Source organism: Centruroides sculpturatus, unplaced genomic scaffold (assembly GCF_000671375.1).
Source record: "Centruroides sculpturatus isolate CEXI.00-Female unplaced genomic scaffold, Cexi_2.0 scaffold20, whole genome shotgun sequence".
Taxonomy (NCBI): Eukaryota; Metazoa; Arthropoda; class Arachnida; order Scorpiones; family Buthidae; genus Centruroides; species Centruroides sculpturatus.
Genome location: NW_019384333.1, coordinates 478,128 through 545,743, shown reverse-complemented (window position 1 = coordinate 545,743; position 67,616 = coordinate 478,128). Strand labels below are relative to the sequence as shown.

At 29.0% G+C, this 67,616-nt stretch overlaps 2 protein-coding genes and 1 long non-coding RNA gene across 3 annotated transcripts; 1 reads left to right on the top strand and 2 right to left on the bottom strand.

Moving 5' to 3' along the window:
- Window positions 1-7,509: 7,509 nt before the first annotated feature.
- LOC111630726 (NAD-dependent protein deacetylase sirtuin-7-like) lies at window positions 7,510-26,586 on the bottom strand. Its single transcript, XM_023374877.1, has 10 exons — window positions 26,564-26,586; window positions 26,359-26,500; window positions 14,115-14,252; window positions 12,862-12,966; window positions 12,722-12,792; window positions 10,571-10,742; window positions 10,224-10,460; window positions 10,001-10,121; window positions 9,009-9,075; window positions 7,510-8,922 (listed from the first exon to the last, which is right to left on the bottom strand). Exons 2-10 carry the CDS (start codon window positions 26,446-26,448, stop codon window positions 8,466-8,468), a joined length of 1,458 nt encoding a protein of 485 aa, XP_023230645.1. The 5' UTR covers window positions 26,449-26,500; window positions 26,564-26,586; the 3' UTR covers window positions 7,510-8,465.
- A 154-nt stretch (window positions 26,587-26,740) lies between these two features.
- Window positions 26,741-45,816, top strand: LOC111630711 (methyltransferase-like protein 23). Its single transcript, XM_023374858.1, has 6 exons — window positions 26,741-27,041; window positions 27,129-27,233; window positions 34,190-34,436; window positions 36,064-36,148; window positions 36,222-36,391; window positions 45,563-45,816. Exons 1-5 carry the CDS (start codon window positions 26,961-26,963, stop codon window positions 36,388-36,390), a joined length of 687 nt encoding a protein of 228 aa, XP_023230626.1. The 5' UTR covers window positions 26,741-26,960; the 3' UTR covers window position 36,391; window positions 45,563-45,816.
- On the bottom strand, window positions 39,827-40,088 carry LOC111630721. Its single transcript, XR_002757576.1, has 2 exons — window positions 40,037-40,088; window positions 39,827-39,973 (listed from the first exon to the last, which is right to left on the bottom strand). It is a non-coding gene; the product is annotated as an uncharacterized LOC111630721 (long non-coding RNA).
- Window positions 45,817-67,616: the final 21,800 nt, after the last annotated feature.

The window sequence follows — 67,616 nt, the reverse complement described above, 5'->3', positions numbered from 1 at the left end:
CATTTTTTCCACTTGCTCTCATTGTTGAGATTATTTTTATCATTTTATTTAAATGTTCTTCTTGTAATTCCAAGTCTACACCATATCCATTTTTGCTTGGAACAGAACCTTTTGGTGCATAGCTATTAAAAATGTCGAACCACATATTTATATCTCTAATAAAATTACCCAATCTCTCTGCCATTTTTTTGTCTGTACCGGGAAGGTAGTGTAAAAGAGCTGTAGCCACGGTATTTGATAAAATCTGAGCTGCCAATTTAACATTTTGGCGCTGGCTTTTTTGACAGTTTAAATGTTTTTCATTAATTTTCCAACACGAATTCACTTCAGTATCGGTGATAGAAATTAAGGTTTGCAATGGAGTTTTATTTATTACAGAACCGTCTTCTTGACCTAACATAAAAATATAGCTTTAAATATTTAATGACTTATATTTAAATCATCTTACCTTATAAAAAACTTAGTCAAATAAAACAATTACAGAAATATTAAAATAAATCTCTTCGTTAATCACAAAATTGGACGAATATTAAAAGCGAAAACTAAACACGTGCACACCCTGCTCTAGTAAACAAAGAGGTCAGGACTCGTGCTGACGTCACTAACTTGCCATTCCTGGCTAACATTGTAGAATAGGGATCTGGCTATCCTTGGTAGTATATTGTCCTTGATCGCTGGTGTATAGTATAGGTATATGTGTAGGCCTGTATCATTTTACTTGGCCCTACCCGTATCCGAAGTTAAATTAGTTCGGCCGATTATATTAGCCCAAACAGAAAGCATCCTAGGAGAAAAATAATCAAAACTACCTTCTAAACAGAGAAAATTGGTCATTTGTTTACATTGCTAGAAACTATTCACCACTCCTACGAATCTTAATGCTAAACTATAGAAATGCGAGTTATTAGTTTTGTACCTAACCACCAAAGCGATGATTGTAGTCATAACAAATTTAATGGCCACTTACAGTATATTATTTCCTTTATTTTAGGTAAGTAAAAAATGTTATTCAATAATAATTTCTCTATATTCCAAACGATTTAATTAAAAATAATCTATTTTGTAGTGTGAGGCGGGGACCTCACCCCTCTCCAATAGGAAACTGGTTGTCGAGCTGAAGCTAATAAATCGGTGATTTATTTCGTAAACAAGAACGAATGTAAGACGATTTAATTGTCGCATTCCCGGACCAAATTCACACGTCTTCGATCTAGATCAGGGAAAGTGGAGAGTTAGCAACCGGGGAGAGTTCGACTGTCATCTTACAGCGANTCTACTCTATTATATTATATTTCAGAATACAACCATAATAATAAACATCAAAATTTAAGAGAGAAGAAAAAGATAGTTATATCATGAGAGGAAAATTATAAATCTATTTACAGAGAAAAAAAAATTATAAGAAAGGAAACATAAGGAAAAACATGAATAATAAAACAATTTTTAAAGATACTTCCTCAATAATTACAAAAAATATAATTACTTTTTAACTATATTTACAAATAAATAAATTTTATTACTGTCTGTAATAACATAATAGACTAACATTTATTTTTTTTACAATCTATTTAACATTTAAAATATAACACAGTCAAATTCCTGAACAATGGCCACTGACAGGAGGAACATAATAATAAAAAATGGCTGTTATTATTATTTTATTTTTCCTTTTATAAACATGCATATAAAGTGGCTGCTATTTAGAGGTGAAATGTAGAGGTTATTGAAGGTTTTGCTGTATATATCATCTAACAAACACCATTAATACTTTTCCAGCAAACAATTTACAAAAAATAAATGAACATTTCCAGCTTATTTAAGAAGCTTGTTTCAGGTTTTGCTGCTGAATTTAAGATATTTAGAATTTCATAAATATAAATTTGGCAGCTAAACCTGAAGCAAGCTTCTTAAATAAGCTGGAAATGGTCATTTATTTTTTGTAAATTGTTTGCTGGAAAAGTATTAATGGTGTTTGCTTTGTGATTCATCTCCATTCCTGCTTTGACAATTAATTATAGTATATATAATCTTCAGTTTTAATTCATTCATCAGCAAGTTTACATTTTAATGTAATTTTTTTTTTCACATTGAAAATATCTAGTAGAATAAAATTTCAATTAATCAGAAAATACATTCAAGTCTACATTTAAGTCTAATTTTAAGTTGATTTTACTGAAATTAAAATTCTGATTAATTTAAAAGGAAAAAGACCTAACTTTTTCCTTTTAGAATTACTGCAACTAAATTACATTTTACTATAATATTCATCATGTAAAAACTTTATCTTATTAAATATTAATTTAATTAAGATTATTAAAATTGTATGCATAATTTAATTAAATTTTTTTAAACTAAAGCCAATTAGGCATAATTCATACAACCAAAACAAAAATACATTTTTATTGAACAATCAAATATTTTACAACAGTAACTTTTATGATTTCTACATAGTATATAATCACATGTGAAAGTTTTGATAGATTTGCAATAATAATTTAATTATAACATTAAAAATTTTGAATATTTATTTTATTTATTTAGAAAAATTTTCCTTTGTATAATCTAGATATTGTATCTCTTATTTAATTTCTAATTTGTTAAAAGAAAACATACCTATCTCTTAAGACTTGAATTTAATTTTTCAATAGATTTAATATACCTCTGTATAGAGTATAAACTTTTAATAAAAATGACATCATCAAAATGAAGTTTCTTTAATGGGAAAACTTCATAATTTACACTATAAAACAAAGAATATAACTACACTTTATGTAAATTATTATATAAATGCAGTTTATTTTTTAATATTAAACACTGTAGCTCTGTTAATAAGGATGAACTAGCCTGTAATTACTCAGCTGAATTGATCAATGCACCTTGGGTTCTTTAAACTTAACCCACTGTTAAAGGTGTATTGATTAATTCAGCTCAGAGCTCTATCTTTAGATCTAGTTTTAAATAGCTCAGCTAATCAAATTGTTCATTTCAGATCACTGTTACCGTATTCTATTTAAATGTTTATTCTCCATTACTATTAATTTCTGTATTTTCGTTTATTATTGCATATGGAATTTCTTTTTCATGTAATGTTGTAAGAAACGGATTGTTTTTCTTTCAAATAATGTAAATAAAGTTCAAATTTTACTCAGGTATCTGTATCATATTTTTCAATTTTACGATTATTACACAGCATTTAAACATTCATTCCACCATATATTATTTGTTGCATTATATTAACTAAAATATATGAGATAATTTGAAACACATATAACAACTGTAACAAATTTAAAAAAACACAGCCTAGATGTTATGTAATATTGCTTGATTGTATCAGCCATCAGCAAAGCATATCCAGAATTTAAAGCAAAAGTAGTTACTATTCATCATCATTATATTAACTAAAAAAAAAATAATACTAACATCTGCTTTAATTACTGAAGACTTAAACAAAAACTTCTACAGCTTGCAGACTTGCATTATGTCACGAATGTTACAAAACAACTATGTTATTACAAGAACAAAAATTAAAATATTTTAAAATGTTAACTTTATAATGCCAGCCACAAAAGTATGGAATTTAAGTTTAATAACTGCATAACTATTTCTCCCTGGAGTTTTCCTTTTATTTCATTAGTTTTTGTTTCTATAGTAGAATAGTCNTTTGTAAATTGTTTGCTGGAAAAGTATTAATGGTGTTTGCTTTGTGATTCATCTCCATTCCTGCTTTGACAATTAATTATAGTATATATAATCTTCAGTTTTAATTCATTCATCAGCAAGTTTACATTTTAATGTAATTTTTTTTTTCACATTGAAAATATCTAGTAGAATAAAATTTCAATTAATCAGAAAATACATTCAAGTCTACATTTAAGTCTAATTTTAAGTTGATTTTACTGAAATTAAAATTCTGATTAATTTAAAAGGAAAAAGACCTAACTTTTTCCTTTTAGAATTACTGCAACTAAATTACATTTTACTATAATATTCATCATGTAAAAACTTTATCTTATTAAATATTAATTTAATTAAGATTATTAAAATTGTATGCATAATTTAATTAAATTTTTTTAAACTAAAGCCAATTAGGCATCATTCATACAACCAAAACAAAAATACATTTTTATTGAACAATCAAATATTTTACAACAGTAACTTTTATGATTTCTACATAGTATATAATCACATGTGAAAGTTTTGATAGATTTGCAATAATAATTTAATTATAACATAAAAATTTTTGAATATTTATTTTATTTATTTAGAAAAATTTTCCTTTGTATAATCTAGATATTGTATCTCTTATTTAATTTCTAATTTGTTAAAAGAAAACATACCTATCTCTTAAGACTTGAATTTAATTTTTCAATAGATTTAATATACCTCTGTATAGAGTATAAACTTTTAATAAAAATTACATCATCAAAATGAAGTTTCTTTAATGGGAAAACTTCATAATTTACACTATAAAACAAAGAATATAACTACACTTTATGTAAATTATTATATAAATGCAGTTTATTTTTTAATATTAAACACTGTAGCTCTGTTAATAAGGATGAACTAGCCTGTAATTACTCAGCTGAATTGATCAATGCACCTTGGGTTCTTTAAACTTAACCCACTGTTAAAGGTGTATTGATTAATTCAGCTCAGAGCTCTATCTTTAGACCTAGTTTTAAATAGCTCAGCTAATCAAATTGTTCATTTCAGATCACTGTTACTGTATTCTATTTAAATGTTTATTCTCCATTACTATTAATTTCTGTATTTTCGTTTATTATTGCATATGGAATTTCTTTTTCATGTAATGTTGTAAGAAACGGGTTGTTTTTCTTTCAAATAATGTAAATAAAGTTCAAATTTTACTCAGGTATCTGTATCATATTTTTCAATTTTACGATTATTACACAGCATTTAAAAATTCATTCCACCATATATTATTTGTTGCATTATATTAACTAAAATATATGAGATAATTTGAAACACATATAACAACTGTAACAAATTTAAAAAAACACAGCCTAGATGTTATGTAATATTGCTTGATTGTATCAGCCATCAGCAAAGCATATCCAGAATTTAAAGCAAAAGTAGTTACTATTCATCATCATGATATTAACTGTAAAAAAAATAATATCTAACATCTGCTTTAATTACAAGCTTCAAAAACTTCTACAGCTTGCAGACTTGCATTATGTCACGAATGTTACAAAACAACTATGTTATTACAAGAACAAAAATTAAAATATTTTAAAATGTTAACTTTATAATGCCAGCCACAAAAGTATGGAATTTAAGTTTAATAACTGCATAACTATTTCTCCCTGGAGTTTTCCTTTTATTTCATTAGTTTTTGTTTCTATAGTAGAATAGTCTTAACATGCTTCTATAGTAGTAATATTCTATGATCCCCTAAGCATTCCTGATAATGAATACAGGTTCAAAACATCTAAAAAAGGGAACAAAAGAAAAAAAATTCTCTTTTTAAATTCCATTCAAGTAAATATTTGTTTCCTTTTAAATTTAGAGTATTTTTTTGAAGATATTAGTCACATTAAAATTCTTAGGATGAGATAAAAAAAATTATATACCAATTGCATAACAAGTACGTACAAGGTGGTTATAATTAAAACTGCCCTACTCAGACCTGTATAGAGTTTGTTCTTGTTGATGTATTTTGATGAAACTTGGTATATACATTATATGGACCATGGAGAATAGGAAAATGCAAAAAAAAATAATTAGTTCAAATTTCTATCACTAGGTGAGAAAATGGCTCATGAACAAGAAACATAAAATGGAAACATGCAAAAGGTTTTTATTCATGACATTTGTTCAATGTGCAATATATTTGCGCCAATCACATGTTCAAAGCGCCTTACAGCTTGTTCAACAGTAGCCAGATAGGTTTCTTGAGAAATTGCAGCAATATGGCATGTTATGTTTGCTTTCAATTCAGGCAAAGTCCGTATGGTTGTGGGATATCTGAAAGATCATGTCTATAGAGGAGGCATATGAACTCTGCCAAGTTTCATCAAAATACATCAACAAGAACAGACTCTATACAGATCTGAGTAGGGCAACTTTAATTATAACCACCCTGTATCTATGAATGTATTAGGAATATAAAGATAATCTATTAAACAAAATGCATCACAAATATATTAAGTTTAAACTTTTCTTTTCCACGAGAGGAAAGGTTCATAAGTTGGTGGTAATGCCTGCCTTAATGTAGGGATAGGCATGTTGCCTTTAACTAAGAAAAATGCAAATAGACTGGATGTTGAAATGAAAATGCTCAAAAAGGCATATGGAAAAGGGGAAACAAGATCAAAAGTAGCACAGTGAGAGAGATTTTGAGAGTTGAGAAAAATCTCTAATAAAATTAGAGTCAAGATTGTGGTGGTTCGAGCATGTGGAAAAGTCCTTTGGATTAAATCAGAAAATGTGTGATGAAGATTGATCTTCCTGGGAGATAGATCAAGTAGATGATGGTTTGATAGTGTATTTGAGGATATGGTGGCTCTGAATTGTTCATAACTTGGCAAAGGACAGAGTGAGGTGAATGAAAGTGATGTGCAACAGTGACTCCCACAGGAATGTGGTCCCATTAGTTGAAGGAGAAATAGGGATATTTCAGTTTTCATATTCAGAGAGTTACAGTATTTACAGATTATTTTAAAGTTGCAGCATAAATTAAAATGAAGATAAATGTATATCAGATGTGTGCTATATACAAAAGTAAAGTGCTCATTGATATACAGTAGAACCCCCATAAAACGGNATTCTATCAAGGGAAAGTTCACTTTTATCCCGGAATAAGCAAAAAGACCGGAAAATGAGAAACCCTAAATAAAGTTCCTAGCTGTATATTAGTGCTTAGATTCTAAATTAGGCTAGTTTTTATATCCGTTTACACACACCTTGTGCTAGAGGAAAAATATTTGTAAGCAATGATCATCCACAAATTTCATCTCAGTATTAAAATAAACTCTACCAGGCAATCCACCCAGATTTATGGGTGGATTGATTGGTTGTGTTTATGTTCTGATACCATATCATTAGCAGTAGAAACTATCAAAAAATTATCTGGAATTAAATGACAACACATTAAACATGAAAGCAGAATGATAGTTCATAGAACAAAATCATTAAAATCAATTTGAATATAGTATGGTTTTTTAAACACTATTCTATGGGCACTAAGACAGTCTTTTTAGCAAGTCCATCATGAGTTTTGCCAGGCCCACAATGTGACAGCAAGGGACAGGATCTGGCATATTTGGACAGCCTACCCTCCAAAAAATTCCTGGGGTTTTTCATCCCATCCAGATTCAATCTCCATAGCAATAGACATTTTAACTTCTCAGCTATCTGGCCATCAATATAGTGTAGTGGGTTTAAAAAATTTAGCTTAATTAATAATGCAAAAGCAACTCAATCCAGAATGAGTAATTTTTCTCTGAAATTTAGCAAAGAATAGCTTTTTTTTTTTTAAATAAAGTTCTCCATCCAATTCAAATAAAAATTGTGTGTAAAATTCAGAAAATACTAAATTAAACTGGCTGGTTTTAAGACATTAAATTTTTATTCAAAATTTTCACATTTATGGTCCATGTGCAACAACATATAAATTCAACATGACCCGTTTAAAGAAGTGATACGAGGAAAAAAAAGTATTGACTAATTGAGCAAATTACTAACAACATATATCACTTCGTAAAAATCGTCCAATATTTCGATTTTCTAACAAAAATCACTATTTTTATGTTACAAAAAAGTTGCAACTGACTCGTGCCTGTACGTTAATTTTCAAAAAAACACTTTTAATATTCTACGGACAACTTTTTAAATATTTAAAGATTTTACAAAAGTTTATATAAGACTATGCCAGAAGGCCAAAAAGTTTTTTCTTTATATACAAAAGAAACCCCATTTTCACCTTGCATCAGTAGTTTGTGCTGGTTTACCTTACATGCTTGGCAAAGTTTGGAATGATTTACGGAAATAAAAAATACAAAAACTAGTGTAAAAAAAGAGATGGAAATGATTTTCTAAATTCCTATTAAATTACATTAATTTTTATCTATCACATATACTTACTAAATTTCTTTTTCTTGAATTGACAAAGTTTAAACATTCTAGTTTCACTTGTTACATCATTATTTCATAAGTTTAAAAATATTAAAAAAATTATAAGGGAGGAAAGAAAATTATAAAAAAGTAATTGGAATGTTTGAAAATATCTGTTTAAAATAAATAAAAAACAACGTGATTTTTTTCCTCCTGTTATCATCAATGAGTTTCAACAAAATGTATATGTCATATATACATTTACTTAACCACATACACCCAAGCATAATAAAAATATATTAGGGTGGTGTAACAACCACAAAAATCGATGAGCTTTTTATGTTTGTACTCTTGTTGTAATTTAAATAAGCTATAAATACATCACTTTATCATAATCTCTTCTTTTTTGATCTCCGCCACTTTCTCTGACCCTTACCGTACCATCCGCTTGTTCCAACCTTGGTCGTCGAGAGATCTTCTTTCTCTTCTGCTTTCAGTTCTGAATCTTGATAATCCACGCATTTATCCGTTTTTAAATTATCACATAACTCCTTGTAATAATTGGATTTCAGTAACTTTGGATCGTTGTCGAGGTTACTTGGCGCGAGAGTTTGATCTGAGTCTAATAAATTTTTCTTTGTTATGTAGTACATACTGTCTCTTGCATAGCAATGGTCTAAGCATAATATTTCAATTGTTTGTTTTGACTCTATGTCCATCTTGTTGAATAGATCTGAACGAAGAATTTTTTTATTTGGATCTGTTCGTACGAGTGGTTTTCTTGAAGTAATATTTTCTTCTCCCGGTAATAAATCCGTGGCAATGCTAAATATGGGATCACAGTATCTAAAATATAAAAAAAAAATAATAATAAAAAAACTTAGAGTTGAACATCAAATTTATAAATATCTAGACGTATCAAGATCACATACTTGTCATACTGTGGAACGGTTAATCCTAAATAACCCATAATCATTTTCATTACATCATCACATTTTCCTATAATGTAAAATGGAAAATGAATATTTTAATTAAAAAATATAAAAGTTTTATTTTGTTAAAATTCAGAACTAAATCCAAAATTTAACTAAGCAAATACATCAGTAATGTTTAACATAAATGCTTATTTACTTACACAATTAATCTCAGTTTTACAGGTCTAAATGTAATAAATTCTGTCTGAGGATCATTACAGTGAAGTAAGCTTATATACAGTACTTATTTATTTAGATATTCATCTAGTATAATCTACTTCATCAGATTTCTTATGTATTGATAAAAAAAGAAAGTAAGGGGAAAAAAAAATGCATTTTGTGATTTCCATAAACAAAATCACAAATCTACAAATACTGTACTAAAATTTGTTGAAGATTTATAGTATCACTCATGTATTGATGGCACTTGTCAGAGCTTGAAAATTGTAAAATCTGTGTTCAACGCAGCCCAAAGTTGAACATGCAGTGACCAGTGACACAATTTTAACCATTTCCTAATCTAATTTTTTACAATTAAATGTAAAAAATTTTCAATAGTATGTTGTAGTTGAAAAACTTAAGTGAACCCATTTTCTAGTCATGAACAAGTATTTCTGTCTAAGTGGAAAATTTTCTTAAATGGGAACATTTTACATACAGGAAAACTTAGAACTTGTTTATCAGACTTTTTAGTCAGCTAAAATAGAAAGTCCCAATTTTTCCCCATATGATTATATTTTTATTCATTGTTTAGATCAGCAGTACCCAAAGTATGGCCCTGGGTCAAATTGCAGATCAGAACATATTTGAGGCATCACTTATAAATTGTATCTGTATAATTTATTGAAAAATTACAATAATGATTTACACATGCAAATCAAATTATAGCAACAGTATATAATAAAAAAAAATAAAAATCTTAACAATTCAAATAAGTAATATGATGTTACCATTAATTTTCAAAACTGCTTGATCGTCTTTTGGAGTCCATTGTAAATTCACAATGAATAATTTTGGTCGAAGACTAGGTGGTCTGTCTTTAGCCCAAAGGCAGGGATAACGTCTTAATACCTAAAAATACAACATATAAATAAGATCTAGAATTCTTTGTTATATAAATCTATGAATAAAAATCAATTCTCTGATAAATGTATCACAGTTTTCATACATTACCTTTAAACTAGTTCCTAGACAGAGTATAGCATCACATTTGTTTACGGCTTTGACGGCTCCTTCCCAATTTAGTGGCCAACGTAGTCTACCCCGCTCGCCAAAGTGGACAATGGTATCCTGAAGTGGCTCCATGCATCTGTGACACCTCCGTGATGTTTTATGCCGATGTAAACCCGTATGCTCAGTAACATCAAATAACCGAACATATTGGCGCAAAGGTTTACACTTTGTACATACCTATGTAACAGTTGAGTTAAACAATAAAAGATGAAGAAGGGAAAACATTATGACAATGAATTATTATTAATAGTTAATTACAATTAAAAATGAATATGAGTATAATTTACCTCTATATACATATTTCCATGGACTTCAGAAAGAACATTGCATGGTAGACCACTCCGAAGATGTAATCCATCGCAATTTTGAGACACAACGTGCTTCAATAAGCCTTCCTGATAAAGTGTGGTAATTGCCATGTGCGTATATGTAGGATCTGCACTACTCAGATCTTGGACCCTTTTTATTAAGAATATTAAAATTTAGCAAGAATACAAAACAAAAATAACTAAATAATGATTTTAAGTATTTTATAATGAAAGTAATATGATTAACCCGTGATCACATGGTTTTTTAACATGTATACATTCATAAAGTGGCAATTTTCCACACGCAATTACATTGCACATAATTGCTGTTTCTTGAATCAGATGATTCTGAAAAGTCCTGTGATGTGTCTTCTCTGCACTTGCCAAATTTCAGCATCACATGCTGTTTAGTTTATGAGATATTGTTTTGTTATTAGAAAAATGTCCTCCCTATGGCAGCCCTCGAAACTTTGTGAACAGCTGAACTCGTTTCTCATTAACCCATGCTAGTGGCTAATGGCTAATGAGAAATGAATTTAGCTGGAAATAAATGATAAAAAAGCTGACATGTTTCTCAGAAGGATCATAAAATGATTTTTCTGTATTTTTTTTTGGGCACAAATAAGACAAGAAAACATTTATCTTGTTGAAGGTCATAAACCACCCCTGGCTTTATGGAGAGAAGCATTCAAGGTCACAGTGATATCCATGATGTGATAATTGCCTCTTGCAGCAATCATGAGAGTGCTTATGATGCCATTTTTGATGACATCAAACCACCAAAAATGATATAAGAGCAGACAATTGCTATGCATGCAATCATGTGGGGAAAAAAGTTTACACAATTGCATGCACAAGATGGCAAATTTAAGCAGTGGTTTTTTGAGGGCCTATGATAGGCAGAAAAAAATTTTTTGACCAAAACTTTTACACAGTTAAATGAATGGCATGAGGATATCATAGAACCACAAGTCAGTCAGTCAGTCAGTCAGATGAAAAATGTCCACAAAAAACTAGTATGTGCAGAAAATCGTCACTCTTGCATGTGATCTCGGGTTCAAATTCACATAACTGGTTTTGGTTTACTTTTTTGCTTTGGTCATTCCTTTCCAGTTGGTATTTATGACAATTCTGCTGTCCTATTCATATAAAAAGCAAGGCATTTTTATATAAAATCAGACTCTTAAAAAGTGTATAGAACAATTAGAAGTATTTTTATTGCTAAGGAAAACTGTATACAATAGGGAAAATAGATATTATTTTGATCATGAGTGAATTTGCGAAGACCAGCTATAACCTAGAAACTATATAGCAGGGATGGGCAAGCAAGAGTTCAGTGGGAGCCGAAATGTAGGTTTTGCAAAATGTATGAGAGCTACAGTTCTGTACATTTTTACTCTGTACCATGATTTCTAATATACATATAATATAAAACAAATATTGAATTTTTTAATAAACATATTTTCACAAAACTGTGGAAATAAAATTGTAAAAAAAATAATAAAAAGCAAAAATTAACACTTTCAGCAAGAGCTGCATGTAACTCAAAAAGAGCCGCATTTACCCATGTCTGCTATATAGATACGTGTAAAACTTGATTTCAAAAAAATGTTTAATTCAAAATATATTTCTTCAGTAATTTCCAAAAAATTTTTTAAATAACTATACACTATATTGGAATTTTTAAATTGGATTTGAACTAATGCTTATTGTCATCTAGATCTAACTCATAATGGGTTACAAAGATGGATAGAGGATTTAATTAATGGTAGGACAATGTTTTATTGCACAGCAATACACCCATAGAATTTTTGTAAATCTGGAAATTTACAAAAAAAGTTAAGTTACTTATTATAATAGATTTTATTACTTATTTGGGTATTTGGAAGGTTTAGCATTCTAATTATATGATTAAACAAGTTATTAATTTATAATATAACACTGCTTATTCCTGCTCCTGTATAAATTATTAATGACTGGGCTTGAGTTTATATTCAATAAGAGAGAGGAATTATCATTTTTTTCTTAGGAATTAATCATTATAAAACAGTTTCTAAATGTAGAGAGAAAAATTTTTAATTAAAAAGTAAAAAGTATGCTTTTAAATATTGAAACATTTAAAATTTCTACCTTATTGACTTTCCTTGCTGGAGTAATGTCCATACACCAGCTGGACCACGGTAATCAGGAATTTCGGCAGCCTGATTTATAAAATATAAATTTGTTATATGATAATAAAAGTTAAAATAATGTAACTTTAACTAACTTACAGTGCTTATTCCTGCTCCTGTATAAATTATTAATGACTGGGCTTCTTTGATTGCTTGAGCTAACTGCCAACATTTTTTAGATAATGTGTCAGGCTTATCTTCTATCTAAGTTACGAAGTAAAGTAGATATTTTAGATAATTTTAACATTATACGATATGCCCATTTTTAAACAGAACAATCAAATGTCTTGAAAAGTAAGCAATACCAAAAGCATGTTTTAACAAATGTTGTAGGGACCAGAAAGTGGAATGCTACTTTGTCAGTTGAGGTCAGAGATCAAATTTTTAGAGATATAGCAAAAAATCAAATAGTAAACTCAGAAGCAGGAGTTTCCATGTTAAAGTACACACATTAAAAAAAAATCAGGCTAAAATATAAGCCATGCTGATACATTTTACACTTTTTGCATCATTGTCTGATAATGTATTGCCAGAATTAACAATGTCTAAATTTTTCTTTCAGCACAAGAATCAATTTAGGAACAGTAAGCACTTTTTCTTAACTGCATAAAATTTATGAATTGTTCTTGTAACTTAACATCAACACAAAAATTATCTAAGAGAGGTTCTCTTTCTCTGAAACTTTTCTAGGAAAATCAAATTTTAGCTTACATATTCACTTTTGATTCCCCCATATGAATTCTTTTAATAATAGATTCCTAAACATCCACATTTTCACTTGCACATCTGAGAAGTCTAAACAAGGAGACTTCTAATGCTTTTTTTTTTTTTTTTGCAGAATATCAGACATTATGAAGATTTTTTCTCCCACAAGACCCATTGAAAACATTTAACAGAAACACTTGTTGAAAGAACTGATGGATCTGCAATATAAATAAAAATAAGGAAAACTACAAAGTCAAACTATTTAATAAAAGAAAAGTCTAGCTACCGAAGCAAAAATGCAAAGTGTTGATATAGTGAATGGAGAGAGCATTGATTTGTTTACATGTTACAATAACCACTAATGACAAAACCATTCTCCCCTTTGATGTGGAACTGACTTTTATTGGCACTCTGCCAACTGTAGTTCTCTTGTTCACAGATGGACAGTTAGGGTTTCCACTTGAAAAACAAAAACATTTTCTGCTATATTCCCAAATATTGCACTCTTCATGACCTTGACTAACAGTCACACTTCTTCTTTGGCCCATAAAACTTTTGCTAAAAACATTTCCCCTGCAATTGCTTAGTTTGAGACATTTGTTCCATTTAAAATGGGACTACTTTTATACATTTTTCAAGTTTCTTACTTCTTTTAATCTTTCAACCATACATAATCTTTTTTTCATTCTTGACTGAATTTCGTCAACAATTTGAGAGCATTGCTGAAGTTCATTTATTTCTTCAGGTGATCTTTCCCATAATTTTTTTTTGAGAATTTTTCTAATCTGTAAATATCATAAAATCAATTGTATAAACTAAGTAATATATATTTTCTTGTAATTGCTGTAATTATGACATATGAGCCCAAACATAAAATACAGTTATAATAAAAGTTGTTAATTCCGCTCTATTATATTATATTTCAGAATACAACCATAATAATAAACATCAAAATTTAAGAGAGAAGAAAAAGATAGTTATATCATGAGAGGAAAATTATAAATCTATTTACAGAGAAAAAAAATTATAAAGAAAGGAAACCATAAGGAAAAACATGAATAATAAAACAATTTTTAAAGATACTTCCTCAATAATTACAAAAAATATAATTACTTTTTAACTATATTTACAGATAAATAAATTTTATTACTGTCTGTAATAACATAATAGACTAACATTTATTTTTTTTTTACAATCTATTTAACATTTAAAATATAACACAGTCAAACTCCTGAACAATGGCCACTGACAGGAGGAACATAATAATAAAAAATGGCTGTTATTATTATTTTATTTTTCCTTTTATAAACATGCATATAAAGTGGCTGCTATTTAGAGGTGAGATGTAGAGGTTATTGAAGGTTATGCTGCTGAATTTAAGATATTTAGAATTTCACAAATATAAATTCAGCAGCTGAACCTGAAGCCAGCTTCTTAAATAAGCTGGAAATGGTCATTTATTTTTTGTAAATTGTTTGCTGGAAAAGTATTAATGGTGTTTGCTTTGTGATTCATCTCCATTCCTGCTTTGACAATTAATTATAGTATATATAATCTTCAGTTTTAATTCATTCATCAGCAAGTTTACATTTTAATGTAATTTTTTTTTTCACATTGAAAATATCTAGTAGAATAAAATTTCAATTAATCAGAAAATACATTCAAGTCTACATTTAAGTCTAATTTTAAGTTGATTTTACTGAAATTAAAATTCTGATTAATTTAAAAGGAAAAAGACCTAACTTTTTCCTTTTAGAATTACTGCAACTAAATTACATTTTACTATAATATTCATCATGTAAAAACTTTATCTTATTAAATATTAATTTAATTAAGATTATTAAAATTGTATGCATAATTTAATTAAATTTTTTTAAACTAAAGCCAATTAGGCATAATTCATACAACCAAAACAAAAATACATTTTTATTGAACAATCAAATATTTTACAACAGTAACTTTTATGATTTCTACATAGTATATAATCACATGTGAAAGTTTTGATAGATTTGCAATAATAATTTAATTATAACATTAAAAATTTTGAATATTTATTTTATTTATTTAGAAAAATTTTCCTTTGTATAATCTAGATATTGTATCTCTTATTTAATTTCTAATTTGTTAAAAGAAAACATACCTATCTCTTAAGACTTGAATTTAATTTTTCAATAGATTTAATATACCTCTGTATAGAGTATAAACTTTTAATAAAAATGACATCATCAAAATGAAGTTTCTTTAATGGGAAAACTTCATAATTTACACTATAAAACAAAGAATATAACTACACTTTATGTAAATTATTATATAAATGCAGTTTATTTTTTAATATTAAACACTGTAGCTCTGTTAATAAGGATGAACTAGCCTGTAATTACTCAGCTGAATTGATCAATGCACCTTGGGTTCTTTAAACTTAACCCACTGTTAAAGGTGTATTGATTAATTCAGCTCAGAGCTCTATCTTTAGATCTAGTTTTAAATAGCTCAGCTAATCAAATTGTTCATTTCAGATCACTGTTACTGTATTCTATTTAAATGTTTATTCTCCATTACTATTAATTTCTGTATTTTCGTTTATTATTGCATATGGAATTTCTTTTTCATGTAATGTTGTAAGAAACGGGTTGTTTTTCTTTCAAATAATGTAAATAAAGTTCAAATTTTACTCAGGTATCTGTATCATATTTTTCAATTTTACGATTATTACACAGCATTTAAAAATTCATTCCACCATATATTATTTGTTGCATTATATTAACTAAAATATATGAGATAATTTGAAACACATATAACAACTGTAACAAATTTAAAAAAACACAGCCTAGATGTTATGTAATATTGCTTGATTGTATCAGCCATCAGCAAAGCATATCCAGAATTTAAAGCAAAAGTAGTTACTATTCATCATCATTATATTAACTAAAAAAAAAATAATACTAACATCTGCTTTAATTACTGAAGACTTAAACAAAAACTTCTACAGCTTGCAGACTTGCATTATGTCACGAATGTTACAAAACAACTATGTTATTACAAGAACAAAAATTAAAATATTTTAAAATGTTAACTTTATAATGCCAGCCACAAAAGTATGGAATTTAAGTTTAATAACTGCATAACTATTTCTCCCTGGAGTTTTCCTTTTATTTCATTAGTTTTTGTTTCTATAGTAGAATAGTCTTAACATGCTTGTATAGTAGTAATATTCTATGATCCCCTAAGCATTCCTGATAATGAATACAGGTTCAAAACATCTAAAAAAGGGAACAAAAGAAAAAAAATTCTCTTTTTAAATTCCATTCAAGTAAATATTTGTTTCCTTTTAAATTTAGAGTATTTTTTTGAAGATATTAGTCACATTAAAATTCTTAGGATGAAATAAAAAAATTATATACCAATTGCATAACAAGTACAAGGTAGTTATAATTAAAACTGCCCTACTCAGACCTGTATAGAGTTTGTTCTTGTTGATGTATTTTGATGAAACTTGGTATATACATTATATGGACAATGGAGAATAGGAAAATGCAAAAAAAAATAATTAGTTCAAATTTCTATCACTAGGTGAGAAAATGGCTCATGAACAAGAAACACAAAATGGAAACATGCAAAAGGTTTTTATTCACGACATTTGTTCAATGTGCAATATATTTGCGCCAATCACATGTTCAAAGCGCCTTACAGTTTGTTCAACAGTAGCCAGATAGGTTTCTTGAGAAATTGCAGCAATATGGCATGTTATGTTTGCTTTCAATTCAGGCAGAGTCCGTATGGTTGTGGGATATCTGAAAGATCATGTCTATAGAGGAGGCATATGAACTCTGCCAAGTTTCATCAAAATACATCAACAAGAACAGACTCTATACAGATCTGAGTAGGGCAACTTTAATTATAACCACCCTGTATCTATGAATGTATTAGGAATATGAAGATAATCTATTAAACAAAATGCATCACAAATATATTAAGTTTAAACTTTTCTTTTCCACGAGAGGAAAGGTTCATAAGTTGGTGGTAATGCCTGCCTTAATGTAGGGATGGGCATGTTGCCTTTAACTAAGAAAAATGCAAATAGACTGGATGTTGAAATGAAAATGCTCAAAAAGGCATATGGAAAAGGGGAAACAAGATCAAAAGTAGCACAGTGAGAGAGATTTTGAGAGTTGAGAAAAATCTCTAATAAAATTAGAGTCAAGATTGTGGTGGTTCGAGCATGTGGAAAAGTCTTTTGGATTAAATCAGAAAATGTGTGATGAAGATTGATCTTCCTGGGAGATAGATCAAGTAGATGATGGTTTGATAGTGTATTTGAGGATATGGTGGCTCTGAATTGTTCATAACTTGGCAAAGGACAGAGTGAGGTGAAAATGAAAGTGATGTGCAACAGTGACTCCCACAGGAATGTGGTCCCATTAGCTGAAGGAGAAATAGGGATATTTCAGTTTTCATATTCAGAGAGTTACAGTATTTACAGATTATTTTAAAGTTGCAGCATAAATTAAAATGAAGATAAATGTATATCAGATGTGTGCTATATACAAAAGTAAAGTGCTCATTGATATACAGTAGAACCCCCATAAAACGGGTTCATATAATGCGGATTTGCATATCGCGGCGAAAAAATTGCCACCATATTTTTATAAAGACGCTAAAAGAAACTTTAAAATGTGGTAAAATGTCATCGCCAATTTGCGTCGCGACAGGATTGGTCGAATCTAGTCCAATAGTGGATATTGCACAAAATGTTGAGTTTAAACGAGCAGCGGACCTACTAAAAACCATTTATTATTTAACATTCATAAAAATTATATTTATATTAATGATGTCTCCATAGTTCAGCAAATTTTTCGCAGAAAAATAATTTATCAGGAAACACGCACCTGCCATTTGATGTGCCACTGCACAACGAAAACAAGCTTAAGCAATGGCGTCTTCAAACGGTGCACACTCGGTAAGTAATCCTACAATTTTTTGTTTATAGCATAGTTTATATGGATTATTCCCAAAAAATTATATGTATTTTTGAAACGTTGAGTCAAATTAGTCTAAAATCGATTAATTTTATGGAAGAAAACCTTTCAAATAGCTATAGTCCATAAATTGCATACGTGCTGGGCTGTGATTGGCTCATGTATTTAAATAATTAAGGACTCGTAGAACATGAATTTCTTAAAAGCGGAATGTATCTACCGCATTATGGGGGGGTCGACTGTATTAAAAGCTAATACATATAATTGTTCAAGGCAAATCTCTCCAGGTTTTGGTTTCCTTGATAAGCAGTAATATAAAGTATATTTTCAAGACACCACTTTATTTATAAAAAAAAATGCAATTCATATGTTTTTAAAATTCTATAATACAGCATGTAAAAAAATTCATACAGATACCTACTTCTTCACATACACCTTAAGACAGATATTTATTACAGTGTCAGACAAGATTGATATCCTGGAAAAAAAAAATAATATTGACATCCTGAATATATAGATAAGTTGTGTATCTATAAATAGTATAGATGAATGATTCAGAAAGATAGTATCTTGGTATATTCACATTTCAAAGCACTATGTTATCGACAAAGAATAAATTAAATTCAACTTTAAACTTGTAAGCAACACTCAATAGAACCACTTTATGTAGTACATGAAATGGTTCTGTTTTTCTTACAAGTCAGTGTGACAATTCAAATGAATAATTTTATTGATTTTTCTGGAAAAACTTTGAAGCAGAAAGAAATATGTAATGGATTATTGCAATTCAACATATGCATACATATTATTGTACTCAACTTAAAGCAATACCAAAAACCTATTTGCCATTTGGTTTAACTTTGTAACCTGATTAAAGAATGAAGAATATTAAACAGAGGTACAGGATGATTTTAATTCACACAAAACTAAACTTTAATAACTTTTCAACTGAATGAGATAGAAAAATTTCAAAAAGTACTGTATAGTACATTTTTGATGTTGATGATTGATTAATGTTAACAGTCATTTTCAAAATGGTGGCACTCACTCTAAAACATTTATTTATTGTAAAGAATGCTAATCTTTCAATTGTTGTAATATCAGTATACTAATTAATGTGCTTAGCAGTACCAGCAGAGTTATTGGACCATTCTTCTTCAAAAAGAATGTTACTTCTGCTGTATATGTTGAATTATTGGAAAAGAAGTTTTATCCCAAAATGCTGGGCATAAACATTGTCGTGCTTGGTTTGTGCAAGATGGTGCAAGACCCAATTGCACAAAGCAAGTGTTCAAAAGCCTTTACAACATGTTTGAGAAGTGTGTAATCAGATTAGATTATGAAAAATATGCTGATGGTGGCATGGAGTGGCTGCCTTAGTCTCAACTTAAACACATGTGATTGTTTTTAATGATTATATCTTAAAGATAGAGATCACAATACTCCTATAACTATTGAAGAGTTGATAGACACAATAAAAAAAATAATGTTGATTCCAAGACAGACTTTTATTACTGTTATTGAATGCTTCAAAAATCAGTTAAAAACAATTACTACAAGTAAAGGTAGTCATTTTGAAAATCTAATTCATTAAATGGCAACAAATTTTATATAATATGCTGTTTGAATTTTCTTTTTATCTCATATAGTTGAAAAGATATTAAAGTTTTCCATGAATTAAAAATCACCCTGTAGGACCAAGTTTTTTAGTTAACAATGATGTTCAAGTCATATTCAGATGCCAGACAAATCTGAAAATACATGTAGATTTTCTATTTCAGATCAAACAAATATGCTTCTTATGATATTTTTCTACTTCAGATCATAGCTAACTGGCCAAAACCTTAATATGTGTCTACAAAGGAAGGTATACAGACAACACAACATATTCATCTTTTTACTGGATGATCTATTTAAATTCTTCTAAATGAAAATTATTTGTGACAATGCCAAAGGGCCCCCTCTATGCTTTGGCACCACAGGAGCGAAGGGTTGACATTGCATTGGCAAAGACTGCAATGACAAATTTATCAGGACTGACACCACTGTGTCTTCTGGGTAGATGTAGAGACCATTACGTTCGCCTTTACGCGCGAGCAGTCGCGTCTGTGGGCGGTTGGACTCGGGATGGAGACCGCTTAAGGAAGTGTACCCAACACAATTCTAACAATAACAAAATTCATTTATTAAACTAGTTCTACAAAAGAGTATTTCCCCTAAAGCTTCTTTGCGAGAACTGAGTTGTAGAGAGAGAGCTTACATAACATCGCGGGTCGTATAAATACCTGAAGCACCATGTACGGATTTCCAGATGCCTGCCTGTGGAGTCATTGGGGAGCCTTGCGAATGTCTCTGTTGCCTTGGATGGCGGTTAAATTCTATCGAAAGTTGAGATCCGTTAGTTCTCCATAGGTGTTACTGGAGAAACACAGGATATTCGGGAGGAGTGCGTGGCGACGAGCGATGATGATAAATCCTTTCGGCTGGTGCACAGGGAATATTCTCACGGACTCTTGACCTTCTCACTGTTCCTTGTCTCCTCTTTATTTCCAAGTCACATTGTCTTTTTCCACCTATAGTGAATTTTTAGTTGTAGTTCCCAGTGACACATTCTGAGTTCCCTGGGAAAGGAAATGACTCAGGGAAGAGAAATGCACTCATCCTCCGGTAATAAAATGGAAAAGGTTTTTTTTCTCTGAGATTTAAATAAATTTCCTTTTCAAAACGAAAAATGAATTTTCTTTCAAAAAATTCCTGAATAAAATTGTGGGGTTTTCCCCTTTCCAAGTCTGACCTCTCACATTTTACTATTATTATTAAAGATTAATGATACCCTGTATATGAAAACTTTCAAAATGACTTTCATAACAGTGATATATAGCAATTTTCTATTTTTACTTTATCACAAAGTTTAACATAATTTTATTATGTCATCATATAAATATGAGAACAAACTGCATTCCTTAAAATCAACATTTTCAAATTTTAAATACATTTGCATAATATAAATTTTAAAACCTTGATAAATAAATAAATAAAACTCAAGTAGTGAAATATAGAAATGTTTGTAAGAGAAAACATGATGTTTATTTCTTACTATTGAAATGTTTATTTGTAAAGGAGTTTGTTTTTATTTGTGTAGTTTCTTAAGGCTAGTTTACATATGATATGATCACTGCCCATATTTTGTTATTCAAAACTGCAATATGCACAGATCTACCTCATTTCAATGAACTTGTGACTTGGTGACCTCGGTTAAGTCACAACCTTGCAGAGGAAAATTTAATCTGCCAAAGATTTTGCTTATTGTCTCATCATCAAACTGATAAATGATGAGATTGCATTCTCACCAATCTTGAGAGAAATAAACATTCTTCTGCATGCTCAGAAAGATACAAAGTTATATTCCAGTGGATTGTATAAACATCTGAATATAATCTGGTCCATGTGCTTTTAGGTGAGAGAAAACATCAGTGGTAGGGGTAATTATACTGGCTAAACTGGCCTTTAGAAGTTTTCTTCAAATAAACAATTTTAAAACTACATTCAATTGCTTAGACTAGCTCATTATTCATGTATACTGCCAAATATAATTAATAAAACAAATATAGTTGTGCATCAGTGGAGCTCATAAAGCATAACCTGTTAACATAACTTGTCTAGGATTTGCAAGTATAGACTTTTTTCCTAAAAATTTTAAAATACCAGTACTTGTGAGATGATGAGTCTACCTCACAGTTTTTTGATTAGAAATAGGCAAAACAGCTTTAAATAGTTTGCAAAAGACAAGCTAGGCTAATTTGATTTATATATTTAAGATGACCTTATCTTTTTCAAAGAATAACTTTTGACAAAACAAATTTCTTTGAATGATAGATATCTGTAAAATGGTTGTACATTTGACATGAGACATGTCTCATTTTGTGAAACAAACCTGGAAAAGAAATCTGACCTATTTTCTTAAGATAAATGTTTCTTTTCCAGAATGTTTTTTCTCTTTAGACTTTCTAACACATGTTTCAACAAACATCTATAATTACAGTCACTTGTGTTAAAAAATCATTTTTCTAATATTTTATAACAACATAACTTAAAAATATGGATTATTCACCAATTTATGGTAAAATTATTCATGCATAATTTTCTCAAAACAGCAAACCTTCAACAATTTTTAATATATAACTTCAACAGTACAGGGATTTAAATGGTCTTTCTTTAAATGTCATTTTGATACTGTTAGGACTGGAGCACACAGAGATATTTTATCACAAAATTTGGTACTGAATATTGAACCACACTTGCAAGCGCACACATTTGTGTGTGGATTGAGCCACAATGTTTCATTCAAAACTGGATTTGGTGCCGAAATTTCTTTGTACCAAGATCACAGAAACTAGCCACAATCTGCAGAAAAATAATTCCATACAAAAAGTATCTGTCTGTATGTTCCAGTCCTTAGATGTTATATTTGAATATATGCTAACAACACTATAAAATTTTCATGCATTAAGTATGGAAAATTCTCAATATATAAATGTAATGTCAAACACTAAACAATGATCCATTTTCAAAATAAAAATATTTAGAAAAAAAGAAAATAAAACTCATTATTAAATCCTTGTTGCAAGTTTTATAACCAATTTATAGCATAATGGAAAAATATATTGGGATTACATAAACAACAAAAAATATTCAACATATTAGTTAATTACAAATAACATTTTTCATTTACCTTATTTTAAAATTCCAATCTATGCATTGAGAAATATTAAAAAATAATAGCTATTCCTCTTCTTCAATCATTTTATAACCAATTTAAAAAATCATTTTTAACAATAAAATTTTTAGCTAATACTATACTAAGTTTACTATATCACTCATCAAAAATAAACAAATATATTATTATATACTATAAAAATCTTATTTCATGATTGATTATAAACTTTTCAAGTGATAAGATACTGATAAGTTGAATTCATTGAGTAAAAGATTATTTGAAGAAACATTTTCAATTTTACTTTAATCATCTTCAGCTTGCATATGTAATTAATTTTTTCACTGAACTTATAAAGTTCAGTGAAAAAAATTCTGATCAAAAATATTTATATGGTGATCATCAACTTAGCAGTATCTTATTTATGATGATAAATTGTGCAAAATTAGTCTTTCATGACATTCAATTAATAATTATTTTGAGAATGAAATGTTAAAACTTTGTTTGAATGCAGTATTAATCACTTTAGTATCAAAAATATTAAAATTTAAATGTTCTTCACTATCAGAAAATAAAAAATATTTAACTTTTTAGTGATTAAACTACAATAATTCAATTGTCACATTAAAGTCAAACAGGGCTATCATATTACTGCATATTTTATCAATCAGAAAATTGAAAAACACAAAAGGAAATTATGTTTCAAACATTAATAGAGAAATAGAAATTTATATAATAAGTTTGCAATTTTTGATATGTTAATAAAAATGCTTGAAAGATTAGAAAGAAGAAAAAATTATTTTCTTTAAAAAGTTTAGTATAAATTGAATTTATATTTGAGGAGCTTCCTTAACAAGTGTGATATTTTCTCAATTTAGAAACCTGTTTTGACAATACCATAAATAAGTATTAAAATTATATCCCAAAACCTTGATGCATTCATCCTGGAAATATTTAACCTGTTTCGGTTGTCTCGAGAACAATACCATTTTTGGTTTCAAAAATTCTACAACTTATTAAAGTTATTTGCAACCCAGTTTTTAATATTGATGATTATTTAATAACCATATTTCAAAATAAAATGGCTGTATGAACAGAAATATCAATTTTAAATTAATGTAAAATAAACATAACATAAGATTTATTATTTCAGTATTCATATTTTACTATAATTCATTCCTAAATAGTTGCATAGTTTATGTTTATTTGCAAAAATTATTTTGATAAACAGAATATGCACTAAAAATGGTTTAGTTCAGGTCAAATATTCAATTTTTATCATAAAAATCAACAATAAACAGGTCTATCATTTTTACTGTTGCATTCTATTTCTATAAAATATTTGGCTCCCTGAAGTAAGTAATTAGTTCAGAAAGCCAAATATTTTATTAGAAGAAACATTTCTGTTCTCATTGCAGATTTGTGGACGTAAAATCAAGTTTATATATTGTTCTGTTCCATAATAAACTATGGTAAAATGTTTTTATTTACTTATTTTTGATAAAAAAATAATCAAATAAAAACATTAGAATATCTCAGAAATGCACAAGTTAATTAATTTTAAAAGTTATTGTAAATTATATAGCATAAACTTGTAAATATATGGTTTAAATTTATTCAACTCTGTTATTTAATTAACATGACATCTGCCAAAGGTACTGTACTGTACATGATTTTTTTAGCACTTTTGTTTATTACAATAATATTCTTAATCACATTGAAAAAATTGTTCCAATTCAAAAAATATTTAGAGCAGAATTCAAATCATTGTAATTTAAAACTTGATTCAGATTTTTGCAAAAACTTTTCCAAATATTTTAAATTAAATATATACATATAAAACAGCATACTTAGCAAATATTAAAAATATATCTTATTTAATATTATACAGTCAGAAAGCCAGAGGCAACTTATTTTTCTAGTTTTACATTATTAGTGTGAAGATTGATTTTACATTAATAATTACAGTGTTCTATTTTGTTTTAACTGATGTATACTTAGTGTAAAGCTGCTTAATCAGAACAACATGCACATGATTAAAACTAAGGTTATTCACTTAACTTGAGTTACTACAGTATTTAGTAAATGTATAAATTAAATGTATTTATCAGTTATTCTTATATACAAATGGATAAATCTATATATAAAGCATCAAATTTGGCCTGCTGTCTACTAATAATGTGTTATATGTTTACATTAATGATCTTTATCTTTGTTTGTCAATGTTTGTAAGATGTGTAATAGTTTAAAAATTTTAAAACTAATTTAGGTTTAATAAGTAATAAATATAAAATTAAATAAATTTTGGTGTGTAATTTTCATACAAGTATAAATAATGAACTGTTATTAATTTTGTATTGGTAATATATTTTATTATTGAATTAAACACTGCAAAATATACTTAAAAGAAATGAAAATTTATAGTAAAATGTAAAAATAGACTGTCGAAGTTTTGTACAGAGCTAACATACAAAATTCAAATAATGAACATTTGTTAACCATGGGTGCCGAGACTTATTGTCAAAGCTATTCAATGTAATTCAGGTTTATCCGAAGACGACCAGAAACCTGATTTTCAAGTATCAGAATCCCAATCTTGATACAATCTGAGCTTTTGTAAAGAAAAAACTTGCATGAATTATTATATAAACATATTTTAAAAATCATAGTTCACAGATATTATAGATTAAGTATTAAACTTTATTTTTCTGTCATAAATTTAAAACTTAATGTTTTTATTACAGAAAATCAGGATGCAGATACAAGTGTTTGCATCTTTAAACACATTAAATTGCTTTAACTGCAATAAAAATTATAGAAGCTTTACATATAAAACTGAATAATAATAATAATGTATAACAATAATAATATAGGAGAATTTATTCTACATTAATTTAAGTTTAAATGACTTTTTATTAAGGTTTTTAAGTGAAAAACAATGTAATTTATAATGTTTAATTAAGAATTTAATGTTAAAATGTTAAATTTAATAAAAAATATTCATTCTGATGCACGAATTAAGTCTTAATTTTAATAAAATATCAAACTTAGACGTTAATTTTAAATATAAACCGAAATTTTAAGCATGGGTTGAAACTGATTAAATTTTCATGCTTTTGCCATGAAATTGACATTAAATCGACACTTAAGCACGTGGTACGATATTATTACGTCAAAAACTATTTATAACGAGTCCCTTACCTGTTTAATCTTAGCTTTTTCTTGTTCTTTGTGTAAAATTCGATTCAATTCCGCCTTCTTCTTAGCTTGTCTCTTAGAAGGATCCGCCATCTTTAGACGTTTTAATATGTGAAGGAAGCCACTGCGTCATTGCCACTATTTACTAAATCATATTTTATGATTGGTTTACTTTATTGACGTCATAAAATATTTATTAAATTCTTACCATTAATTGGATAACTTCTTATCACGTGCCACATTTTGAAATTAGGAAATAGAGAAAGAAAAATAAAAATTAAAAAAAATAGTCCGTCGTAAATTAAAAATTGATGCGGCATTATTTAAATATTTAATTATTTCGTTTGGCTAAAAATAATTTCGAAAGTTGGCAGATTTTTTAACTTTTTATTAAAATGATTTTTATTAATTTTTGTGTTTTATGTTATTGTGACGTCGATTACGTAATGTGGTGACCCGTACTATGAAATGTAGGTGAATCACGTGGTCGGTCGAGAAACACGTTGTTGACATGGTTCGCGGCACTTTTTTGGTTATTTAACGACTCGATAGGGATAATAAACGCGAATAACATGGCTAGATGAAAAGGCTAATAAATAAGAGAAATGGACGTGAATAAATCTGTGAAAGCTTTTATCTTTGATGATGATAATACGGGTGAAACACTTGTCATGACTGTTTACGAGGTAAAATTCTGCCCAAATTTTTAGTATTTGTATGCTGTTGTGATTTGAATCCTTTAAAATATTTCTTTAAAATATATTTTTTTTCAGTACGTTGATCCTTCTTATGGGATGTATATTTGGCCGAGTTCACCTGTATTGGCACAGTATGTATGGCATAACAGAAATTTCATCAAAGATAAAACAGTTTTAGAGGTAAAATAATACGTCACGTTTTAACGAAATTCTTCTGAAATATTTTTGGATTAGAACACAATTTTGTAGTGTATGCAGTGGCTGATTAAGAACTTCCAGGGCCCCTCAGTGGAAAGTTATCCTATGGAGAAAAAAGGGCAATTGCCTGTTAGTGAGGGCTCCCAAACCAATCTTGTATAAGAAAATTCCTCTTGAGGAAAAAGTACACAAGAGTCCCCAAATTAAAATTTGCCTGGGTACCCATGAAGCTGTAATGCACCACTGGGCCCCCTACATAATTTTACTACATTATAAATTAATAATGTGTAATTGTAGCTATAGCATTATTTATAAAGCTAGTACTATAGAAGCGGTACAGTGTTGCTTTCTCAGTTTTTTTAAGAGAGACACATGGGTCAGCACCAAATAATTCTGTGCATTTTGCAAATGACTATCATATATGTTTCTGAAAGAAAATTGAGAGAGAAAGCAATGCACTACTGCTTCTATAGTTCTACCTTTTTAAATTATGATATACTGTACTGTATAATTGAAATGTACTGTACTTTACTTTTTTCAGTTTTGGGCCCTCTGAGACTTGCGGCCCCTAGGCATATGCCTTGTGTGCTAGTAGATAATCCATCACTGTGCTTATATATTATTATTTTACTTAGATTATAAATTTATTACTTCTAGTAATGAAATATTATGCTTTTACTTTAGATATTATGTAACTAAGTTGTTATATGTCTACTAACATCATAATTTTAAAAGAATTATGAAAATACTTTTCAAAACTGAAAATTTATTTGAAAAGGTATTATATAATTTTAAGATAATCTTGACAACTCTAATAAAGATAAAATAAATTTATTCTGTGACATTGGAGAGGACACTTTCTTACAGCTCATTGCTTTACTTGTAAGTAATTTTTGAATAAAGAATAAATTTTTATGTTTTATTGTTTAATAAGTTGATAAATCAACATTATATAAATGTTATGTAATAGACAATATTTTAAAATCTATCTGGAGATGATTTTATCTCTGCCAAGCATCTTTGGCACCCTGCTGAAGTTGTAAGCTATCCATATATGAGCAACAAAAAAAAAGGAGCAGATTTAGTATATGTCTCTTCAATCCGAATGGTTAACAAACGGTAGACTTTCTTTCAGCTCTGAGGTTAAGTTTTCCTTTATTGTAAATTACATATGCATTTCAGGCTTGTATGAGCCCCTCTTCAGTATAAATTCTCAGATGGTTGAGTAACACTTTTTAAAAATTGTATGACATCAACAATGACATTATTACCAACGAAACACATGAATAACAATCGTATATGAGTATAATTCCCAAACCTGTTCTTTTTATCCATTTTGTCATTAAATTTTCTTCACAAAATCTGGTATAATAGCTGATAAATACTTAGAAAAGAACAGGTTTGGGAATTATACTCATATACGATTGTTATTCATGTGTTTCGTTGGTAATAATGTCATTGTTGATGTCATACAATTTTTAAAAAGTGTTACTCAACCATTTGAGAATTTACACTGAAGAGGGGCTTATACAAGCCTGAAATGCATATGTAATTTACAATAAAGGAATACTTAACCTCAGAGCTGAAAGAAAGTCTACCGTTTGTTAACCATTCGGATTGAAGAGACATATACTAAATCTAAGTATTTATCAGCTATTATACCAGATTTTGTGAAAAAGGAGCAGATTCAGGAATGATCTTTTATAAAATATTTGCTTTAAAGTTTTCTTTACATCTTTTATAGTTTTATCAGACACATCAAAAATTGGTTCTAGGTTTTAAAGATTCAAGTATTTTCTAGGAGGACATAATCTGTGTATTACAATAAACACAAAACACAATACTAATAGTTTTTAAGAAGTCAGTTTATTACTTGATAAAACATTTTTCAAAACAAATGTGTCTTGTCATTGGATCCAAACATTAAAAATCAAACATAAAATATGTAGAACAACAAATATATTACACATATTAAGTAAGTATTTAATTTTAGAATTATTCACAAAAGCTGGATAAATTGTTTCTCAATGCATACAATTGTTAACTGTAATTTTAAAACTAGCAAACTTTAATTCAACTTTGACAAATATTTTTGATCTAATAATAAATCTTCTTTAGGTCTATATACATTAACATTTAATCTTGGAATGTATATTTGATTGTTACAATATTTAAAATTTTAGGAATAAATTATGAGATTAAAAACATTTGTTAAAATTGAATTAAAGCTTGCTGGTTTTAAAATTAAAGTTAATAGTTGTATATATTTTAATTTTATTATTTTTGGGATAAGCCCAGTAATACTGTATATATACAAACTTCTGTTCCAATAGAGAATGTATATCTTGTATATTTCCAACAGGCCATGTATGGCTCTTATTGTGATGAGGTTTGGCCCACCTATTATAAAATATTAAGAAAACATGCACATATATGAATATTTATAAGACACTCAATTTTTTGTAAATTGTTTTATTTATCTTAATGATAAATAAAACATGTTTTATTTATCTTAATGATAAATAAAAGTATTGTTTTTGGATAGTTTCATTTATTAAAACTTTATTTATTTAAGACATATCTCCTATAAAAATGTTCATCAAACACTGAAACTCCAGTTTGAAAATATAAATTTTATGCAAAACAAATTATAGAATATTTCTGTAATCTGATGATGATTGCTTAAGGCAATCAAAAATATTTAATTTGCATTTAATTTCCATTTTCAAACTGGAGTTTGGTGTTTGTCAGATGTTTTATATTATAATCCTGTTTCAAAGCTGTTTTATTCAGTTACATGGCATATCTCATGTACTGTACAGTATTAATTTGTAAATTACAAAAATTAATATATTTGAAAAATAAATGAATATAGAATTGGATATTATTGTAACTACACAATGATAACATATAACAATGTAAAATATAATGACAGTATATAGAATGACAGTCTTTTATTTTCAGTTTGTAATATGAACAGTTCTTTTTGAATGTTGAGTATAACTTCTCTACTTGGACTTTCTTTTTAACTAAGACTTGTTATATTGAAGGGAGTGGATCCACACAAATTTGTATTAAAAGTCCTAGTTAATTAAAAAGATGACAAGTTACACTTAACATAAAAAATAAAAGACAAGAAGCAAGTATCTTAAAGTTCCTTTTGAAATTAGGAAATGAAAAAAAGAAAAATAAATTTAGTTAATTATAAATTAAAAACAAATAATATTAGTAAATGATTGTAGTTGTTTCAAAATAACACAACCAGAGCTTTTGTTTACTCACATTTTTACAAGTCAAATTTAATATTTTCACAACTTTGACTCGCAGCATGTTTACTGGCGAGCCAGTTTGTGACTCACTGAAATTTGATGTTGTGACTATCAGTACTCTGTCTGGTATGCAAGAGTATGGGATTAAAAGTGCAAATACTGTACGACATAGCATTCAACATTCTAACCAAAGTTGGTCTGCCCTTCATTGGGTAAAGATTAAAATGTGCGTGACTTGAATATAGGCTTACCACATTGGCTATGCAAAGTCATAACCTCATCAACAGGTAGGCAGGCTTGAAGGACATGAGTCTTATCAGGACTGCCAGATGGCTATATATATGCCTAGATATCTAAATTGTAGGTGAAAATGACAAACTTAGGCATACACAAATTTTTTTTGGGCAATTGTAGACAAATTTTGTGCAAATTTTCACTTTTCTGAAAAAATGACAAAAATTAACACATAAATATGAGAATTTACCCAAAAATTTTCCAAAATTTAGTGCAAAATATGCTCGAAAGAATCATTTTTGTGGATAGGTCAATGAAAAAATCTGGCTACCCTGAGTCTTATTTATAAATATGTACTGTACTATTGCTGTATTTTTTAACAGTTGTAATATCTGCAATATATTTCAGCTTGTAATGTAAAAAGTACACAATAAACATGTTTTTTGAAACTGACTGATGTGACTTGTGGATTACTTAAGTTGGCTCACTGTGACTCACAAAACTTTTAGACTAGCATAGGCTTTGATAACCATATGCTTTTATATGAATTTGTATTTAAAAACCTTATTTACCATTTAAAAGCTGTGAATTTATAATATGATGACAAAATTAGGTTAAATATAATTGTCATGATCAGTAATTTTCTGATTTAAATTTATACGAATGGTTCTTCTTAAAGCTAAACATGTAAACAATAAAAATATTATTAATGTTAAATTTGCACTAAGTTCAACATCATTGAATTTTTTTTAGCAAACTTTGCATTCTGCAGTAATTTTCTGATTTAAATTTTAACGAATGGTTTTTTATAATTTTAAACATGTAACTTTTAAAATTATGAAAAATACAAAATTCTTACAAAATTTGCATTCGAANTTATATATTTAAATTATTTTGCTTTGATTGAAAAGTTTCTTATACATTTTGTGCAAGAAACTGAGTTAAAGGTCAAACTTAAATACAGTTATCTCTCTTGATATTTATCAGTCAAAATAGCTAAACATGTTAAATATGTTTAGTTATTTAATACCAGACAGCTGTTCATTTTGTTGTTAATCTCTATTTAATTGTGTCACTTTTGCTAATACTACTATTCATTAATATTGTAATACTTAATTTGTAAACTTGTTAATAAAATTGTTAAAATGGAATGGATACAACAATGAGTAAAAGTTTCTTCCAACAGTGAGACCAGAACATTGAAGATGCTAAAGCTGTAAGCCTGAAGAGGGATTGGAAAATACCAATCTGAAATGCATTTGTTAAATAGGCAAATAAATGAATTGATTTATTAATCTTGGTCTTTGTTTATTGTGGATAATTAAGAAAGACTTGATAAAGATCACTAGGATCACTATTGGAAGAAACTTTCACTCATTGTAATACTTGTTTCATTTGATGATGATTATTCAGTTTTTTGAAAATTATTTGAAATTAACAGCAATTAATATGCCAAAATGAAAGTATTTAGCTTGTGAAGCAACTTACAAGACAGACACTTTTGATGTGATGATAAGTACTAAGTAGAAGTAATGCTTTATAGTTTGTCTCTAAGACCAGGAATGTACTGGTTTTTCACATATACCAAATAAAAATAGAAAATATGCTTTCAGTTCTGATTCATTTTCTGCTTTCAGCCAAGAGAACACATGCAATAAAATCATATTGTCATTCATGTGTTATATTTAAGCATTGTGTCTTTACAATAATTTCTCTTTTTTATCATAAAAGTGTTGATAATCTAATATGTTTAATAAATCTTTTAATTTTTGATAATTTCGTTTATCAATCCATCAACTGTGGTACTGCTGTTATTTAAATGAAAGTACTACCACATGCTTATATGGATGTTGCCATAAAATTGACAGAAAAGACTATTGGCTGTATATTTATAAGCAGAAAACTTTTTAGTGCTTAAAACTAGGAACTCACTCTGGTTTATTTTTCTGTCCATAAAGAATATAAAAATACAAACTGGCTTTTGGTGTTAATCTTTTAATAACATGCAAAAAAACAAAGCAAGTAGTTTTGGCAACACAATGTCATTGTCTTCAGGCTAACAGAATTCCAAATAGAATTTGGAATGCATAAAATTTGATTTCTAATGGAAATTGAACATGAATTGTATAATTTAAAATTCACATAAAAGAATGCAAATTATCAAAACAAAAATAAAAAATTAAGATGTTGCTAGTAGTATAAACATTTGTTCATCTACTCCTCACTTGATTAAAGAGAGCTACCTACAAATTGGATAGTTCCAATGTTGGTCTGTTAAAATATTGGACAGAATATAGTGTTTTCCAAATAAATACCACATTTCTGTCCCTGAACTGGTATAATAAGACCACTTTTGACCTTAAGGAATTATAGTTGTAATCCAATGTTCTAACCACCTTCATTGTTAGCCTGAAGAAGACAAAATACTTACTTGTTTTTTTTACATATTATTAAAATATTAATGCCAAAAGACAGTTTGTATTTTTGCATTCTTTATAAGTATTGGCATCAACTGCACCAAGGTTCTTTGGTGCAATTGATGTCAATACTTATGGTTCTGTTCAATTTTGGCAGAAAATTAGGTTTCTTTATTCATTTTCATTTTTGTTGGAATATGAACATATAAAATAATATGCACATGTTCCCAACTTCATTCTTAGGTTTATTCTCATAGGAAAATGCATATTTACAGCTATTTTTCAACATATTTACCTTTCTGGTGCAGACCTTTGTCATAGTGACAAGCTTTTGCAAACTGTTGTCAAAATAGTATCCTTCCAACTTGCCTGATTGTCTTCAGCTTTTTGTAGCTGTGGAATTGTCATCTTCCCAAAAATTTCTTCAAATATGAAATGGGGAAGTCAGATAGTGCTAGATTGGAACTATACAGCAGGTGTTCAAAGATTTTGCTACATGCTACAGGTAGAATGTGGCTATGCATTATCATGAAGAAAAATTACTCCAGAGTCCAGTCTTCTGTTTTGAATAATCTACTGTAATTTTTTAAGGGTTTCACAATAACTTTTGGCATTTATTGTTGCTCCTAGAGTAGAGCAATGAAGAGCTACAGACAACTAAACCAGGTTGGATCTGTAAGTTAGTGGAAGACTTCTTTGACAAGGTTTGCAAAAGCTTATCTGTTGCCATGGTCATTGAGAGTGGAAGCTGGGGATATTTTTGCTGGCTTTTTATTAATAAAGAAACATTCTATATATTTTATTTGTTCAAACAAAAAGGGTTTGTTTTACTTCTAAGCCCCATAAAAGCTTTCTCATAACACTTAAGGATTGAATCAAGAATGAAAATTATCATCACTTAATCAATAAAAATGCATACAAATTTTAATAAACTGATAAAATTTGTAACTGATAAAATTAATTTTATATTAATTAATGTTTTTAATTTTTATATTCAATAATGTTTTTATATTTGTAGATAGGTGCTGGCACAGCACTTCCAGGACTTACAGCTGCCAAGTGTGGTGCATGTGTATACTTGACTGATAGTGCCTTTTCACCAAAATGCTTTGAACTGTGCAGAGATAATATTCAAACAAATGATTTGAAAGAGAATGATAATCTTAAAATATTCAGTTTAACGTGGGGCATGTTCTGTCCAAACATTTTAACTTTGAAGCCTGTTGATATTATCTTGGGATCAGATTGCTTTTATGATCCAGATGGTAAGAAAGTTTCTTATAAATATTACTTCTTAAAGAAAATTAAAAGAATAGTAAATATGAATGCTGTTAACTTTTAAGCAATTCTTCAAATATTTATAAGAATATGCAGGAAATCCTCATTAATTTGAACTAGGAAAGTTCGAAATCCCGTTAGTTTGTAACTGTACTTTTGTCCCTGCCAGGAGTATAGAGATTTAAAGGAATTTGTTTAGTTGGAAATACAGCTATTTTGAAATTTGAAGTGAAAATTTTGTCCAAACTGTCATATGTGTACATTAATGCATTTGTTTACATTGATTGCCTCCATGTTATAAGAGAACAATAGACCAAGAACAATTCTAATCTTTGACTTATTAAACACTAATTTTATAGTGTATTTTGAAGACACATAGCAAGTTTTCATCAATTATCTTTATTTAGTTGATATGGTACATCTTTTTTGTATGCATTTTGGGCTGTGCCCCTCCTCAGTCATCTATAATATAATGCATATTGTTTACTTATTACAGTAGGGAGAATGTACATAAGAATTAATGAGTACATAATAACCTACTATAATAACTACTTCCCTACTGTATGACCCTACTATGGGAAACAGAGCAAATAAAAAATGTAAAGATAATTGTTTGTCTACTTTTGTGTTTTGCATCATTCTGAATACATGCATTTTTGTTTGGAATACATATGTTAAATAAAAAATTCATCATCCTGATAAGTACATTAATTGTTCATTGTGCAAATTTTGACTGCCTATTTTTTGTTTATAAAGCCTAAACGACGCAATTTAAGAGCTTATTTTAAGTGCCTGAAATGCCACTTTTAAGGACCTATATGTCTGCTGTCAAATTATAACTCTTAATTGTACTGTATTAAACTCTAAATGTTTCATGTAGTTCTTTCACTTCTGGACATTTGATATTTGAATAATACATACTGTACTCTCATGTATAATATAAATATGTCTGCTTAACAACAGATCCTGTAACATTATAATGGAGATGAAAAATTTATAACTGCTTGTGCATTTTTGTATATTTAGGTGCTGGTACATAAATTATTATTGTGTTACATACTACCTATATGATGAGTAGACTATACAATATAAGGTTTGTCTAAGTACACTGTGATGTTTATTTAATTACAGAGTTGCTTAACAATGTATTTCTGGAATGTATCTTTGTCATTAAGCAGCACCTGTACCTTTTATATCCCTAAATTGCTCTTTGTATGCCAACTTTCATACATTTTTAGAGTTTTACATTTTGTAGAGTTTTTAACAAGGGACCATTCAATATTTTAGTTAGTTATTCCATCGATTCAAATTATTACATTCCTTTTCTTCTTGGCACCCCTTTACTTTGTTCCTGGGTCATGTGCTATGCCTGTTCCCTGTTAAGAGTATGAAGTTCTTAAAAATAAAATTTTGAATGAGTTAATTTTAATTTTATCTGAATTTATTTAACAAATAAATAAAAAGAAGTAAAATTTGAATAACTTAAAATTAAAAAAAAGGTTTGAATTTAAAACATTTTTTAAATTTATGTATTTCTTGTGAATTTATTAGTTTAAAAATATATAATTAAATATTTTTATTATTTTTAAACAGTTAAAGTTTTTTAATTATTAGTGTTTGAAGCCATCCTTGTCACAATTTCTTTTATCTTTACAAAATATCCAAAAGCAAGATTTTGGTGTACGTATCAAGAAAGAAGGTAATGTAGATGTTTCCGATTTAAACTTTACAGATATAAATTTTATATACTACTTATAATATATTCTTTTTAGTGCTGATTGGACAATTAGACACTTATTGAAGAAATGGAATTTATCTTGTCGTGCTATATCTTTAGAATCATTTGATGCAGAAGGAGGAAATATTGCTGGATCTAACATGCCAGGAAGACATGAAATTAGAATGTTTGAAATAGCAAAAGAACATCAAGAATCTGATTAAAGTAATTATTATTTTTTTATTTATGCATATTATTATGTATTTATATTTAGTTGGCTGATTTGATGGAATATGGCAATGCAACATGTAAACACTTTGCCAAGGATGAATGCTTCATGAAAGGACTTTCTATAGGGTCCAGTTTTCCTATGTGACAATGACAGATAGTACAAAAGTATTTACAGATGTCAAATGTATATACAGTATACAGATTAACTGTGCATAAACTAGATACAAGGTGGGTGCTATGTGCCAGATTGCAGGTAGCCCAAACAAATTATCAGGTTACAAACATATTTACAATTGACATTCCTAAGGTTACACTAAAAGCACAGACATAGTGATTTTTATTAATGTGTGGTGTTAACATTGTAGTTCAGTTGATTTGCATGGCTACAAGGGTTCTGCTGCTGACAAAGTGTTTCTTGTTTTCTCTGTTAGCACTTTGTTCTGCAGATAATTATTCAGGTCTTTATTCAGGTCATTGTACATGTCTTTCTCATATACTAGGGCTTGTAGAGGACACAGCCAGTTATGGTGTTATGAAGTACAGCCTCAATGAATCTTTCTCTGTTGCTGTCGAAAAGTGGACAGTGAAAGAATAGGTGGAGGTAGTCTTGTTTAGTGTTCGTGTTGCACCTGCAGGTCTCACTGTCCCGTAGCTGGAACTGGTGGAGGTAAATGTTGAAGGTTAACTTTAGTAAATTATTAGTACATTTTGAATATAAAAATAATAATTATGATATAAACATAATTATTATTTTTATATTCAAAATGTACTAATAATTTATATTCATGATTATTTTAAAAAGTCATACTTTTTCATTTAAAATTACTCAAAAATATGAATTTGTAGTATATTCTACAGTCTTCTTCCCAGAAAAATATAAAGTAATTGACTTGTTTTGGTAGCTTAAAATTTTTCACAAACCTCAGTTAATGATAACAAAACAATATTCATGTCCTAGCTGTATAGTTAATTTATCCGCTTTACAAAGTGTCTAGCCATTTGATTAAACAACGCTATTTTATAAGAAAGCTAACTAACATTCAGCCACATTACAAAGAGGCTAAATCAAATCCAGCTGGATTGAATGACATTTTACATTCTATTATACAACTGGTTAAATGCTACTTTACAATACAGCATTGGATAAACTGCCAGATTGTCATATTTACATTCGATTCTTGCTACTTGAGGCGTCAAGAGACATTCAGCAATTGACTGTTGTCTAGTATGTCTTCTAGAATTATTGAATATTATAACAAATAATGAAAGTCTGAATATGTCTGAAAGTTTAATATATCTGGATATAGTGAGCTTGAAGATAATTTCTACAAACAAATAATGAGTTCTGCACAAAACATGGAAATTTGAAGAAACCATGGATTAGAGAATTTTAGAGGTTATTAGACATAGCAAAAATAGTAAGATGACCATAGATTCCGGTGCACAGCGGACATCTATCAAATATTGATGTTCAAAGTATGATATCGTAAATACAATGAATGAAGATTATCTTATTTTTAAGAAAAAGTTACTTGATAATCCTATGGTATGTATCATATTATTATGGTATGTATCATATTAACTGAACAGCATTTTGATATATTGACAGAGATTATATATCCTGTGGACATGATGGCTGTGACAAAATGATATACAGTATTAAAAACACATTTACATACAAAAAAGCAGTTGAAATATTTGTTGCTTTGTCCCTACTGCAAAGCTAAATGTAATTATACCTAAGAAAAGTATTGTGACTAACTAATAGTTTTTGAAGATTTTATGGAAATGGACAAGTTGATTCAGTTGATTTACAGTTAGCACCAGATAGAGTATAAACAACCTTTAAAATATAAAGATAATGCTATTAAATACTTACATCTTAGATCACTTCAATTAAAGCAGGAGTCTGAATTAGCTGTAGAACTTAAACATTTTTTTTACAATTTGAAGCTCCATATATCCTACAGAGTGACAATGACTGGGAGTTCACTGCAAAAATCCTTGAAGAATTTTTAAATATGTAGCCAGATTGTGAAATTGTGCATGGCAGTCCTTGACATCTATAAACACCAAAATATCAAAAATACGCTTAACTCTTGGATGTATGATGATAATTCGACAAAATTGTCGATTGGGTGCTATTTTGTGCAATATCAAAAAAATGCATCATATCATCAAGTCATTGGCAAATCACCTTATCAAGCCTTATTTGGTAGTGAACCTAAAACTGGTTTACAAATATTCCTGATAATATTTTTTCATCTGTTGAAACTGATGAGGAGCTAGAAAACCTGCCAACAATGATCAAAAAGTCATAAAGGACATAGAAAAATTCAGTATGATACTTCACAGCAGACATCATACAGCTCTGATAATTTGATTAGTAGAAATATCTTTTCTAACATAATAACCACAGAAAGTAATGAAAATTTATCACCTGATCTAACCTGTCCAGAGTGTCAAAATGAAACCAGTGGACCTTATCAGTGCAGTTCCTGCTTTAAACCTCTTTGTGCTATTTCAGAATTGTTTGAAGGAAATGAAGATTATGGAAGAAAAATGATCTGTTTTATATGCAAAAGTGAGCATAATATACAAAATGAAAGAGAAGAAGTGCATAAAGGAGTTAGACACTTCAGAGAATATGGTTAATGACACTGCTAAGAATTTCCTATATTAGATACTGGAAAAAGTACTTTTTCTTTGTACCAAAAATAGATTATGGTCCTTTAGGTACCAAAAAAATTATGGAAAAAATATTTGATTTCAGAAACGGAGTTTTCAAGGTAGAGGCTAAATATGGAGTAATTAAAAATTGGTTCCATCATTACAAATTACATGAGTTATTGAATGATTTAATGGGGAAATACCAGAAAGATCAATATCTCTGCAAGAAGCCATGACTAACCAATTATTATTTGGACCAAGGACTTCAAGTGTTCAAGCAAACCTGCGAAAAATCAGTGTCAATCTAGTAGATGCACATGTTTTAAAAAAGTTCTTTGCAAATCTAATTGTCAGTCTAGTTTATCTTGCATTAATAAATAACACTATAAATATAAATAAATAATAAATAATTATCTTGCATTAATTAATAATAAATAATGATATGTTTAGTATTCTTTTTTTTATAATTTTCAAGTTTTTACTTAAGTTGGCTCACTGTGACTCACAAAACTTTTAGACTAGCATAGGCTTTGATAACCATATGCTTTTATATGAATTTGTATTTAAAAACCTTATTTACCATTTAAAAGCTGTGAATTTATAATATGATGACAAAATTAGGTTAAATATAANACCGAAATTTTAAGCATGGGTTGAAACTGATTAAATTTTCATGCTTTTGCCATGAAATTGACATTAAATCGACACTTAAGCACGTGGTACGATATTATTACGTCAAAAACTATTTATAACGAGTCCCTTACCTGTTTAATCTTAGCTTTTTCTTGTTCTTTGTGTAAAATTCGATTCAATTCCGCCTTCTTCTTAGCTTGTCTCTTAGAAGGATCCGCCATCTTTAGACGTTTTAATATGTGAAGGAAGCCACTGCGTCATTGCCACTATTTACTAAATCATATTTTATGATTGGTTTACTTTATTGACGTCATAAAATATTTATTAAATTCTTACCATTAATTGGATAACTTCTTATCACGTGCCACATTTTGAAATTAGGAAATAGAGAAAGAAAAATAAAAATTAAAAAAAATAGTCCGTCGTAAATTAAAAATTGATGCGGCATTATTTAAATATTTAATTATTTCGTTTGGCTAAAAATAATTTCGAAAGTTGGCAGATTTTTTAACTTTTTATTAAAATGATTTTTATTAATTTTTGTGTTTTATGTTATTGTGACGTCGATTACGTAATGTGGTGACCCGTACTATGAAATGTAGGTGAATCACGTGGTCGGTCGAGAAACACGTTGTTGACATGGTTCGCGGCACTTTTTTGGTTATTTAACGACTCGATAGGGATAATAAACGCGAATAACATGGCTAGATGAAAAGGCTAATAAATAAGAGAAATGGACGTGAATAAATCTGTGAAAGCTTTTATCTTTGATGATGATAATACGGGTGAAACACTTGTCATGACTGTTTACGAGGTAAAATTCTGCCCAAATTTTTAGTATTTGTATGCTGTTGTGATTTGAATCCTTTAAAATATTTCTTTAAAATATATTTTTTTTCAGTACGTTGATCCTTCTTATGGGATGTATATTTGGCCGAGTTCACCTGTATTGGCACAGTATGTATGGCATAACAGAAATTTCATCAAAGATAAAACAGTTTTAGAGGTAAAATAATACGTCACGTTTTAACGAAATTCTTCTGAAATATTTTTGGATTAGAACACAATTTTGTAGTGTATGCAGTGGCTGATTAAGAACTTCCAGGGCCCCTCAGTGGAAAGTTATCCTATGGAGAAAAAAGGGCAATTGCCTGTTAGTGAGGGCTCCCAAACCAATCTTGTATAAGAAAATTCCTCTTGAGGAAAAAGTACACAAGAGTCCCCAAATTAAAATTTGCCTGGGTACCCATGAAGCTGTAATGCACCACTGGGCCCCCTACATAATTTTACTACATTATAAATTAATAATGTGTAATTGTAGCTATAGCATTATTTATAAAGCTAGTACTATAGAAGCGGTACAGTGTTGCTTTCTCAGTTTTTTTAAGAGAGACACATGGGTCAGCACCAAATAATTCTGTGCATTTTGCAAATGACTATCATATATGTTTCTGAAAGAAAATTGAGAGAGAAAGCAATGCACTACTGCTTCTATAGTTCTACCTTTTTAAATTATGATATACTGTACTGTATAATTGAAATGTACTGTACTTTACTTTTTTCAGTTTTGGGCCCTCTGAGACTTGCGGCCCCTAGGCATATGCCTTGTGTGCTAGTAGATAATCCATCACTGTGCTTATATATTATTATTTTACTTAGATTATAAATTTATTACTTCTAGTAATGAAATATTATGCTTTTACTTTAGATATTATGTAACTAAGTTGTTATATGTCTACTAACATCATAATTTTAAAAGAATTATGAAAATACTTTTCAAAACTGAAAATTTATTTGAAAAGGTATTATATAATTTTAAGATAATCTTGACAACTCTAATAAAGATAAAATAAATTTATTCTGTGACATTGGAGAGGACACTTTCTTACAGCTCATTGCTTTACTTGTAAGTAATTTTTGAATAAAGAATAAATTTTTATGTTTTATTGTTTAATAAGTTGATAAATCAACATTATATAAATGTTATGTAATAGACAATATTTTAAAATCTATCTGGAGATGATTTTATCTCTGCCAAGCATCTTTGGCACCCTGCTGAAGTTGTAAGCTATCCATATATGAGCAACAAAAAAAAAGGAGCAGATTTAGTATATGTCTCTTCAATCCGAATGGTTAACAAACGGTAGACTTTCTTTCAGCTCTGAGGTTAATTTTTCCTTTATTGTAAATTACATATGCATTTCAGGCTTGTATGAGCCCCTCTTCAGTGTAAATTCTCAGATGGTTGAGTAACACTTTTTAAAAATTGTATGACATCAACAATGACATTATTACCAACGAAATACATGAATAACAATCGTATATGAGTATAATTCCCAAACGGGCTTATTTTTTATTACATTCATCCATGGTCCTACAATTTTTACTTCATATGACTCCTCATATGAAGTAAAAATCCTCATAAGCCTGAAATGCATATGTAATTTACAATAAAGGAAAACTTAACCTCAGAGCTGAAAGAAAGTCTACCGTTTGTTAACCATTTGGATTGAAGAGACATATACTAAATCTAAGTATTTATCAGCTATTATACCAGATTTTGTGAAAAAGGAGCAGATTCAGGAATGATCTTTTATAAAATATTTGCTTTAAAGTTTTCTTTACATCTTTTATAGTTTTATCAGACACATCAAAAATTGGTTCTAGGTTTTAAAGATTCAAGTATTTTCTAGGAGGACATAATCTGTGTATTACAATAAACACAAAACACAATACTAATAGTTTTTAAGAAGTCAGTTTATTACTTGATAAAACATTTTTCAAAACAAATGTGTCTTGTCATTGGATCCAAACATTAAAAATCAAACATAAAATATGTAGAACAACAAATATATTACACATATTAAGTAAGTATTTAATTTTAGAATTATTCACAAAAGCTGGATAAATTGTTTCTCAATGCATACAATTGTTAACTGTAATTTTAAAACTAGCAAACTTTAATTCAACTTTGACAAATATTTTTGATCTAATAATAAATCTTCTTTAGGTCTATATACATTAACATTTAATTTTGGAATGTATATTTGATTGTTACAATATTTAAAATTTTAGGAATAAATTATGAGATTAAAAACATTTGTTAAAATTGAATTAAAGCTTGCTGGTTTTAAAATTAAAGTTAATAGTTGTATATATTTTAATTTTATTATTTTTGGGATAAGCCCAGTAATACTGTATATATACAAACTTCTGTTCCAATAGAGAATGTATATCTTGTATATTTCCAACAGGCCATGTATGGCTCTTATTGTGATGAGGTTTGGCCCACCTATTATAAAATATTAAGAAAACATGCACATATATGAATATTTATAAGACACTCAATTTTTTGTAAATTGTTTTATTTATCTTAATGATAAATAAAACAATTTTTATTTATCTTAATGATAAATAAAAGTATTGTTTTTGGATAGTTTCATTTATTAAAACTTTATTTATTTAAGACATATATCCTATAAAAATGTTCATCAAACACTGAAACTCCAGTTTGAAAATATAAATTTTATGCAAAACAAATTATAGAATATTTCTGTAATCTGATGATGATTGCTTAAGGCAATCAAAAATATTTAATTTGCATTTAATTTCCATTTTCAAACTGGAGTTTGGTGTTTGTCAGATGTTTTATATTATAATCCTGTTTCAAAGCTGTTTTATTCAGTTACATGGCATATCTCATGTACTGTACAGTATTAATTTGTAAATTACAAAAATTAATATATTTGAAAAATAAATGAATATAGAATTGGATATTATTGTAACTACACAATGATAACATATAACAATGTAAAATATAATGACAGTATATAGAATGACAGTCTTTTATTTTCAGTTTGTAATATGAACAGTTCTTTTTGAATGTTGAGTATAACNTTGAGGAGTATTTTGTATCATAATTGTTTGATTTTGAGACTTCAAGAGGATATTCTACAGAAATACTAAGTTAAAGTTGTTATTTTTAATTCTTGTAAAAATAACCTAAGACAATTTAAGATGGCCAGATGGCCAAGTAATTAAGATGCTAATTTAAATAAGTTACATTAAAACAAAATGTGTATAAAGAAACAATTATCTGTAATAAAAAAATACGGTGGTATTTTATTAGAATGATATGGTTTGTCACTTTATGTATCTTAAATTTGGCATTAATAAAATGCCCTTCTATTTCAATTGGTTGTGCTATATATAACTTGCTGAATTTATATTTAAAGTATTAAGATGCAGTATTTATCTGAGTTAATGGTCTGTTTACCAAGTGCTTCAATTACATTTAATTGATATACTACATTAGTAATATGTCTAGATGTTATATATCTGCCTCTAACTGAATACTTTTTGCTTGAGAATAAAAATATACATTACTGCTCTTAAGCAAAACCAATTCATTTTATATAAATTTTATGATGACATTATTCTTTTATTTACTTTATTAATTAAAATTTTAAAGGCTCAAATTTAAGAACCTTTATTTTGTATAAATAAAGAAATGTATTAAGAATATAAAGTAATTATTATTGTTATTACAGATGCAAGAAGTGCTTGGAATGTTTCTTGCATTTGTCGAGTTACAAGCCAGTTGCAAACTTTGAGCTTAGAATAGTAAATGTTTTATTAACTTCATCATAGTTCTTACATTAATAATAACTTGAAATTCACTTTCTCGGCTCCTTCTAAGCCACTCTATTCATTAACTTTTACTGTATTATAAAGTTTTTTCTTTCGGCACATGGAGTAAGTAATTCAAAAAACTGCAAAATAATTTAGTGTTTACCTGAAACAAAAATATGAGATTGATATAAGTTGGCATATCACATTTATATTTAATCATGTGTCTAATCTTAAAGTTATTTATCTTGCATAAAAAATGTTTCTTATAAATAATGTATATATAACTCATGTTAACCATGGTGTCACTACAACAAGATGCATTTGGCAGATGTCAGTCATATCCTTTGTGCCAAGGAATATGACTGGCATCTGTCAAATGCATCTTGTACGAATATATATTTACTTTCAGTATAATGTATCTCATAATATTTTGGAATCTGTATTGCTTTGAAATATTTAAATACTATTTTAGACCAAAGTTATGCTACTTATCAAAATTTTTATATGAATACATTTTTGAAACATTTGTTTCTATTTTAGTCTAAAAAAAACCATGAAATATTTAAATCTTGATACATTTCTAGATGGATTTAATTTTATTTCCTGTACACAGTTTCTCGTAAGTCAAACCACAAGAGTTACATTAATATTTTATGGGTAAAGTATGTATGACACTGGGTAAGGAGGGAAAAATTCAAGTTGTCTTGATGGTATGGACTTGCAATCGGCAAGAAATTATTGAAGAGTTTAACAAACTGCATCTAGAATCCAGACTTTCCACCAATTGCACATAGTAGCTGGAGCAGCCTGTTAAACTCAGCAATTTCTTGCTGACTGCAGGTCCCTATCATTATGATAATTGAATTCTTTCCTCCTTACTTCCTTAGTGCCATGCTTTATCCTAAGAGAATAAAGAAAGATTAACATAAGTCCTGTGGTTCCACACTTATAGGACACCCCTGTATGTTACTTTATTATTTACGTATTTAATTAGCCAAGTTGTGGCCCAATGAATTTGGCATTAAGATTTGATAAATTAATAATATAAATTATAATTCTAGCTTAATCTACTGTATAAGTATATTTGCTTATAGTAAATTTCTAACTCTGAAATTACTTTGAAATTTCAAAAGTTAAAGACATTAGTAGTATGTTTTCATTTCTATTATTTTTGAATAAGCTATAATATTAAATATTGTTAATTTTAATAATATGTTTATATATTTACAGTTGTAAATTCTTTCATATTGAAAAGAAATTCAAGATACACTTGTTAAGGAATCTCCTCAAATGTCAATCCAATTCAAACTGCTTTTATTGGAGTGAAACTTTTTAGAAAACTTTATGCTTTTAGGCTATGTACCCATCTTCAGGAGTCAAAGAATCTTTTCCCTCCTTAGTCTGAATCATTTGAAATTTCAAAAAGATTTTTGTTCCATGTAAACCGAGTTGGACTTAAAATCATTCCATCATTAAAAAAAAAATTATATTTACTAAGGTGAGTGCATTATAAAAATAGTGTTATGAGAAGTTTTATATGTAGTCTGATGAATCAATGCACCATTAACAGTGTGTGAAATTTAAAGAATGCTAACATTTTTGATCCAGTGAAGGTGGCCCATTAATCAGGTCAAAACATTGATGTTCTTTAAACTTCGCCTGCTGTTAAAGATACATCGATCAATTCGGCCGAGTAACTACAGTGGTTGGTTCATCCTTATTAATAGTATAATGGGATAACAACTTGCCATTTACATTTTAAATATTTCAAAATTTTTATGTAATTTTGCAAAATCTGTTTTAAAATAATGTGTTCAAGGAATGTTTAATTGTTATTTCATTAATATTATTATTATCATAATATTTATGTATAATAATTACTTTTTTATTTCAGATTTTAGATCATTTTACAAAAGTTCTCATTCAACTGTAATTTTTACATATCTGATTTATTTAATGAATCAAAGCAATTGATTGACTTTTTTTATATGGAAAGCTTTTAATTTAAAAAATTAAAATTTTTTAATTAACTAATTATAAATTTTGGAATTTTCAGATTTATGTGTTGTAGAAAAACTGTTTTTGAATGAAGTATAAATTCAGAGATGATATTTTGGGAAGATATTTCAAAATGCCAGCGTAATTTGATAAATAAGTATAGCGAGAAATGTTAAAGATACCATCCTAATTAGGTTTCGTATACATTTCTATAAAACGTATATTATTATATTAATGACAAGATAATAAACACACAGTAATCCAGAAGTCCTTCAACATAGCAGTTATATGCAAAAATGCCTATTGCATAAAAAAATAATGCCATGGTTGTAAAATTTACTTTAAAGTTGGGTGCTATGTCTGAAGGACTTTTGGATCACCCAGTATAAAGATTTTGTTTTGTAATTTTAGACAAATGGAATAGAATGTCTGATTGATTTACAAGGTCTAATATGTTAAAAAAAAAAAAGATAGAAAAGATATAAAATGCTAGTGCTGTTACAAAATATTGTGAATCTTTTTTTGTTATGTATCTACTTTTTGAATAAAATTCTGGTTGGAAATGTAAATTTTTTTTTTTTTTACTCCATCTATATATGTTTGATCCAAAAAGAAAGCCCATTACAGATTTGTCCATTCCAAACACAGCATGTTTAGAGTGAGATATGGCATCAAATTATGAAAATTCCTGAAGATGCGAATTTGTATTCTCAGAGCAGCCTTAAAACCAAATTAAATATTGATGTGTGTTTGTTTGTCCCTGTAGAATTAAAAGGGAACTATCTACAGGGCCGAAAATGGGTTCTAATAGATTTAGCTGTTTATGAGAAAGAGTTTGAAAGTTTAGATATGTTTTAGAATTGAATAAATACAACAGTAATCAAGGGATACAGCCAAAATTTTCATAGAGTAAATATTAACTACAGATGGCGTTTCCTACTCTTACTTATCATCGCCATGAATTCTGTTGAGAATTCAATATGGCCGTATAATGAGGACATTTCGGATGCACACAAACAGAGAATACAACAAAGCAATTAATTAAGCCCGTAAATAAGTTTTTCTCTTGACATTACATTTACACATAGATTATAAAATTATTTATAATCGTACAATTATAAACATGGAATCAGCTTAAGATTTTTGTTATATATTAATTTACCAGGTAAATTATGATATAAAGGCACTTTACAGGAATCTTTTAAAACAAGTATTGTTAAATAAAAAGTAACAAGTTACCTCTTCTGTAACATAAATTCAGTTATGTCGTTTCATTTAATAATTTTTAACGGTATTACACTAAATGAGTAATTAACAACTAAAAAACAATGGTTACTTTTCATAAATTGTCAATGGAACGGCACTTCAATCATTATCCTAAGTAGGCTCTTGCTTAAGGCCTGGTAAGCTTCATGTTGTCAACCCGTTGGTGAAGCATGAACCCACGATCATAAACTGGTATCAAGTTTTTTAACAACTCTGAAACTTTTACCAGCAAAATTATTTTTTAATTTATCTACTGTATTAATGGTTACTTAATTAAACGGCCGAATCTTTAGGATCGTGCTCAGTAACAGAATGCCAAGTAAGAAATTAACTGATTGGAAGGGCTGTGCTAAAAAGTGTAAGTACTCTTGAACGATGTGCTGAGTTAGCAAGTTACACTAACCGTGTGTAAAATTGATGAATGACATAATCATAATTATATCATAAATCAGCTGACTGAACTAGTTAGAATTCTAGCACTGGGAGAAGTCAGATAGTTAAAAAACGAGTTCAGCATGGCAGCATAACTAGACTTAGCGAAAATTCTGCGATACTGAACACGGCGCTCTACTTAATCATTTACTTCAATCTTTGTAACTATCAACAATGTTCATCAACTGTTTCGAATACCCTGTACTAGTCCGTACAGGGTAAATTGGAAGCATTGTGTTTCTTTTTTATTGCTTTTGCAACATTCCGATTCTTGTAAGTTTTCGATTCTGCTCCTGATTAATTCTGACTATATTGATTTGTCTATGTTTTTTTTACGTGAATAACACGTAAATAACGGGTCAGTTTCCAATACAAAGTCCTCCCGATAGGCACTCCCATGGCAGATCACGCATCTATAGCATTGTTGTATTCTATCAAATTCTGCGAGGATATGCAGAAGGCATTTTTGTAAAAAAAATAGTACTAATACTTGCCACTACGGAATTTTTGGTGCTGCAAGTAACAAATATTTTACTTGTACAAGACTACCTTAGCGATACAGGAATACTTTTCAATGTGTCCTCATTCTGAAGATGGTGAACATGCTCAAGAGCCAACTATAATTGATCCTCTGAAGCTTCTCATATGCTGTGCAATAATGTCTTCGAAGGCTATCAAATTTGCGACATGTTTTCGATAAATCAAACTTGAGCATTCTCACTGCTTTATTTACTTGCAGTCCCAAAAGTGTCTGATTGATGAGTTTTGGTACTAATTTGTTTGTTACGGAAATGTCTTCCGCACGTCCTGAAATGACACCAAAACAATTTGATGGCATTCAAGCTGTAAACCATCTCTCTAGACAGACTAAATAGGGTGTTTTAATTACGATTACCTGATACATGAAATTGCTCTATTCAACTGTTTTTTGAGTACCCTAAAACACTACTTAATATATAAAATTTCTATTATTATCTTATTGTAGGTGATCACATTCCTAATCACATGCGCTTAAAGGGATTCTTAAATTACTCTTGAGTAATATCTTTAATTACTTATAAGAATTCATTAGCTTTATCTTATACTGTATTTCATTATATTATTCTCTTATATAATACAAATTAAATAAAAAAAATTATTATTATAAGCATTATACATTTGTTTTCAATTAATTAATGGTTACTTCCAAGTATATAATTATTATTATAAACCATTATGCCGAATCGTTAGTTAAAATTTCTCTCTGAAGATGAATTACATAAACCATTACGTATCTATATATAGATCGTAAAGCAACTTAACTGATGGAACCAATCACTTTAGTTAATACCGGAACGTAATAGTTTTAATACCAGGATTTAAAAGTTATAAAATTCGAAATTATCAGTACGTATCAAGCATTAGTAGCTAAAAATGAATATATTCTGCGTTAATGATTTCAAATTCTAAACCATTTCACTCAAGATTTTCTTATTTTTTCGTATCACAATACGTAATCGGTCGCGGGTTCGAGCCTCGCCAATGGACTGGCACATAAAGTTTTTTGGTTTTACTTTAGGTGTATAAAATAGAAGCCATACGTAAATATTTAGAAGCCAATTTTCCACAGAAAATTTCCCAGGAGACATTCCTCTTGACAGATCTCTCATTTGTTGGGCTGTATTATTCCATAAATACAATACAGTCCTTTCATATCATGTACAGGTACCCGTTTAAAATTGTTTACTTATGAATTTTTAACTTTGATCGTCATCTTTAATGGATCAACTCTGTTTCACAGAGCTGATCCATTAAAGAGACACTTCATTTGTTTTTTAATTTAGTAGTGAACCGATATTAGGGGCCCAAATTAGAACGTGCAAATCTACCTTCTTTCATGTACCACTGTGGGTGTATGAAGAGTATGAGTGTATACCACGGCGCTGTGTACGAAGAGTAAACTCTTAGATATTGTACTGTATGTACTGGACACGTGTATCAGTGCATTTTTCACATTCAAATCCTTATTTGATTTATCTTCATTTATTCATTGTAAAGGTAAAGTGAACCCATTTCTGGTTACATTGCAAAGAATTTAGCATGATTAAAGTCAGGGAGACTGAATTGATTTAACTGAAATATTGCTTATAAAATCATGAAAACACTTTTAAATGAAAATTTACAAATTTCTTGCCAAAATGTAAAGATAAATTACAGTCGACCCCCCTATAACACGGTAGATACGTTCCGGTTTATATGAATCCATTTTCTACGAGTCCAGCCAATCACAGCTCGGCACGTGTGCAGTTTACGGACTACGGCTGTTTGAAAGGTTTCTTCCATAAAATTAATCGATTCTAGACTAATTCGACTCAACATTTCCAAAATACATATAATTTTTGGGGAATAATTTATATAAACAAGGCTATAAACAAAAAATTGTAGGATTACTTACTGAGTGTGCACCGTTCGACGACGCCATTGCTTAAGCTTGTTTTCGTCGTGGAGCTTGTCATCGAATGGCGCTCGCGTGCTTCCTGATAAATTATTTTTTTTTGCGAAAAATTCGCTGAACTTTGGAGACATCATTAATATAAATATAATTTCTATGGACGTTAAATAATAAATGGTTTTTAGTAGGTCCGCTGCTCGTTTAAACTCAATGGTTTGTGCAATATCCGCTATTGGTCTAGATTCGACCAATCCTGTCGCGACGCGAGTTGGCGATGACATTTTATCGAATTATACGAGTTTTTTTTTTNATAATTATCTTGCATTAATTAATAATAAATAATGATATGTTTAGTATTCTTTTTTTTATAATTTTCAAGTTTCTAATACAGATTATACAATTTATGTTTTTGTACTTCTAACATTTTTATCCCTAATCCTTGTGTATAATTTGCATTTTAGTAAAGAGTGTGAGATTTCTGCTGCTTTACAATACAGCTAAACATAGCCAGCTGTATTGCAAAACATAATGTAATGACAATCTGATTGAACATTAGTTAGTTTTATTGTAAAATGGTATCATTTAATCAAATGGCTAGATGCTTTGTAAAGCACCTAAATTAACAATCAGGCTGTGACATTCATACTATAATAACTCAATAGCATTCTAGTCTATAGTTCAGGTATCTTAAAGAAAGAAAAGTTTTCTAATTAGTCAGAGGAAATAATACAGTAAAACCTGTTCAAAATGGAATTTGCCAAATTGGAAAAAATTTTCAATATTGTATGTGTCTGGTTTACACAGGTTACATTGTACTAAAATCAGCTAAAACAAACTTGGGAAGAACATTGCTAACTACTACTACTGTTCTTAGCATGTCTTTAGTATTAGTTTTTATTCTTTAATTTTTATCTTCTTACAAGATTGATAAAACAACAAACTTCTTAAGTTTTATTATTTTATACATTGTAGAACTGTATTACTAAAGTCTTTTTAACTTTATTAATTAATTTATTTATTTTACATTGAATCTTGGAAATGTCATTAGGCAGTTGATTTCCACTCCCAGTATGTAACAAGCCCAGAAGAAGCTTAAAAATTACAAAAAGACAACAGAAAAACATGAACAAACATGTTTTCTGGAAACTCACTAAATATATTAATATATTAGTATTAACTAATTATAAAATAAAGAGAATAGAAATGAACTAATTTTGTATAATAGTTGCTGCTTTTAATGTGGCTTTTTAAGAGAGATTTTTTTGCTTAAAGCTTTTAGAAGCTTTAGTTTTTAGCTTTTAACCAATTTAAAAACTATTAGAACACTACAGTAGAGCATCAATTATCTGAATCAATTGGGGACTGGGGTTGTTCAGAAAATCGATTTTTCAGATAACCGATTATGTACAAAAAAATATATTAACCTATCCCATGTTGAAATTCGTTCAAATTCTGGTACGTCCTTAAGTACACTCTCATGGTCGCACCAGTGCTGCCAGCTAAAACACGCACACCAACAAAAATAATATTGGAGTAGTGCAAGACATAACCAAAGATTGCAGTGCCATAGCATTAGCGGAAATTAAAATTTGCCGACTGGAAAGTTTTCGGTTAATTGACGTTTTGGTTGATCGACATTCGGATAATCAATGCTCTACTGTATTTACAAGTCACCGTCTGCAGTAATGATAAATCAGTAATATCAAATGATCGACTGGACTTTTAGCAGACTATATTAAGATTAACTAACAATCTGAAACAAAAATTTGGCTGCTGGTAGGCAGTTAAGTCACCATATTATGATAAATTTAATACTGTAGTTAAATTTATTTTTGCATGCAAATTTGTCTCTTCTAGACACCTGCCAATGATTGTAAAATAAGTATACAGTATATATTTCGTTTTGTTTTCCGGAAGTAAAGAGATGATAAAAATAAATTTACACGAGTTTCGTTTTATGATTTGTAGAAATACAGCAACGTTAGCAAACATGAAGGTAATCGTACTGTATACATTGTCTGAAGTTGAAAGCCGAATTCAAAAAGTGCAACTCAAGCAATTCTTCATCCAATGAGATCAGTCAGCTCATAAATTGTCTGTGTACAATGCGAAACGTCAACAAATTATCAAAATAGCACATCAGCTGACTTTAAATTCCTCTTTGTCAAATTTTTTCTTCTTTACTTCTTCTCCAAAAAAGTTCTCTTCGAATTAATCAAAAAATATATATTTTTTGTGACTTCAAACAGANAATTACATAAGTATAAATAAATTTTTAAGTTTGATAATAAATCTGGCAGATTTTTTGGTTTTATTAATGTGTAGATTTATGTATCTTATTATATATAGATAATGAATCATTTGAATGCATTGCTTCTTCATTTTCACTTTCTTTTAAAAAATTATTTATTTATTAAACAGTGTTCAATTTAAGTTTAAAGGGAAAAATGTTTTGATTTGTTAAAAAGCCTGTGTTGAAAGCAATGATTACAAAAGAAACTTGTACACTATGTGGGATTCTATATATTATATACGGGATATTTCTTGAGATAGTAGCAATATTTTCACAGCTTGTTCTAGAGGCCTAGGGGATCCAAAAATGTCCTATAAACTTAGCCTTTTAAACACATTGTGTCATCAGTAGAAAGCAATAAAGTTTAGGCTAGCTCTCATGAAGAAACTGCTTTGTACCATTGTTAAGCATTACAGAAAAGCCTCAATCTCACTGTCTTTCAGCTTTTGTATCAAGAAATGTAATCACATCATAAGTTTTTGCAGAAATATCTGTAAATAAGTCTAGTTTACATAAAATACTTACAGAAAGTTAATCACTTACCATTGACATATTTCTTTGAATGTGATTGAAAGTATCCCTTAATCCACAAATATTTTACACGAATAAAATACATTTTGAATAAAAATACAAATGTTTCTAAATAAAATTGCTATAACATTAATTAAATAAGTCCAAAAATATTTAACGAAACATAAATAATACTTTGTTCAGAATAAAGCAACTTGTACTATTTAACTGTAATGGAAAAAATTGTTCTAACAGGTGAGTTCATAGACATTTTGTTTCATATATATTATTATTCTATTTTTATTATTTGTAATAATAAAATATAAACAAAAATGTTTGATAGAACAGTTTGATAAAATATAAATAATAATAAAATAAATACATATATTACATTTATTAATAATATAATTAAAAGAAGTAATAAATCTAGAAATAAAGCTTTTCTTGTATTTAAAAATTTACTATTAAATTTTCTTAAGTTTTCCTGAAATTGTCAAAAATAAAATTTATTTAAGTTGATACTTTTGAGGAGTATTTTGTATCATAATTGTTTGATTTTGAGACTTCAAGAGGATATTCTACAGAAATACTAAGTTAAAGTTGTTATTTTTAATTCTTGTAAAAATAACCTAAGACAATTTAAGATGGCCAGATGGCCAAGTAATTAAGATGCTAATTTAAATAAGTTACATTAAAACAAAATGTGTATAAAGAAACAATTATCTGTAATAAAAAAATACGGTGGTATTTTATTAGAATGATATGGTTTGTCACTTTATGTATCTTAAATTTGGCATTAATAAAATGCCCTTCTATTTCAATTGGTTGTGCTATATATAACTTGCTGAATTTATATTTAAAGTATTAAGATGCAGTATTTATCTGAGTTAATGGTCTGTTTACCAAGTGCTTCAATTACATTTAATTGATATACTACATTAGTAATATGTCTAGATGTTATATATCTGCCTCTAACTGAATACTTTTTGCTTGAGAATAAAAATATACATTACTGCTCTTAAGCAAAACCAATTCATTTTATATAAATTTTATGATGACATTATTCTTTTATTTACTTTATTAATTAAAATTTTAAAGGCTCAAATTTAAGAACCTTTATTTTGTATAAATAAAGAAATGTATTAAGAATATAAAGTAATTATTATTGTTATTACAGATGCAAGAAGTGCTTGGAATGTTTCTTGCATTTGTCGAGTTACAAGCCAGTTGCAAACTTTGAGCTTAGAATAGTAAATGTTTTATTAACTTCATCATAGTTCTTACATTAATAATAACTTGAAATTCACTTTCTCGGCTCCTTCTAAGCCACTCTATTCATTAACTTTTACTGTATTATAAAGTTTTTTCTTTCGGCACATGGAGTAAGTAATTCAAAAAACTGCAAAATAATTTAGTGTTTACCTGAAACAAAAATATGAGATTGATATAAGTTGGCATATCACATTTATATTTAATCATGTGTCTAATCTTAAAGTTATTTATCTTGCATAAAAAATGTTTCTTATAAATAATGTATATATAACTCATGTTAACCATGGTGTCACTACAACAAGATGCATTTGGCAGATGTCAGTCATATCCTTTGTGCCAAGGAATATGACTGGCATCTGTCAAATGCATCTTGTACGAATATATATTTACTTTCAGTATAATGTATCTCATAATATTTTGGAATCTGTATTGCTTTGAAATATTTAAATACTATTTTAGACCAAAGTTATGCTACTTATCAAAATTTTTATATGAATACATTTTTGAAACATTTGTTTCTATTTTAGTCTAAAAAAAACCATGAAATATTTAAATCTTGATACATTTCTAGATGGATTTAATTTTATTTCCTGTACACAGTTTCTCGTAAGTCAAACCACAAGAGTTACATTAATATTTTATGGGTAAAGTATGTATGACACTGGGTAAGGAGGGAAAAATTCAAGTTGTCTTGATGGTATGGACTTGCAATCGGCAAGAAATTATTGAAGAGTTTAACAAACTGCATCTAGAATCCAGACTTTCCACCAATTGCACATAGTAGCTGGAGCAGCCTGTTAAACTCAGCAATTTCTTGCTGACTGCAGGTCCCTATCATTATGATAATTGAATTCTTTCCTCCTTACTTCCTTAGTGCCATGCTTTATCCTAAGAGAATAAAGAAAGATTAACATAAGTCCTGTGGTTCCACACTTATAGGACACCCCTGTATGTTACTTTATTATTTACGTATTTAATTAGCCAAGTTGTGGCCCAATGAATTTGGCATTAAGATTTGATAAATTAATAATATAAATTATAATTCTAGCTTAATCTACTGTATAAGTATATTTGCTTATAGTAAATTTCTAACTCTGAAATTACTTTGAAATTTCAAAAGTTAAAGACATTAGTAGTATGTTTTCATTTCTATTATTTTTGAATAAGCTATAATATTAAATATTGTTAATTTTAATAATATGTTTATATATTTACAGTTGTAAATTCTTTCATATTGAAAAGAATTTCAAGATACACTTGTTAAGGAATCTCCTCAAATGTCAATCCAATTCAAACTGCTTTTATTGGAGTGAAACTTTTTAGAAAACTTTATGCTTTTAGGCTATGTACCCATCTTCAGGAGTCAAAGAATCTTTTCCCTCCTTAGTCTGAATCATTTGAAATTTCAAAAAGATTTTTGTTCCATGTAAACCGAGTTGGACTTAAAATCATTCCATCATTAAAAAAAAAATTATATTTACTAAGGTGAGTGCATTATAAAAATAGTGTTATGAGAAGTTTTATATGTAGTCTGATGAATCAATGCACCATTAACAGTGTGTGAAATTTAAAGAATGCTAACATTTTTGATCCAGTGAAGGTGGCCCATTAATCAGGTCAAAACATTGATGTTCTTTAAACTTCGCCTGCTGTTAAAGATACATCGATCAATTCGGCCGAGTAACTACAGTGGTTGGTTCATCCTTATTAATAGTATAATGGGATAACAACTTGCCATTTACATTTTAAATATTTCAAAATTTTTATGTAATTTTGCAAAATCTGTTTTAAAATAATGTGTTCAAGGAATGTTTAATTGTTATTTCATTAATATTATTATTATCATAATATTTATGTATAATAATTACTTTTTTATTTCAGATTTTAGATCATTTTACAAAAGTTCTCATTCAACTGTAATTTTTACATATCTGATTTATTTAATGAATCAAAGCAATTGATTGACTTTTTTTATATGGAAAGCTTTTAATTTAAAAAATTAAAATTTTTTAATTAACTAATTATAAATTTTGGAATTTTCAGATTTATGTGTTGTAGAAAAACTGTTTTTGAATGAAGTATAAATTCAGAGATGATATTTTGGGAAGATATTTCAAAATGCCAGCGTAATTTGATAAATAAGTATAGCGAGAAATGTTAAAGATACCATCCTAATTAGGTTTCGTATACATTTCTATAAAACGTATATTATTATATTAATGACAAGATAATAAACACACAGTAATCCAGAAGTCCTTCAACATAGCAGTTATATGCAAAAATGCCTATTGCATAAAAAAATAATGCCATGGTTGTAAAATTTACTTTAAAGTTGGGTGCTATGTCTGAAGGACTTTTGGATCACCCAGTATAAAGATTTTGTTTTGTAATTTTAGACAAATGGAATAGAATGTCTGATTGATTTACAAGGTCTAATATGTTAAAAAAAAAAAAGATAGAAAAGATATAAAATGCTAGTGCTGTTACAAAATATTGTGAATCTTTTTTTGTTATGTATCTACTTTTTGAATAAAATTCTGGTTGGAAATGTAAATTTTTTTTTTTTTTACTCCATCTATATATGTTTGATCCAAAAAGAAAGCCCATTACAGATTTGTCCATTCCAAACACAGCATGTTTAGAGTGAGATATGGCATCAAATTATGAAAATTCCTGAAGATGCGAATTTGTATTCTCAGAGCAGCCTTAAAACCAAATTAAATATTGATGTGTGTTTGTTTGTCCCTGTAGAATTAAAAGGGAACTATCTACAGGGCCGAAAATGGGTTCTAATAGATTTAGCTGTTTATGAGAAAGAGTTTGAAAGTTTAGATATGTTTTAGAATTGAATAAATACAACAGTAATCAAGGGATACAGCCAAAATTTTCATAGAGTAAATATTAACTACAGATGGCGTTTCCTACTCTTACTTATCATCGCCATGAATTCTGTTGAGAATTCAATATGGCCGTATAATGAGGACATTTCGGATGCACACAAACAGAGAATACAACAAAGCAATTAATTAAGCCCGTAAATAAGTTTTTCTCTTGACATTACATTTACACATAGATTATAAAATTATTTATAATCGTACAATTATAAACATGGAATCAGCTTAAGATTTTTGTTATATATTAATTTACCAGGTAAATTATGATATAAAGGCACTTTACAGGAATCTTTTAAAACAAGTATTGTTAAATAAAAAGTAACAAGTTACCTCTTCTGTAACATAAATTCAGTTATGTCGTTTCATTTAATAATTTTTAACGGTATTACACTAAATGAGTAATTAACAACTAAAAAACAATGGTTACTTTTCATAAATTGTCAATGGAACGGCACTTCAATCATTATCCTAAGTAGGCTCTTGCTTAAGGCCTGGTAAGCTTCATGTTGTCAACCCGTTGGTGAAGCATGAACCCACGATCATAAACTGGTATCAAGTTTTTTAACAACTCTGAAACTTTTACCAGCAAAATTATTTTTTAATTTATCTACTGTATTAATGGTTACTTAATTAAACGGCCGAATCTTTAGGATCGTGCTCAGTAACAGAATGCCAAGTAAGAAATTAACTGATTGGAAGGGCTGTGCTAAAAAGTGTAAGTACTCTTGAACGATGTGCTGAGTTAGCAAGTTACACTAACCGTGTGTAAAATTGATGAATGACATAATCATAATTATATCATAAATCAGCTGACTGAACTAGTTAGAATTCTAGCACTGGGAGAAGTCAGATAGTTAAAAAACGAGTTCAGCATGGCAGCATAACTAGACTTAGCGAAAATTCTGCGATACTGAACACGGCGCTCTACTTAATCATTTACTTCAATCTTTGTAACTATCAACAATGTTCATCAACTGTTTCGAATACCCTGTACTAGTCCGTACAGGGTAAATTGGAAGCATTGTGTTTCTTTTTTATTGCTTTTGCAACATTCCGATTCTTGTAAGTTTTCGATTCTGCTCCTGATTAATTCTGACTATATTGATTTGTCTATGTTTTCTTTACGTGAATAACACGTAAATAACGGGTCAGTTTCCAATACAAAGTCCTCCCGATAGGCACTCCCATGGCAGATCACGCATCTATAGCATTGTTGTATTCTATCAAATTCTGCGAGGATATGCAGAAGGCATTTTTGTAAAAAAAATAGTACTAATACTTGCCACTACGGAATTTTTGGTGCTGCAAGTAACAAATATTTTACTTGTACAAGACTACCTTAGCGATACAGGAATACTTTTCAATGTGTCCTCATTCTGAAGATGGTGAACATGCTCAAGAGCCAACTATAATTGATCCTCTGAAGCTTCTCATATGCTGTGCAATAATGTCTTCGAAGGCTATCAAATTTGCGACATGTTTTCGATAAATCAAACTTGAGCATTCTCACTGCTTTATTTACTTGCAGTCCCAAAAGTGTCTGATTGATGAGTTTTGGTACTAATTTGTTTGTTACGGAAATGTCTTCCGCACGTCCTGAAATGACACCAAAACAATTTGATGGCATTCAAGCTGTAAACCATCTCTCTAGACAGACTAAATAGGGTGTTTTAATTACGATTACCTGATACATGAAATTGCTCTATTCAACTGTTTTTTGAGTACCCTAAAACACTACTTAATATATAAAATTTCTATTATTATCTTATTGTAGGTGATCACATTCCTAATCACATGCGCTTAAAGGGATTCTTAAATTACTCTTGAGTAATATCTTTAATTACTTATAAGAATTCATTAGCTTTATCTTATACTGTATTTCATTATATTATTCTCTTATATAATACAAATTAAATAAAAAAAATTATTATTATAAGCATTATACATTTGTTTTCAATTAATTAATGGTTACTTCCAAGTATATAATTATTATTATAAACCATTATGCCGAATCGTTAGTTAAAATTTCTCTCTGAAGATGAATTACATAAACCATTACGTATCTATATATAGATCGTAAAGCAACTTAACTGATGGAACCAATCACTTTAGTTAATACCGGAACGTAATAGTTTTAATACCAGGATTTAAAAGTTATAAAATTCGAAATTATCAGTACGTATCAAGCATTAGTAGCTAAAAATGAATATATTCTGCGTTAATGATTTCAAATTCTAAACCATTTCACTCAAGATTTTCTTATTTTTTCGTATCACAATACGTAATCGGTCGCGGGTTCGAGCCTCGCCAATGGACTGGCACATAAAGTTTTTTGGTTTTACTTTAGGTGTATAAAATAGAAGCCATACGTAAATATTTAGAAGCCAATTTTCCACAGAAAATTTCCCAGGAGACATTCCTCTTGACAGATCTCTCATTTGTTGGGCTGTATTATTCCATAAATACAATACAGTCCTTTCATATCATGTACAGGTACCCGTTTAAAATTGTTTACTTATGAATTTTTAACTTTGATCGTCATCTTTAATGGATCAACTCTGTTTCACAGAGCTGATCCATTAAAGAGACACTTCATTTGTTTTTTAATTTAGTAGTGAACCGATATTAGGGGCCCAAATTAGAACGTGCAAATCTACCTTCTTTCATGTACCACTGTGGGTGTATGAAGAGTATGAGTGTATACCACGGCGCTGTGTACGAAGAGTAAACTCTTAGATATTGTACTGTATGTACTGGACACGTGTATCAGTGCATTTTTCACATTCAAATCCTTATTTGATTTATCTTCATTTATTCATTGTAAAGGTAAAGTGAACCCATTTCTGGTTACATTGCAAAGAATTTAGCATGATTAAAGTCAGGGAGACTGAATTGATTTAACTGAAATATTGCTTATAAAATCATGAAAACACTTTTAAATGAAAATTTACAAATTTCTTGCCAAAATGTAAAGATAAATTACAGTCGACCCCCCTATAACACGGTAGATACGTTCCGGTTTATATGAATCCATTTTCTACGAGTCCAGCCAATCACAGCTCGGCACGTGTGCAGTTTACGGACTACGGCTGTTTGAAAGGTTTCTTCCATAAAATTAATCGATTCTAGACTAATTCGACTCAACATTTCCAAAATACATATAATTTTTGGGGAATAATTTATATAAACAAGGCTATAAACAAAAAATTGTAGGATTACTTACTGAGTGTGCACCGTTCGACGACGCCATTGCTTAAGCTTGTTTTCGTCGTGGAGCTTGTCATCGAATGGCGCTCGCGTGCTTCCTGATAAATTATTTTTTTTTGCGAAAAATTCGCTGAACTTTGGAGACATCATTAATATAAATATAATTTCTATGGACGTTAAATAATAAATGGTTTTTAGTAGGTCCGCTGCTCGTTTAAACTCAATGGTTTGTGCAATATCCGCTATTGGTCTAGATTCGACCAATCCTGTCGCGACGCGAGTTGGCGATGACATTTTATCGAATTATACGAGTTTTTTTTTAGCATGTTTGTACGAATACTGTCGCAATTTTTTCGCCGTGATATAGGAATCCTAACTATAGGAACCCGTGTTATAGGGGGTCGACTGTATATTAATTTCTTTTTTATTATTATAATTATTTACCATTATTAATACGCTCTTAAAATTTAATTTGATAACAAGCATTTCACGGATGGCCGGATGGTTGAGTGGTTAAGGCATCAGTTTACCGCTTTGGGGGACCGGGATCGAATTCAAGCAGTCAAAAAATCCCAGAAACTCCTCTGTCTCGAATATTTTGGGCCTCGTTCCTCATCACCCGGCCTGTGGGCCTGTATCAAACACACGACGGGTCCATGTGGGCCTGTATCAAACACACGACGGTTATGATTAAAAAGATCCTCTTAATGCCTACAGGGCAGAAAGAGTGAAACAGATGAATAACAAAACAAGTACTCAGTTATAACGATAAAGGGGTTGACTAAATTACGTAAGGCTTTAAACCCTCCTGTACGTTCCATAATGCTGTTGCACATGCCCACCCCCAAAATTACGTAATGCATATCCTCCATCAACCCCATTAATTGTAATATGGAATAAAACAGCACAGTGTATCGAACATTACATTATTTTATTAATAATAACATACAAAGCAGATACTTAAACAGTACAGTTCGCTTTGTAACACTTCAGAAACAAAAATGAATCATTGTGCTATTTAAGGGTTGAGTTTCTAGCATTATGTAACGTTTTGTAAATATCTCCCATTCCCCTGCAGGGCCGTTTAAACCATTAGGCATACTAGGCACATGCTTAGGGCCTGGGAAACGGAGGCCCATGGCCCGGAAAGGTGTAAAAAAGGACTACAAAAGTAGGGCTATGTACTTCGGTCTAGTTCGTACGGTACAACAGTCAGGCTGTCCGCTGTAATGGGGTGAAAATTTGAAGTGCCAGAGAGGGCCCGAAATACCAGAACCCCTAGGAGCTGGGTCACCCATTAATAGGGCCCTGTCTCCTTGTATCGATGGGTATGCAGGCAATCGTGCCCACCCACCCAAATTATATATACACTATATAATTAAGGTTGTTTTCTTGTATAATTCGAAATGTACCATTGTTTGTTACACATCTTCGAGATTTTATAACCACAAAGAAGGAAATAAATGTTTTTTTTTTATTTCATTAAATTGGCATGGGTCTGTCAATAAATTTAATTTATCGACAGACCCAAGTCATCGACAAAGGAAAGTCGATGGCTTGTAACAAGTATTGACAATTCTTTCAACAATTTTCTTAATTGTTTTGAAGACATATTAATATATATACTGTATATATATTTCATTAGCTACATCACCTTGATTTCAGAAATTAATGCTGTCACCAGGCATGTTTAATTAAGCAGCCATTACGTTCTAGATTTCATTCATTTTTATTATTTTAGAGCTTATAAATATTTCTTTTATATTATAAAATATTTAAAAAATAAATATTTCGGCAAAGTTTCCTAGAAGATAGCATCATCATATATTTTAGTAGAGCAGTTGTTCCCCAAGTGTATTGCAGATGTTTACCTAGCTAATATCATGCATGATCTTTCAATATATATAGAAAAAAAAGGAAGATAACTTCCGAAAAATATTAAAGAACATTTACTTTACAAATAACCAAAAAAACTATGATATGAAAAACGAGCATTTCTATTAATTAAACTGAGAAATTCAGCATAAATTACAAATACAATCGAACCTGTAAACGACGGCCATCGAGGAGAACTTAAAAAAGTGTCTAGTTTTGCAAATTATTTTATATGCATTTTTGTTCAAAATAGTTCCAGAAATAATTACCTCTATTTAGAAATGGCCGTTGTTGGGAGGGTACTAAAGGTTCGACACCTTTAGTACCCTCCCAACAACGGCCATTTTAATTTACCAAAAAGCTTAAATATTATAAAAATAATCGAAATTTTAAGCTTTCAGGTAAATCAAAAACGTATACAGTAGAGTTTCTAGTAATGGCCACCTCTCAACAACGGCCATTAAAAAAAAAAAAAACATTTCTTTTTGAAACTCATACAAAATAACTTCTAAATAACGACCACCTCCAAATAGTGGTCTTATTTTTGTTTCCTTCAGTGACTGTTGTTCGGAAGTTCGACTGCATTTTACTTTAATTAAATTAAAAAAAAATTATTATTATTATTATTAACTAGATTATTTATTACAATAAATACGAATAATAAAAATGGCGGCGTAGTTTACATTATTCTCCAACAGATGGAGCGACGATTCACATTCGAAAATCTACGACAGTGACGTAAGAGGAGGTAAATCGGAGCGTTCATTAATTTTAATAATTTTGACAAGCTGTTCGAATATTCTTGTGGTAAAAACAGACAAAGACGAATCGAATGACAGTCTGGGAGAAGAGTAATAGAAAAAAATGAAAGAGAAAAATTAAGAATTTTACTCTATCTGATCGACCAAAATGAATGCCTTCCTATATTACGTCATTAATTTCGAAATTTATCTTTGTAACAAGAATTATAATAAATTAATGATTACTTCTGAGTAAATTATTGATAATTAATACGTAAATTCGCCATATTATTTAATATTTTTTCTGGTATTCCTCGATATATATAAAATTTATGCTGAATATTTGAATGGGCATTAACCATGGAAATTTGGTATGAGAAATGTAATTTTTTTTCTTTTATTGAAGAGCAACGTCACAATTGCTGCTTATTTTCTCACTAAGCAACGGTTTATTTGAGAAAGGAGGAAAACGTTGATCAATAATACTGAGTTACCGAAGTAGTTCAATTCATATGTCTGCCGCGCTTTCTATGTTATGATTTAAAAAAAATGACATTGATTTTACCTTTTTATCTTGATTAAATCACGCAGGCCATGGAGTTAATCTGTATTTTCTACGTAATTATTACGTAAAAGTTAAAGTTTTCCAGCAAATATGACTTCCAAGCATGCATTAATGGTATGAATTTATCGTTTTACACTAAAATAAAGGTGTAAATATACATAAATGAAGCTGATAATATATGAAAGAAATGAAGCTAAGGAATATAAATAATGAAGTTAAATAATATAAAAAATGAAGCTTAAACGTAACGAAAATACAGTCGTCTCGATTAATTAAATTAATAGAGTAGAATTATATGTTTATATATATATATATATATATATATATATATAATTATTGCTGTGGTATCCTTGCAGCAGCACCGTACAGATCTCTACTAGATGGACATGTCAAGTTAGTGGGCAACCCATTAACTTTTGTCACGTGTAGCCATTAAAGTCACCTATTTTTTCCACTCACTATGTCAAAGGAGTAGTCAAGAATCGAACTAGTTTGTCGCTAATGCAATGTCACAAGACCTGTGGCTCTGTACCTTGCACCATTAGTGTTCGGACACCTGTGATTGCTACTACAGTTAAGCTCAGCTCTCTCACTCTCCTGAGATTGGAATGTCCGATGGGACTAACGCACTTCTCTTTCTCTAGACTATGATCTATTACCTAAAATTGACCCTTAGGTAAGATGTACTTCATGTTTTTTTATTTTTTTTCACACTACTATTCATTAAATCGGAGTGTCTCTCTGTAACAAGTGAGAGTCGTAAAAAAAATTCGATCAAATTAATTTTATATAGACCTGTATATATATATTTTTTAAATGGGAGTAATTAAAGCTCGTACAGGGCTTTAAAAAACTGTACAGAATGGAAATTTCTGGCGATTTACTAAGTATTCAGTGCGGGTTATACAGAAAGTCTTCGATCTCTTTTGTAAATCTTGGTTGTAAAGATGGATCCCTTTCACTACGGGACTCCTATTTTATATCTCCATCTACTTTAACCTATCCGGAATATAGAATATGCGATAAATATAACATTTTCCTATATAATTTTCATGTAGAAAAGATAAAAAAACACGTTAGCATGCGCCTAACACACCGCTTCTGTAACGTTTCGTAAATATCTCCCATTCCCCTGCAGGGCCGTTTAAACCATTAGTCATACTAGGCACATGCTTAGGGCCTGGGAAACGGAGGCCCATGGCCCGGAAAGGTGTAAAAAAGGACTACAAAAGTAGGGCTATGTACTTCGGTCTAGTTCGTACGGTACAACAGTCAGGCTGTCCGCTGTAATGGGGTGAAAATTTGAAGTGCCAGAGAGGGCCCGAAATACCAGAACCCCTAGGAGCTGGGTCACCCATTAATAGGGCCCTGTCTCCTTGTATCGATGGGTATGCAGGCAATCGTGCCCACCCACCCAAATTATATATACACTATATAATTAAGGTTGTTTTCTTGTATAATTCGAAATGTACCATTGTTTGTTACACATCTTCGAGATTTTATAACCACAAAGAAGGAAATAAATGTTTTTTTTTTATTTCATTAAATTGGCATGGGTCTGTCAATAAATTTAATTTATCGACAGACCCAAGTCATCGACAAAGGAAAGTCGATGGCTTGTAACAAGTATTGACAATTCTTTCAACAATTTTCTTAATTGTTTTGAAGACATATTAATATATATACTGTATATATATTTCATTAGCTACATCACCTTGATTTCAGAAATTAATGCTGTCACCAGGCATGTTTAATTAAGCAGCCATTACGTTCTAGATTTCATTCATTTTTATTATTTTAGAGCTTATAAATATTTCTTTTATATTATAAAATATTTAAAAAATAAATATTTCGGCAAAGTTTCCTAGAAGATAGCATCATCATATATTTTAGTAGAGCAGTTGTTCCCCAAGTGTATTGCAGATGTTTACCTAGCTAATATCATGCATGATCTTTCAATATATATAGAAAAAAAAGGAAGATAACTTCCGAAAAATATTAAAGAACATTTACTTTACAAATAACCAAAAAAACTATGATATGAAAAACGAGCATTTCTATTAATTAAACTGAGAAATTCAGCATAAATTACAAATACAATCGAACCTGTAAACGACGGCCATCGAGGAGAACTTAAAAAAGTGTCTAGTTTTGCAAATTATTTTATATGCATTTTTGTTCAAAATAGTTCCAGAAATAATTACCTCTATTTAGAAATGGCCGTTGTTGGGAGGGTACTAAAGGTTCGACACCTTTAGTACCCTCCCAACAACGGCCATTTTAATTTACCAAAAAGCTTAAATATTATAAAAATAATCGAAATTTTAAGCTTTCAGGTAAATCAAAAACGTATACAGTAGAGTTTCTAGTAATGGCCACCTCTCAACAACGGCCATTAAAAAAAAAAAAACATTTCTTTTTGAAACTCATACAAAATAACTTCTAAATAACGACCACCTCCAAATAGTGGTCTTATTTTTGTTTCCTTCAGTGACTGTTGTTCGGAAGTTCGACTGCATTTTACTTTAATTAAATTAAAAAAAAATNTAACTTCAAGATGAACTCGTGTAAGAAGAAGACAATGAAGTATAAATTACACTTGCTGTGTTTATTGTGCTGTGTGATAGATATCTTCAAAGAAGAAAAGAGTAACGTCCGAATGTCTTCGACTAGCTTATTGGATTAATTTGTCTTATTTTAAAATTAATTACGATAAAAGTCGTTCTATGTTCCATATTTACTATAAGTAATACAGGAGATTTCATTTATGTATTGACATTTTATTACCCAACGAAGTTGATCGGCTTTGTAGACAAAGAAAAACAAATATAAAAGACAGAGTAAACATACAGACAGATGATTTGCAGAAGTTGGATGATAGCATTAGATGAAAATCAAGAGAAAAAATTAGATTAAATATTGATACAATAGAAAAAAAAGTTGTATTATTATACAAATGTTAAATTTTATATTAATTTTACATTATGTTATTTATATTATTGTTATATATTTACATTATTTGGCTGCAATTTTCATCGTAACTCGATTGTAAAGAAAAAAAAAAACAAATCTAGCATGGCCTGGAGTGGTAATAAAAAATCAGTAAAGCGTTCGATCTAATGTTTTAAAAGTCGTGATATACATTATGTATTTATTCAAGAATATATAAAAAATATTCCAGTGATATTTTTCTGCTAGTTTATTAATAAACGAATTTATTTAATTAAGTTCAATCTCGTGAAATCGATACGATCCGGCTTATAAAAGCGTATTAATTAATGTTAATTACGGTGTGAACGTAGATTACATTTAACTCGGTTTACGTCAGCGTATAATTATTGTTAATTTAACTATGAACGTTAAATTTGTTCACGTATGAATATAATTAATGTTAATTATAATGTAATTACATTCCTAATGCAATTAAGCTACAATAATAATTGTAAAAATAAGGGTATAATTAAACCTTTAACTCGGTTTGTTGTTAAATACAATTTAAACGTAATTTACATTTATATTATAATTAACATTAAAGCAAGTTAAATTTGTCATTAAAAGTGTAATTGAAGTTAAGCAAATGTTTTAACGCTTATTAATGCAATTAACATTAAAACATTTGCTTATTTTTTAAATTTAATTAACATTAAATTTAAAATAAGCATATAAGTAAACATTTAACTTTGATGTTAATTACAATATAAACAGATTATGTTTACATTGTAAGGTCTTAATATTAATTTAGCACCTTTAAACCTTTAATGTTAATTACAATATAAACATAATCTACGTTTATATCGTAAT

Bases quoted from the DNA above. Each gene is read 5' to 3' on its own strand.
- LOC111630726 (XM_023374877.1), bottom strand. From the start codon at position 26,448: ATGGCGGATCCTTCTAAGAGACAAGCTAAGAAGAAGGCGGAATTGAAT. The intron at 14,253-26,358 runs GTAAGGGACTCG...TGATATTTACAG, and splicing joins AAAAAGCTAAGATTAAACAG to ATTAGAAAAATTCTCAAAAA. The intron at 10,122-10,223 runs GTAATGTATGAA...TTGTATTTTTAG, and splicing joins GTCTAGGAACTAGTTTAAAG to GTATTAAGACGTTATCCCTG.
- LOC111630711 (XM_023374858.1), top strand. From the start codon at position 26,961: ATGGACGTGAATAAATCTGTGAAAGCTTTTATCTTTGATGATGATAAT. The intron at 34,437-36,063 runs GTAAGAAAGTTT...TTTAATTATTAG, and splicing joins TTGCTTTTATGATCCAGATG to TGTTTGAAGCCATCCTTGTC. The intron at 36,149-36,221 runs GTAATGTAGATG...TATTCTTTTTAG, and splicing joins TGTACGTATCAAGAAAGAAG to TGCTGATTGGACAATTAGAC.